At 38.0% G+C, this 72,089-nt stretch overlaps 5 protein-coding genes and 1 long non-coding RNA gene across 8 annotated transcripts in view; 5 read left to right on the top strand and 1 right to left on the bottom strand.

The window, feature by feature from the left end:
• LOC136238374 (uncharacterized) overlaps positions 1 to 1,322 on the bottom strand; it is a 9,397-nt gene extending 8,075 nt beyond the window's left edge. The window contains exon 1 of the mRNA XM_066028817.1: positions 1,281 to 1,322. The gene's annotated coding sequence lies outside the window, so the exon portion shown is untranslated. The remainder of the gene's footprint in view (positions 1 to 1,280) is intronic.
• Positions 1,323 to 1,374: 52 nt separating this feature from the next.
• On the top strand, positions 1,375 to 2,428 carry LOC136238375 (uncharacterized). Its single transcript, XM_066028818.1, has 3 exons — positions 1,375 to 1,633; positions 1,700 to 1,785; positions 2,228 to 2,428. The coding sequence occupies exons 1-3, from the start codon at positions 1,480 to 1,482 to the stop codon at positions 2,309 to 2,311; spliced, it is 324 nt and encodes a 107-aa protein (XP_065884890.1). The 5' UTR covers positions 1,375 to 1,479; the 3' UTR covers positions 2,312 to 2,428.
• Positions 2,429 to 7,427: 4,999 nt separating this feature from the next.
• On the top strand, positions 7,428 to 8,293 carry LOC136239397 (uncharacterized). The gene is made up of 3 exons (XR_010693443.1): positions 7,428 to 7,653; positions 7,749 to 7,822; positions 7,994 to 8,293. It is a non-coding gene; the product is annotated as an uncharacterized lncRNA (long non-coding RNA).
• Positions 8,294 to 39,880: 31,587 nt separating this feature from the next.
• LOC136239329 (uncharacterized) lies at positions 39,881 to 40,561 on the top strand. The gene has a single exon (XM_066030061.1). The coding sequence runs from the start codon at positions 39,881 to 39,883 to the stop codon at positions 40,559 to 40,561; it is 681 nt and encodes a 226-aa protein (XP_065886133.1).
• Positions 40,562 to 43,738: 3,177 nt separating this feature from the next.
• On the top strand, positions 43,739 to 45,848 carry LOC136238975 (uncharacterized). Of its 3 annotated transcripts, XM_066029699.1 has the most exons (8): positions 43,739 to 44,219; positions 44,339 to 44,432; positions 44,580 to 44,845; positions 44,947 to 45,056; positions 45,106 to 45,207; positions 45,254 to 45,343; positions 45,470 to 45,526; positions 45,574 to 45,848. In XM_066029699.1, the coding sequence occupies exons 4-8, from the start codon at positions 44,991 to 44,993 to the stop codon at positions 45,769 to 45,771; spliced, it is 513 nt and encodes a 170-aa protein (XP_065885771.1). In that variant the 5' UTR covers positions 43,739 to 44,219; positions 44,339 to 44,432; positions 44,580 to 44,845; positions 44,947 to 44,990; the 3' UTR covers positions 45,772 to 45,848. The 3 variants fall into 3 exon arrangements, with proteins under 3 accessions (XP_065885771.1, XP_065885769.1, XP_065885770.1); XM_066029697.1 differs by having other exon boundaries at positions 44,580 to 45,056; XM_066029698.1 differs by having other exon boundaries at positions 43,739 to 44,287; positions 44,580 to 45,056.
• Positions 45,849 to 50,570: 4,722 nt separating this feature from the next.
• LOC136238606 (uncharacterized) lies at positions 50,571 to 51,635 on the top strand. Its single transcript, XM_066029168.1, has 3 exons — positions 50,571 to 50,840; positions 50,907 to 50,992; positions 51,435 to 51,635. Exons 1-3 carry the CDS (start codon positions 50,687 to 50,689, stop codon positions 51,516 to 51,518), a joined length of 324 nt encoding a protein of 107 aa, XP_065885240.1. The 5' UTR covers positions 50,571 to 50,686; the 3' UTR covers positions 51,519 to 51,635.
• The last annotated feature ends 20,454 nt before the right edge of the window (positions 51,636 to 72,089 follow it).

The raw sequence follows: 72,089 nt of genomic DNA, 5'->3' as shown, positions 1-72,089 counted from the left end.
ATTTAACTGTAAAACTATTCTAAAGTTCTATCTCAAAATCTGAAGTGTTGCCCCAAACCCCCAGACTGGGTTTAATGCCAACCAAACCTAACTTTTATTGCCCCAAAATTCTTTGGCCTCCTCTACCACCCCTTGTAGGTGTTAATGGTAGACCTAAGTAGATTTACTGGTACTCTTGAGGAACCTACAACAAAGCATAAATTTCAGTGTAGGCCATTTACAAATCCAGGTTGCAAAAATTTAGTTCATCATGCATGAATTTTATATCATATTAACATCAAACACCATAAACTTTCTAAATACCATTTAAGTACCAGACATAGGCATCAGAAATGGCATACCTCAGATCTGGTGGAGCATCCACTGGCTGTTTGGGACTCTACACTGATGTGGATAAACCAGTGACAAGCAGTGTCGAGTAATGTTCTGTGAGACTGTGACATTATATCAATAATCCTGGCTTACCTTACAGGTACAATGAGATTACAGAAGCTCCACAAAATGTTTCACACCTTAGTTGTGATTGGATGTGCAAACAGGGGTCTTCCACACATATCCAATTTGGAAGACCATAACTCAAAAGCATAAAGCCTTGAAATCATTTTTCCATATACCCGATACTAAACAGTAATCATTTTTGATTCCAAGACCAAAGTCAATTGACTATAATTATAACGGTATTCCACCCAAATACAACAAGCTACTGCAACACGACAATCTCCTCCTTGTAATGATGCCATGAATTGTAGGAAAAAAGAATATGGTGACTGTGTCAGGGAAGTTGAACAGGCTTCCTTTACTCCCTTTATGTTTGCCACCACTGGAGACATGGGTAGAGAGGCAGTAGTGTTCTACCGTCGTCTTGCTGACCATCTGTCTCACCGTACATCTACTAGTTACAGTCGAACCCTAGATTGGATTCGTTGCACATTGTCCTTTTCTCTGTTCAGCAACAATGTGCATACATGGAAGTCGGTCCATCTGCATCATTCTAGTGTTGCCTCTCTGTAGATGGGCCAGTACAGAGACTGTAATTCGATTTATGTAGTAATATTTGTATATGTAGTTATGTATTTCATCGTATATACTGTTCTATCGTTGAAAAAAATTTGACTATGACAAATTCACAACTACGTAGCTTATTTATATATGCAAATACGTAGTGTACATTTGCATGTTAAGATTTCTTGGAGAAAAACTGAAAATATTGATTCAGCTTGTCTCCTAGCTGCCCCAGCAGTACACTGAAAATACATCCATGCATGTACGATCAACCTTACATTTGTGCCTTGTCGAATCAGTCAGGAATCAATCAATTCATCCATCAATCCATTAACGATTAAATCTAACGCGAGTCACGTGCCGGAAGCCACATCAAAGACCGGCGCCCATTCAATAAATAGTCTACAACGAAGCCTACAAGATTTGTTCGAGGGTTTGTTTGAGGTTAAAGCTTGAAGTACGACTGACTTGCACGAGATGGCTGCGGGAATGTCTCCAGTAGCCGTGCGTATCTCATATGGAGACCGCTCCAGCCCCCAATCTGATGCAATGTATACCAAACTCAGAGACGCCATCATTGAGGTAGTACCACATGCACAGGTTTCTTTGGATAAAAGCTCTGTAGACTATGGTAAGAGATAATCACTTGTATTGGGAATATAGCAGCTGCCCAGTTAATATATGTACCTTTTCCTAGGATCGAGGAATTACTTTGTGGTGCATTTGAATAATGAACGGATTTTCCGAGGGAATCTTCCTACCATCCGAGCTAACATCAATAAAGTGAGTAGCTAAACAAACATGCTGCTCAGTATATAACCTGCACACATGGCCATACAAGTGTGAATTGTCATGCTGCTTGGGGACCATGCATGGACATAGTGGTCAGGGGCGAATCTAGAAATTTTCAGAGGGGGTTTCTGGTTCTCTGGAATTGCAACTTCAGCCTAGCTACAAGTTGAAGACCAAAAAAAAAAAAGGTCACTAGTCTCACTACATGCTTTTCAATGCTGTGAAGGTGATTTCAAAGGTAAAAGTATGAAATTTTGCCAATAGAAAGAGCCATAAAATGTACTAACTCTTTGTGAATTTTTATCACCCAGACGAATCGTAGGGGCGCGCACTAGTTCAGAGGGGGTTTCTGGAAACCCCAGAAACCCTCTCCTGGTGGTGCTAACTACAATATAGCTATACTATACTTATAACTTACTTTTTATTATGGCAGATTGTGAACGAAGCCAGACTAGCATCAGGTGGAGATACATTTAGGAGACCTCGAAGATTATCAAGATTTTGCTGTATTCTATAATAGGAAATATGGGGACTAATAATTGACTAATGTTATGAACATGCAGTTTTTTTTTTTCAATTATATATACTAACAGAAATTTTTCACTGAAAAGACCATAATCTTGTTGGCATGAAACATGCAGATTCTAGCTATATATGGTCTGCCATTGAATAGTAGTGTATACCTTGTTATGTCATATTAAAAATGAATACAGTTTTTACGTCCTTTTGTGTGAAGGGAGTTGTAGAGATATAAAGATCAAGAGGCTATATGCTGTATGTATTTTTGGTAATCTTGAGATGTAGGATGCACAGAATTCAACTGAATATGTGTTTTAATGCAGCTAGTGCTGTGCTTAGCCAATGATGAAAATCACTATGTTGAAACTTGTTATAGGGATATAGCCATGTGTGCTTGTTACTGTATGGAGAAGCCTTTCCTTTGGGTTCAATTCAGAAGCTTATACCCTTATGGCTAATGGCTTAATCATGGTTGTCATTGCTACCATGCACCAAGTGATCTCACATATATACAAGTGTTGTGTTACTGTCTCCTTGAAAAAGGTTGCTTGTTGTTATAAAGGTATAAATTTATCAGGTGGTGTTGTTGTAGCAGGTGAAATATAAACTGATGTTTGTTATTCAAAATACATGCATGACCTCTATAGTATGAGTCTAGCTGACAATGTTGAAGCCCTTGAAATAAGTAAGTGAGAAAATGAAATATCAGGCCTTTTCCTGATAACCTTTTCTGAGTATATAGCTATCACTGCTTGTAGCATTTGTAGAAAGAGATTGACTTTAACTGTTCAGCATACTCTTACTAAATGGCCAATGACTCAATTTGTAGCTTCACTTGCGCTTCTGCATGTTGATAACTTCAATCTGGCTAGTTGCCTTATTTGAAACTGTTCCCTCATTTCTCTATCTCTGGTAAACACATTGTCACGCTTAATCAGATTTTCTTCCAGCGTTTTAATACCCTCTCATTAGCCTTACTAAGTTCAGCCTTCAGTTGAGTTACTTTACTTCACCCCTCATTGATTTTAACTCTACATTTAGAGCCAATTTCATAAGTTTTGAAGTAAATTATACAAATGTAATTGTAAGCTCAGCTGCTAATCCATGCAACTATCCTTTCCTCACCCCAGTTTCCCTCACTAGGAGTAGGTGACTTGCTTGCTGTATTTAGCAACAGTGGAATGACCAAAATATTTCCTCAATGACATGCAGTTTCTATCCCTGCTTAGTCACTGAAACAATTATGTGAACACACTTGGGATCGTGAAACATGTCTGTTAGTTTCATAACTTATGTTACTCTCAGAGATGTTTTGAGGAAGTTCAGTTATCAAAAGTACCAACAAGTGTCATGCAGTCTAGTCTACAGGTAACCAACAATATCCGATGTCCTTTCTGTTAGCAGACCAATACTGAAGCTCTACTTGAGTAGCTAGCAGTAAACCAACTACAGAAAATCAGGCTTGTGCTCCTCATTGAAGAAAGGTGCCACACATAAATTCTGACGATGTAAAGATAACATTTAATGATTGGCCACTGATCTTAAAGAGAACACCAGATAATGAACACCTGAAGAATCAATGATGTACAGTAGCTGGATAGTTACTTGAGAGGAAGAGCAACGCAAGAATGGAACTGTTGTCAGGATAAGAAATCCTACTACTAAGACACTGAGGTAAGACTAGGTTTAGATGGGCAAATGGATCAGTTCTTGAGGTAATTACTATACCTCTACGTTAAGGTATATGCTAGAAACCACTGGAAGTAACTGGGTGTGATATTGTATCAAGATCAGAGGCTTCATCCAGTTGTAGATCTATTTCTAATGCTGAAGCCATACAACTATGCTATTTCTGTTATTGTGATACTACCATAATTATGGATTATGCTGCAGTTAAGACTATTCTAGGAGCACCAAACCTCACTAGAAGGCATGCAAGATGGTGGAGTGATGCCTATGACGTACTTATTACTCTTGTTAAAAGAATTTACATGTTGACTGTCTTTCTAGGCAGCCAGTTATGTCTCAACCTCCTGATGAAGTTATATATACCTTTAGACCCCAAAGCATTACTATCAGATGGAGGTCGATGAAGACATTAATCTCCATGAATTGAGGAATTAAACACTACTGCAAACCAACCCCAATTAACGGAGCAGTTAAGAAGTTTAACAGAAGTCTTAAGATGATGCTCAGGAAAAGTGAACCTGGGCTTGCTGTGAGACCAATATCTCAGTGGTGTTTTATGGATTTATCAAAACACATAATACAGTTCAACAAGTGAAAATCATCAATTTTTGATATTTGGCTTTGATAGTCATCCTCCTATAATGGCAGCCTTCTAACATCAGTAACTACAGAGAGAGTAGTCCCTTTCATCAGCAAGACATTTAGTTGACAGCAAATTAGCAAGGAAGCTTGAAGACAGTACAAGTACCAACATGACAAGTTTAGTATCGTTGGACCACTTTAGAATATCCTCACAATTCATTCCTCCAATGCCTTTCATTTGAACTTCTATTTTCATAATTTATTCCTTTAATGCTAAGTTCTCTACCTCCTAGGCTGTATTGGTGAGCTCCTTGACAGAGACTAGTACATACATTATCCACTGATTTATCATGGACAAAACATTCTTATCAAATAACAGCTAAAGCTTACAGAACTCAGACACACATTTAGCCAAACACTCGGTATCTTAACAAAAGAAAACTACTTCAGTGGCACTAGCAATTCCTTTATTGCTTCCCCTTATGACATTCATTTTAGAGAAAATTATTAATCACCAAGCTACCTAATACATTGTGTATCTATCTGACTGCAAAATATGTCTGATCAAACTATAGTCTACAAATATATTCTGCACAATGAAAAGTCTACTATATGGATGCCCTATCAGAGTATAATATTATATTTGACTGCTCTATTAGAGTATTTATATTTATTTCAAGAGGGCTCTTGTGTTCCTTCTGTAAATCCTTTCCTTAGTTGAATGTAAACTTTGTTTCTGTACATTACATATGCTGTACATATTGTTGTTACTTTTGTGATTCCAAACTTATTAGTGTGTTTAATAGTTTTCTGCTTATAATTTGTAACAAGCTAAATTTCAAATGGTGGATTGCTGAAACCCCAGCCCCTCCCTTTTCCCCTGGCTAAATCAGCCTGAGTAGCTTCATATAGACACAGGTTGGATATACAGTGGAACCTCTCTATTATGGGCATTTTGTCGCCCAGAATTTTTGGCCACAATATGGTGGAAAATGTATTAACCAGACCTGTTGATATTATATACACAATTTCTATACAATATATTATGATCTATTCCATACATATGCATGTGCTCACACAGGTTAAAATATGAATGCATCCACAAAGATGATGTGACATTCCATGACTTCTAACAATATGATTAGCATTTGTAAGGAATTGCTCAGCACCACTAAATCCTAACAACATAGCTACCTTCTAAAGAAAACCTTTTCTTTGAACTTCATAGGCAAAGTGATGCACATGCAATGATATGAAATGTTAAAAGCAGAGGAGAGTTTGCTATCAGAATAACTATTAATTCCTTTGTAGCTCACTGAGTATACAAGAAAAAAACATGCTCCAATCTACTGTGAAGTGATATGGCATTCACGAAGGCATTAGTAACAATGAAATAGCTGATTCTATATTATAATGCAAATCATGAATACTTATAGGTTTATATCAGCTGAGAATGGTGCAGTATTTGATGAGTATTAACAATATCCTATATCACAGCTGCATGTAGAGATCAGTGACAGTATAAGTTCAGTTATAAGCCTAAAGTAAATTGTCATAATTATAGAATTAGTGACCAATCTGTGAAAAATCCCATCTAGCAAGTGTGCCCATGAGTTAATTGGTGCTGCATACAGGTAAGTTTTTATGTATGTGGAGCCGGGATTCATACATATATATGGTGATTGTTCTATTAGAGTATTTGACCGACCGCTCTATTAGAGTGTCTTTGATCTTTCGTATGGATTGTTGTTTTAGGAAGAAAGGAGGGGGACATGTCCCTCTCTGGATCTGCCACTAAAGTAACAACCTCAAGAATCTGGTCCACTTCAGGTGTACACATATACGTATAGTTAGTTCACTTGAGTTTAAATCAAGGTTCAACTCAGTTCTTACTTGTAAAATTCTGCAAACACTAATGTCAGAGAGTTTACTGCACATATCCTACTTCTCTTGGCTATATATAGCTACAATGCATGTAGTGTATAAGAATAATGTTGTAATGTACTGTACTTTTGGCTGTTAGCACATGTTGCCAACAGACCATTGGTGTTTTTCACCATAAAGTTATTAACAAGAGTTAATAATAGTGGAGCCTCTCAATTATTCTTATTATTAATAAACATGAGAATGCACGAGGTATACTGTATGAGTACAGCAATTTTGAAACTGAACTGCACATCCTCATGCAGTATTTCATTGAAATAATGGTTAGTATATCTTTAATAATGGGGGAAATACATGTGGTAGTGAAATTACATGGGGCACTGAGAAAATCATTCACAATTCTTGTATATCCACTGTGACAATGATTATATGCACATACAACATACATTTTGTTTTGGCATCTTGTTGCATGTTCACTAATTTTAATTGTAATTGTAATATTTAAACAGGGAGTCCACTCAGCTTAAGCTGATTTTCAGTGGAGACCTGTACACAGCATACAAAAATACACAACAACACAAATATACACACCAGAAAAAAAGATATTTAATTAAAATACAAATACCGGCTTAAATGATGCTAATACACAGCTATCCGACCAGGGGTGGTCCATCAGTCTGAAAAGTCCGTATCTCTGAAATTGTGAATTTAAAATAGGATGAAGAAAAAATTTGTCAGTATTTTCAACTACCATAATAGAACAGTCATACTCTAATAGAGCAGTCATTTCCGTTGTTCGGTTAGCCAAAAATCCGGATAAGTGGGGTCCATGCACCGAGGTGACTGCAGAAACCAAACTCAAATTTGTGTCATCAACCAATCAATCAATCAATTCAACTGAGTTCAATCAATCAGATCAATCAATGATTAAATCTAACGTGAGTCACGTGCCGGAAACCATATCAAGGACCGCGCATATTCAGTCTACAGTTATTAAGGTTTGTTCGAGGGGTTAGAGCTTTTGAAGTACGACTGAGATGGCAGGAATATCTTCAGTAGTGGTGCATATCACATATGGGATCCGTTCCAGTTCCGAATGTGATACAACCTGTGAAAAAATCCGAGACGCCGTTAAAGAAGTAGTCCAGCATGCAGAGGTTTCTTGGGAAAGAAGCGAAGATTACGGTAAGATAACCACATCGTTTGGGCATAGCAGCTGTACTGCCTGCCCCACTTGGCCTGCCCAGCAATATATTTATTCTGCGTATCTTTTCCAATAGCAATGACAGATACTTTTAAGGTGTATGTGAACGGTCAGAAGATTTACAAAGGGAATCGTCCTAAAATCAATGACGTGAGTAGCTAAACATACTGACATGCTAGTATGTAACCTGCAAACATGGCCATATGCATGCAAGTGTGCATTATCTGGGGACCTCAGTGCATGGTTGATGTATGCATGACTCAGTAGAAGTAGCTATAGCTATGCAGCTAGCTGCTATATAGGATGTTTTTATTATGACAGATTGTAAAAAAAGCCAAACAAGAATCAGGTGGAGATACATTTAAGGGTTCTGAAGAATCATCAAGATCTTGTATTGTTCAATAACAGGAAGTGCATTCGGGCCGTCATCATCTTGATATAATTGACTACTATAGCTATATGCACATTAAGTGAGCTACTTTTTCAATTATGTAATGATTCAATTTATTTGTTGGCACGAAACATGCAAATTCTATCTATACTATATGGTCTGCCATTGAATAGTTGAATGTATATGTTGTATAATAAAATGAATATACAATGCATGTAGCTATTTTATGAGTTGCAAACTTATGAGACCTTGTAGTTTTGGTAATCTTGAAATATAGGATGTACAGAATCTAACAGAATGTGTTTTTAATGCAGTGCTATGATTTCAGGTTGCTTGCGAATGCAATCAAACAATTCGCACACGTGATTTTTGAACATGATCAAAAATGATCATGCTTATGTGCAGCATTTTAATGTATTGAACAACTACCTCAGTATGCCCCTGGCATTGTCTAACGATCTTAGAAAATGAATAATACATGTAGTTGTGCTAGTGAAAAGGACTTGGTTGAAAGGAAGCAGCTCACGTGTTTGAGCAATCGCGTGTGCAAATTGTTCGATTGCATTTGTAAGCAACCTGAAATTGACTGTAGCCATGAAAAGGTATAGTTAATCATTGAAACTTGTTAGAGATATACACAGATGTAATGATACTTAATTGTCTAGATGTAAACTGCAATAAATGTATAATGAGATTGCACTATAAAGTATACCATGGATACATTATATGAGATTGTACAGGGTATGGTATTATGTCTAAACTGAGTTGACAGCTTTAGGAAACACTTTGCTCTGGCTATGAAGTTTGTTGAACAAAATAGCCCTAAACATATTCTAGATTTTGTTAGTGTATGAACACTTTACACAGTTTGGTGCATGTAGGAGATTAGAAGCTTTTCCTTTGGGTTACTCAGAAGGCTTGCCTGGAGACATATAGTATACAGCAGTAGGCAAGTGGCCTTGACTTACCTGACTTGTAGGAGGCATCAGTGGCGGATCCAGGGGGGGGAGCACAGGGGGCATGTGCCTCCCCTCATCCCTTTCAAAAAAAATTGCATAAAAGATTGAGATACTCTAATAGAGCAGTCACTCTAATAAAGCAGTCACAGTGTTCATGAGGCAGTGTAGCTTAACTATGAAGCTATGAATAAGGATCTTTATATACTTATAGTAAACACATTTAGTAAAGGGTAGCCATTATTGCTGTGACTTTTTTTTTTTTTTGCTCTTCAATTTTTCAGCGAAGTGCACTCCCCCTTTCCAAACTCTGAATCTGCCCCTGGGCATATATGGCTAGTCATAATGGTTGAGTCATTGTTGCTACTGCCAACTAATTTCCCATAAACAGTGCTGCAGTACTGTCTATATTTGAAAGGGTAATCGCTTGTTGTTATCACACTTTGTAAAGGTAAACTTAACAGGTAGTGTTGCTGTAGCAAACATTATAAAGGTGAAAAATCAGCTGATGTTGTTATTCTTACAAATACATTACCTGTCTGACAATGTTGAAGCCCTCGAAATGATAAAGTGAGAACATGAAACATCAGGCCTTGTAGTACCTGTAGAAAAAGATTTAACTATTTCAGCAGGCATATTCTTAATAGCTAATAACTTTGTAGTTTTACTAGCAGACTTTATAATTTCAATCTGTTACCTCATTTGTAACTGTTCTTTGAGTAGTTGCATACATCTCTGTGGTAATTATTGTCGTACTCTATCAGTTGCTGACAGTTTTCCTACTAGCATTTTCCTTTTCAAACATACTTTATATAACAACTTTAAACAAGCTGTAGGACCAGGTGTCCTAAAAACCTTCAGCACTTGTGCTGTAAAGCCTTAAAATAAATAAATAAATAAATAGTATACCCTCGTATTGACCTTACTGAGCCCAGCCTTAAATTGAATTACTTCACTGATGCCTGCTTGATTTTAGCTCTACATTTAGAGCAACTTCCTGTTCTCCTTTTGAAGTAAGGTACAAAACTGTGTAAGTTCAGCTGTTAAACCAACTATCTCTTCAGTTTCCCTCACTGAGAGTAGGTGACTTGATTGCTACATACATTTGACAATGGTGAGAGACTAAATATTCTACTCAGTCAGTGAAACAATTACACAAATCACGAAACGTGTCTGTTGGTTTTCTACTGATCATAACTTAATTGTTAATCACTCTCAGAGGCATTTTGAAACAGCTTAATTATCAATGTACCTCTTAAGTGTCAATCTAGTGTACTATCAGGTAACCAATATTGTCCTTTCTGTTAGCAGATCAATGCTGAAACTAGCAGTAGCAAGCCTGAACCAACTATATAGCTAGCGCTATAACTAATGAAAGTCAGGCTTGTTGTACTACTCATTGAAGAAAGATGCCACACATAGATTCTAAGGATGCAAAGATAACATTCAGAGACTGGCCACTGACCTTACCAGATGGAATTAATGAACACCTGAAAAATCAATTATACAGCTGGCTGAGGAAAAGTAGCACGAGAATGGAAACTGTTACAATCAGAGGGTACCAAGCTGCTACTAAGGCACTGAGGAAAGGCTAGATCCAGGTAACCAGACTTAGGTAACTTGTGCTATAATTCCAACTAGCCTGTTTTAGACTTTGTAGATTGATTAGAAGAACTAGTGTTCAAGACTGGGTTGGCTACTTGTAAACACAATTCTATAACTTTGTAATTCTGAGCACCAGTGACAGCAGGTGATTCCATCAAACTGTAAAGCAGACCTTCTTGTATAAGAAACATCTCTCACTGGTTATGTTAGTCGTTCATTCCCAAAGCAAGAGGAACAGAAAATAAAGTTTAATGAGCTCAAGCAGTAGTGTTTGATGAAAACTGAGAGACCATAGGCAGACACACCTTAACAAGTCATTTTTCATTTTCAACATCTCAAAGCTGGCATACGTATACAGGAAGCCAAGAATAAGTCAGAGAAGGAAGCACCCAACAAAAGCAGAACAACAAAGATGCTATACATATAGTGATAGTCCAAATCACTTGATTTGTCTGTGTCAGAAGTAAAACATGGAGAGTACTGGAGCAAGTCAGCACAGATCCAAGTCCTCTAAAACCGGTTCTGGTGATAATAATGTGATTAATGATGATTCTCACAGTATAATCCATTGAGTGGATATTATTAACATTGAGAGAGTTCCTATATAGTTATTACTAGATCTAATATCACACTTTTGAGAGGAGATGTGTTCTATAGCATAGCTTCAAATTCTGACCTCAACCACTGAACCTTTCAGAGCAGGTTACAGCTATCAGAAGTCAATATGTTTAGATGGCAAATTGTCATGGAAATTAGTTCTTGGTATGAAGGTAATTACTACTACTATTTACATCAGGCTAGTTGCACCTGATGATGTCCTGATCAGTTTTTGTTGTCAGAGAAAGTGTGTCACCTGTTAGTTACCTATAATCCCAGTGTAAAGTCTGTCAACCAGTTGTTGATGTGAGTTGTGCTAAACACCGTGCAGAAGGAACCTGTACCTTGAATTAGTGTCTGGTAGTGAGAACCTAGATCAGACTAACAGATATTATATAGTCAGGGTAGACTTAATGAAATTACCCATTACTTCTAGAGGAAATTGCCTTTAAGACTAGCTTATATATTATACTTGTGAAATGGCTACGCCCAACCAGAATGAAAGTTGTCTGTGTTGCTCAGTTATTGTTATCAGACAGAGGCACTAATTTTGTAAAATGTTAGGAATAGAACACTATACTGTAAACCATCCCCAAAGTAAGGAGCAGACAGAATTGTTAAGTGATGGTGCTGAACCTGGGCTTGCATTGAGACTAATATCTCAGTAGTGTTTTATGGTCTGATCAAAAGATACAACACAGGTGAAAACCATCAACCACTATGTGACTAGATCTTGAAAAAGCGTTCCAAATCGCACATTAGAAGTTTCAAGCCCACTTCCAGTATACTTGTAGCTGCTTGTAGAGTTTCCTGCCAAATAAGATAGAAAATCTGAGCAATTGGATGAGCAAAGTGGTACCACGAATACTCAAAAAGAGGAAGAGGGTGGGGGTGGCAGGGCGGGGACATGAGATTACAGGGCTGTGTTGGTTTCTTAGTGGCTGATATGTAGCAAAATCAATAGAAAAAATGTCTGACCAACATTATTAGTATACCACTGATTTTTACCAAGTCAGACCCTTCACTAGGCCGGAAATTGCCATTTGAGCTCTCCACACCACCCAGAAAAGGCATATGTTACAACCAGCCTCGAGTAGTTTGAGTAGTACTGAGAGTAATATAATAGTGTAGCTATCCACTGGTCTTGTTAGTATGATTTTGCCTGATGTGCAATTTGGATCGGTTTTGTAAAATTTGGCCACATATTAATTTTGGCTTTGATAGTGACAATTACAGCCTTTCTGCCAACCAAGTCACTTAAGACTACTATCATCTGTGACAACAGTTTCATCAACAATACATTTAGATGCAAACTAGCAAGGAAGCTTCAAGGCACTGTACAAGTACCAGCATTGCAATTCTAGTACTTAATATTCTCATCAGTTCATTCTTCCAAATGCACTTATTTGTTGATGATACTATGCCACAAACTTATTCATGAGTTATTTGACTCTCTTACACTTCAGTATGTCTGATCCAAGAAAATTGGAAGTTCTTTTACATCAGTAATTTCATAAAATTTTTCCTTTAATGTAAAATTCTCTACCTCCTAGTCCATTGGTGCACCACTCACACTCATCATCGCAACATTATCCACTGACTTATCATGGAAAAATCACATTACAGCTAAAGTTTATGACTATATACTCAGACATATACTTAGCCAAACAATTGTTATGCCAACAAAGAAAACTGTACTTAGCGCTACTTTTTTGCTTCCCTTATGGAACCCTTATCTTCTTTGTGATATCTACATTTTAGAAAGAATTATTAAGCACTGAACTACTAAAATGATTGTTTATCTATCTGACTACAAAACACGTCTTAACATGTTGCCATTAATGTACACTTATGATTTTTTGTATCATTCTCTTTTTCATGAAGTCAATCCAAATCCTTCACTTCACTTTGATATCACAAATTACATCAACTTTTGTCACCATTCGATCTCTGCCAGTGATAAACTATGACATTAATTTTTTTAATGCTACACAGTATGCAAATATTCCTTCCAAACCCTAAATTCAACACCGCATCATTTCGTTATTTTCAACAGAATGCTCTAGTAGAGTATAATAATTATACTTGACTGCTCTGTTAGAATTAGCTGACTGCTCTATTGGAGTATTTCAACTCTCAAAGAGTGCTCATGCTCCTTCTGTAAATCATAGGTGGTGAAAAGGTGGGGGGGGTAGGGGGCTAAATCCCCCCAGAGTGATATCACACCGAAATTATCCTTCTTGGAGTGGGGCTGAAAACCGTGATAAAGATCGAGATACTCTAATAGAGCAGTCGCTCTAATCAAGCAATGAGTATGAAGCGAGCTATGTAAGGATTTTAATGTAGTTTATCAGCTATAAATGCGTAGCTGGTGAGCTATTGTGAGTTGGTTGTGACCTTTTTTTTTTTTGGTCTCACCTTACCAAACCAGAGATAAGTCTGGGTCAGCCCAGCCCCCCTCATATCAACTACTTTCTCCGCCCCTGCTGTAAATCCTTCCGAGAGATGAATTACATTTTGCTGTACTTAATGCTGTTACTTTTGTGCTGCCAAACTTATTGGTGTGTTTAATATAGGTTCCTGCTTATAATAAGTATAAATTTCAAATTGGCTTTCCCTCCCTACACCAGTACCTTCATAGACATAGGTTGGATAATACTTGCAAACTATATACACAATCTCTATGCAGTGCACTTTAATAATATTATGTATCTATGCCACGCATATACAACTTTAAACAGGCTGTAGGACCAGGTGTCCTACAGACCTTCAGCATTTGTACTGTAAAGCCTTAATAAATAAATAAACATGCTCACACAACCCCAAATATGTTGTATATATCAACAAAGATGATTATGACATCTGTAATGACTACTAACAATTTTAGATTAGCATTGTAAACAATTGTTCAGCACCAAATCCTCTGCAATTGAACAACCTTCTATTGGAAAACCTTTTCTTTTAAGCTGAACTCAACTTTATAGATAAAAGTCACATGAAATGACATGAAATGTTAAAAGCAGAGGAGAGTCTATTGGAACAGCCATTCCTTTGTGAATCCACAACAAAAAACATGCTCCAGTTTAACATGAAGTGATATTGCATCCTTGAAGGTATATGAAAGTAATTGATTCTATATATATATATATATACATCGCTGTAAATTACGTTTATATTTGCTGAGAATGGTGCAGTTATGATTGGAGCACTAAATTCAAGCATTTGAGTTCCTTAGAAATTATATATTCTGTATCACAGTTGGGGAGTTTTGATACAGCCTAGTGACAGGAAATAAGATACCAACAGTGTGTGGTAATCATCAGGGTCAGAAAAAGCTCACATACGTACCACTCACTTGGATCTAAATGTGATATTTGCAAATTAAATGCAGGTACAATTTCAAAGATTTTACTTGTAAACTGTGGAGAACAGTCAAGAAGCGGAACACGAGGCCTTAAGGATGATCACGTGATTATATCCAATCAAACATACGCAATCTTAAAACACTATCAGGCGTGATACAAGTGGGCGTGTGTGTACAATAGTCACGTGTGTGCGTAGTGCCTATATATTGTATAAGTGTTCTGTCTCTTACATCCCCCCACCAAGCATGGTGTGGCTGGATAGTCACACATGCTGATATTAGTGCCAAGTAGGGTCTTCTATCAGGCGTTTCGGTGGTCTGTGCGGCCGGTCTGATCGACGCATGTCTGCTGTCTGATCCTGGGATGGTTTGTGCGAGGGGTCCGACACTTCGGAAAGAGCGTACGAGATTTCCAGATTTCTACTGTGATTTCTGATTTCTAGACTGATTTCTGCTGTTTTCCGCCCACGCAAGCTATAGTTTACGGAAAATCTTCTCCAATTTACCGAGAAACACGGAGATTAGAGGCTTGATTTCTGATTTCTACTGTAGGGAGCGTACGAGATTTCACGAAGTGTCGGACCCCTCGGGTTTGTGACGGTTGCGTCCTGTTGAATTAGGTTCTTCGTGTGGTAGGGAGACGTCTAGCTGGTGTGGGTTCCTCTCAGATGCATCCAGAGATGCTGGAGTGCGACGTCTTAGGAATCTTCGGTTACGTATCAGTACACGTCCACCCTGGGTCTTGATCGAGTATCGACGATAGGGACTAATGTGAACTACTGTACCATATATGTCCCAGAGCTTTGTCCTCGGGTTTTGAAGGGCGACGTTTGATCCCAGGATCAGACAGCAGACATGCGTCGATAAACATAAATCTATTGCAACTTCAAGTCACTCAGTATCTCCCGTAACTTCCACCAGTGTTAATACGTTGACTCTGTTGACAACTAGCAATAGCAAGTAATTCATTGAAACTTCCCATACAATTTTTGCTTTGAATTTAACTTTATCAGGTTAGGACAAACAATAAAAAGTTGTTCAAGGTGAACAGAACTAAGTGTTTCACAATTTGACAGATCAAAGTCCGTTACAATGGCAAGTCAGCTAGTGTTGCTATTAATCAGCAGAAATGGTATCATGATTACAAATAAGGTACAATGATACCCTGAATGCTATCAAAAAATATGTAAACTCAGCTTGTAAAATTCTTCTTCGCCACTCTAGTTAAACATATGTGTACTGGGCGGAATCATAGTTAGATGGTCCATGTTGATGGATAACTTGACACTATAATATTGTATGCATTTAGATTCATGAATATAAAGCACCAACTATATGATGTTGTAAAGTATGCATGCAATTTTTTGATATGTAGCTAACTAGGTGTCAAAACCACTCATGTCCTTTTTAAAAGCATGCACGCATGATAACTGATTTATGATTAAAGGGAGACTACATCAGCTAAAAAGAGCTGCTTTTTAGTAGTGCCCTACAAAAGTAACAATACAAATACACAATATGACACAAAACAAAATGAAAATTAGCTACAAACAAACAAATAAACAACAATAACACAGTACTAACAATACAGTCTTTTAAACTATGTCTTAAAATTTGATAGGTGATCAATGCCACAAAATAAGCTGTTCCAAATTAGTACTCCACAATAGTAAAAACAATCCTGTGCCAAAAACAGCCCAGCTGTAAAAAAGGCGAGGCCAAGAATGCACAACTACATGTTCATGGAGTAACCAAAAGACGTGATATCAAACAAGAAAGCATTTACAGTATAGGCACTTTTGTGCATTCATTTTCTATATGCTTCACATTATCACATCCAGCTAGCTGTACATGTGTGTTTGCAATATAAACAATACTACTATTAATTTTAGTAACAATGCAGTGTAATATCTTTTATCAACTCAGTAGTATTGTTTATATTGCAAGCACACATGTACAGCTAGCTGGATGTGATAATGTGAAGCATATAGAAAATGAATGCACAAAAGTGCCTATACTGTAAATGCTTTCTTGGCCAGATTTTGATATCATGTCTTTTGGTTACTCCATGAACATGTAGTTGTGCATTCTTGGCCTCGCCTTTTTTTACAGCTGGGCTGTTTTTGGCACAGGATATCACTACTTTTGTTTGACTAGAGAACATACAGCTAGGTATTATATTACATACACTGTAAATCCAGAAGTGTGAAGGTCACACTGTTGGTATGACTCCTGCGGCCGCTTAGTGCTATGGGAGACACTGCATGCATGCACAATGGCGGATCCAGGATGGGGCAAATGCCCCCCCCATTCAAGAAATTGCATACAAGATCGAGATACTCTAATAGAGCAGTCAATTACTCTAATAAAGCAGTCACAATGTTAATGAGGCAGTGTATAGAGCTTACCTATGTATATATAGGATTTTATTTTACATAACAGACGTGCTATATTTGGTAAAGGATAACTAGCTATTACTGTTGTGACCTTTTTTTTTTTTGGTCTTCAGCTGTTTTTCAGCAAGGTCCCCCCCCTCTTTTCAAACTCTGGATCCGCCCCTGATGCATGCATAATAACAGCTTCAGCAACAGATTAGCTAGCTAAATTAGTAGCAAAAGCTTCCAAGTTCAGTGTTTAGAAGCACTACTAAAAGTGACTTGCTCAGAGAAAATTCATTCAAACTGAAAATAATGTTCAAATTTCCACAGGGACTCACGTGATATCTCGCATGATGTTTCTTCACGCAAGATAAGAACCGGCAAAGTCGAGGCTACAGTCTGAACTGTTCTTGCTGAAGCAGTGGGTTGGTGATATAACTAGTGTAGTCGAAATCTGTGCGTGGCAAGTGAAGCCGAATCAGCTGCGAGTTGTTGCTGAATGTATGCCTCGGAATGGACATGAAACCTGACGGCACTGAATTCATCACACTATTCTCCCAGCAAATTTCCCGGGTAAGTTCGTGTATAGTTAAGTCATTGTAAACGGCTATATAACTACTGTCGTATTTTTAGACAGGAATCTCCCATGCCATAGTAGCTTCCTGGGAATATATACTATGCTTGTGCATGTAGGCCAGAGCAAGGGGGTGTCACTCAGGCTCTTGCTGTAGATCGATCTGCGACCGCGGTCAAACTTCAAGTCAACAGTCAAGGCCACAAAATAGCTCTTACAGTGGGTCAAGGATCAAGACGATATGGAAGATTTGAAACCCACAGTCGAAAACTATACGTAGCTACTGTCAAGTTTACGGAATTATACGTAACTCTCAAGAAGTAAGGATCTCCAAGAAGATGTTTTACTCGATGTTTTATTGGTCCAACAGGCATTTCGCCGTAATTATAATGATTTTTCTCTCCCAGCTGCTGGTAGCACGCACTAAGAAAGTATCATACTAGGTTACAAGTGCAGGTGCGCATAGGAAAATAAAGAAATCAGTGGAGGTCAAAAGTTCAACAAGAAATGCTCAAGTCACGATGATAAATGCTGCAAGTCAAAGGTCAAGGTGAAAATTGGTCAAGACTGGGACCGCGGTCGCAGATCTACCTACAGCGTGAGCCGACGTGACACCCCCTTGCCAGAGCCTCGTAGCTGGCTTGTTCTAGCTGCGTGGGTCAGACCGCGAACAAGTTGAGCTGAACCCTGAGAAAACAGCTAAAAATGAAAGAGGATATTTTCTCAACATTTCAACCAACCAAGATGGTTGGTGATGACAACAAAGATGTCAAGAGCAAACAAGTGCTTCCACCAACAGTTCAGGAAAGGTTAATAGGCTATATCCTATAATGTATGGTGAAAACTTTGGCTATAAATAATGTGTCAGGCATTTGAATGATTAGCAAGTAAGTCAATACTACAAATGAGTTAATATTTTTGAGGACTCAGCTCAATGCGTACATACAGTAGGCCGTAATTACTATGCATCAATTGATTGATGTGATAATAATATGAGCAGATCTGAGACAACCATGGACCCTACTATATAGTATCTGGGCAGATATATAGAGTTATGTATACTCTGATATAATTGTTGAGTGTTGTAGTTTGCCAATAGTCAAAGCTAAATTAACCATTTTAGACAGCTTTTTGTGATGTTGAAGGTGTCAGGCAAACTCCAGTTAGGGGCAGGCAATAAAAGATTATTTTTTAAAGCAGGAGAGGAACATGCTTAGGCCCGCAAGGTACAGGCTTAATCTACTTACCCCAGTAGATACACCATATTATATACAATGCACATATCAATGTATTGCCCTACTAACCCCTCCCTCCCCCTCAGGCATATATAGGGCTATAGTGGGCACAACCGAATGTTAAATGCCCCATGGTAGGACAAACCTATTGTGTCAAATCCCCACCATTGGCTCCAGTTGCAATGTGGGGGATTTGACATAGCGTAGAAAAAATACTTGGGTGTTTAATGAATGATTGTCAAATGCCCCATAGTGAAGCAGCAGTTTCATGTCAATTCGCCTTGAAAAGCCCCACTTACAGACATTACATCCAAGGGGGGAACACATTGGTAGGTGCGTAATGAGTTTACATGTTAAAATTTAGTCTGTCTTGCTTTTTTCATGTTTATAGCAGCTAATGTGCTTATCCTCAAACAATCAGGACTGGAAATACTACAAATTGTCTTCTACTTTTATCTATCAACTATCCAATAATGCTAGTTTAATTAAAATTTCCTTTGCTGTTGTGTAGCTTGTTTACCATTATGCTATAACCATTAGTCCCTCCTAGTTTATATGTCTCCCAGCAACAAAAATTGTTATGTCAACAATGTAGGTGAGAACCACAAAACAAGTCAAGTAATATATTCCAAAATTGGTCATTAACTGCTGCAGTATGCTGAATACATCTTGAGAATGACTATGTGGGATGCTCACTTTAACAATAATCATAATACAGTGGAACCTTATCCGAACTAATTGGGGGGAAAGGGTGTTCAGATAATCGAAAGTACGTAAGATCGAACATCCATACATTTATATACTGAGCTTTACTCAACTACTCTAATAAAGCATACACTTTTTGACAAAATACCCTAATTGAGCAGTCGATTTGGTGTTTGGATAATTGAGAGTTCGGTTAATCAGTGTTCGGATAATCGAGGTTCCAGTGTAGTGGAATTAAGTGTTTGTTGACATGTTAGTCTGACTATATGATTACATGGTTTTAGTTGCTGTGCCTTACCATACTGTATCCCTTTCTGTATATGCAGGGTAGATACTGATGTTGTGACTGTTGGCGGGTGAGTTTATGGTCAATGGACAAATCACGCAAATGGTGAAGAAAAAATAATATGTGCCGGTAGCTACCAAGACCCCACTACTATATTATGAACTCTTGGTGGTACTTTATAGCCAAACGCTAGTGTATTTGGCTTCTTGTGCTATTGTAGTCATTTTTAAAATTTTATGGGATCATCATAATGTAATTGTTTACTATTACAGTATATTCATGCTATCATTAAAGAGTTTCGGTCTATAATTGTGGGTTACTGAAAGGTGATTCGCTGATGCTGGCTTTTTAAGTGAACACTGAAGTTTCACAGGCACTGAAGGGCTGGGGCGGGATTAAAGAAGTGCACGGGTAATGTAGCAGTAAGTTACTTCCAACTATATCACTACAGCGGATATGAAACAGCTGGCTATAGCTATGTACAGCCCTGCATGGGCCGGAGTCACGCTATAACGAGTCAGTGGAGGCATACAGTGGCGAATTTAAAACCAATCAGTGACTGGACTCACAATCTGATCGCTCACAATTGAACCAAGAGTTGACAGCACAATGAAATCAGCCAGCTCGCTATGGCTAACCACTTCCACACTGTTTGGGCATAGATATTAGAGTTCTCTCTAATATCTATGGTTTGAGCATAGATAGGCTATGGTATCTATGGTTTGGGTTTGGGAATTGAGGCGGGCGCCTCACATCTCGACATCATGGCGGCAAGTTTGAATCTTCAAAGAGCACAAAAGCGATCCCATAAACCAACGAACAACTTTTAGCGAAATTAAATGTACAGATACATTGTGTAAAAAGCCCCTGATAGCCGTAGCCTTTTTACAATACGACTTTATGCCAATTATGGTTGAAAGAAAATCGCTCCAATGGGATGCGATGACGAAGAAATGAAAAAAGAACGATGCACATTTGAATAAATAATTTAATTAACGTATTGTAAATGAGTGGGCGATGGAACAAACTACTCAAACAATTCGCCTGACTTTTCGTGTAGTAGTTACTCATTATACAAAGGTTACATGCCCTTGGTTTCAAGGCGGAATCTTTTAGTAAGGCTGAGATTTCGCCATGCGGATTTTACTAAAAGATTGCGTAATCAATCCCTCATGTAAATGACTCACAGTATTTAGTGGTTGCTCAGCACCGCTAAATCCTAATTGCAACATAATCACAGTATTTAGTGGTTGCTCAGCACCGCTAAATCCTAATAACAACATAATCACAGTATTTAGTGGTTGCTCAGCACCGCTAAATCCTAATAACAACATAACAACATACCTTCTAAGGATAACAACATACCTTCTAAGGAAATCCTAACAACATACCTTCTAATAAGGAAAAACTTTTCTTTAAGCTTCATAGACATAGACAAAGTCACATGCAATGATATGAAATGTTAAAAGCAGAGGAAAGTTTGTTTTCAGAATAACTATTAATTCCTTCGTGGCTCACTACGTCTACAAAAAAAAAAAAACATGCTCCAGTCTACTGTGAAGTGATATAGCATTCATGAAGGCATCAGTAACAATGAAATAGCATGATTCTATATGTAATGCAAATCATGAGTATACTTATAGGTTTATATCGGTGCAATTAGAACTGGAGCAGTAAAATGCAAGCATTTGATCAATGAGTTCTTACATTTACTAACAATGTCCTATATCACAGTTGATGCATGGGAGGCAGCGGCGGAGGAAGTAGTTAATATGAGGGGGGGCTGGGCTGACCCAGACTTATTTCTATAGTTTGGTAAGGTGAGACCAAAAAAAAAAAAAGGTCGCAACCAACTGACAAGAGCTTTCCACCTCACCAACTACCATTTCTAGCTGATAAACTACATAAAAATCCTTTCATAGTTCGCTACACACTGACTACTTTATTAGAGTGACTGCTCTATTAGAGTATCTCGATCTTTATCACGGTTTTCAGCCCCACTCCAAGAAAGATAATTTCGGTGTGATATCAGTCTGAGGGGGGCTTTAGCCCCCTAGCCCCCCTTTCCACCGCCTATGATGGGAGGTTTAATACAACTTGTAGTAGACAAGTAATGGGAAATGAGATAGCAAGAGTTGTGATCATCAAATCCATCAGGCTTTGGAAAAACCTGTACATGACTACCCGGTTCTCAAAATGTAAAGTTTTCTGGTACAACTTCAAAAGATTTTGCTCGTAGCAAGATCATAATCTATTGCAAGATGTGTGTCACTCAGTATCTCTCAGTATCTCTGTGTGTGGTTCATTACTTACATTCTCACCCTTTGTAGATTCTGACAATAGTATGTATTAGACTTCTCAGGCAATTTTTGCTTCAAAATAAATTCAACCTTGTGAGGTTAGGACAAATAATAGCAAGTTGTTCAAGGTGAGTGTTTCACAGTTTGACAGATCAAAGTAGATAAGTCTGCTTCAGCAGAAATGTTATCATAGTTACATATATGGTGCAATGAATGCTACCAAGTAAACTATGCATGCAGTATACTGAAGGTGTCAAAACCACTCATACCCTTTTTTTAAAGCAGGTATCCAAAACCACGTGCCTTTTTAAAATCAGCAGAGTATTCAATGCCATTCATTCCTTATATTCTAATGGATTCTTGCTACTATACCTAACAGATTTATTTATACAACTGCTCTTCACTTTTCAAAAGGTGCGATTGGAAGTATGATTATTATACTATATGTATATGCAAGGTATGAAGTGCTGAATTGTCATGAATTGTCATGTGTAGGTATCATGTATGGATGACACTAGTATACTCCATGTTATTTCTGCAATCAGGTGACATGTGATGTCCCATAAACTCGAATCACTGCCATGTTCACCTCACCATTCAGTACCATGATTTTGTTGTGGGTGCATGGGATTACTATAGTACGTTACCATACCATATATAGCTACACCCATTGAACAGCCAGAATTTTTTGACATTAATTTTGTGTTGTATATAGTGCATCACTGTCACTTATGTAATTATACCAGTTGACACAGCGATCTGAGTGATGGTATCAAATAAGGTCAATTATACAATGTCTTGCTAACATTTTCACAACTAGTTAACTTGCAAGCATAATAATAAAAGGAACTGGTATCATTGAAACACATCACTACCATAGCACAAGTTATATTTTTAGGTGTTGTCCATCACTAACATATTACACACACAACTTGTGTGGGCAGCCAATCAAATACTTTCCTTGTGTTTACTGCAGTGGTGCAGTGGATCCCATCAATCAATTTAATCAACTTGAAATCAGTAGTCATGCAATAAATGCTATAATGTATTTCATTACCATTCAAAATTGAATGCAATATTTTATTTACACAACTATAACTTATGGTTAGCTATTACTAATATGGTTTAAATGTAGGTATTGGCTTTCAACTAAGCATCAAAGAACATGGCTTAACAATCTTTCTTAGCTGCAAACTTTAGCTGCAAAAGATCCAGATACTCTAACAAGGCAGTCATGGAAAATGAATGTCTAAAAATACTCCATACAATTTTTATCATGGATTGTTTTGTACAAGAATGAAGTGAATTATGCAGTGCTGTGATATAGAGCTGTGAATAGTTAGATTTCTTGTGTAATGGTGGAATTAGAAGTGTACCTGATTCAAAATGGGAAAATATTCCAATACATGATATTACATGAGGTGAGGAATGGGAAATTAGGAAACCGGAAATGGGAAACGAGGAAATGGGAAATGGAGTATTTCTCTATAGTGTATTTTTGTTGTATTGGCAGTATTGCTAGCAAGTGGAGGCATCAGAAGTTGTCAGTAAGGACACATATGTAATATGACTAGATGAATTAAAAATTGGAAATTTTAAAATGGGAATAGGGATCACTGAAAAAAGCCACAAAACAAGAAGGGATCGCTGGGGTGGTAATGTAAACCACAAATCCCTATTTTGACTCTGTCATAAATCTTTAGTTACATGCTCTGTCATTTTGAAGTGAGTAGGGATTTGTGGTTTACATTACCACCCCGGCGATCCCTTCTTGTTTTGTGGCTTTTTTCAGCGATCCCTATTCCCATTTTAAAATTTCCAATTTTTAATTCATCTAGTTTGTGTACTTTTTAATTAATCCAGTAATGGATTATGAGATTTCTTCTATTGATAATAAAGACTGTTGTGAATAGTGTAATTTTGCATTCTGCATAGTAACGCTGTCAACATTTCAGTACACACATGAAACTGATCAAATTGCAATGTGCATACAGACTGAGAGTCTCCTAATATGAGCTACAATTTACATTACTGGTGCCTTTAATAGCTGTCAAATTCAGTGCAAGGATTGTAATTATACACTTGACTGCATTATTAGAGTATTTAAGTGACTGCTCTATTAGAGTATTTAATCTGGATAACCCACCCACGTACAATAATCACGGAGCGAAAAAAACCACCTTGCAACAAAGTCATCAGCCCAGATTAAGTTTCCTGGCCTATACGGAGTTTAATAAAGACGGATTCTAGTAGCCACAAGTAGCGCACACCAAAAAACGTAACTCTGAGAGTGATCTTGTATGGCCTCTCGAGCGTAATAGCGCTTTGGCAAGAAGAGACTGCCCGGTTTGGGCTGTTTCCGTCCGAAAACGAAATCAAAAATAGGTCATGGACACGCACAATGATCCATTCAGCAAACCTTGCTACTTTTTATTCCTTGTAAACTTCGCTATGCCTGTGAAAGAATAATAATATTATGAATAGAGTCTAATAATAGCTAATATGAACCAACTGGCAAATGTCTGAAATACACATACTGTTTCCTTTTCACTTGATACTTACTAGTGGACCTATACTCATTGCAAAGAACCACCAGAGGGTTGTTTTGAGTTGAAGGATGCTTTTCAAGGTGGTTTTTAGGTGTGCGTTCTATTAGGATTTTTGCAAAAAACATGGGCGATCCCTATTATGAACCCACTATCGTGGTTCATGATATTATGTAGCTACATGAATATGACACATGTGCAATTAGCATACCCTGGTAGTAGGGTGGGTAGAGTTCTCAGTAGCCAACTACTGGCCAGGTACTCAGTTCCTTCAAAAAGAAAATAATGTATTTCAAGAAAGCTGATCCAGTTTTATTTATTAAGGATATGGTGATGTCAAGACACCAATGCACTACCAGGTATATGTTCAGCTCTGTGCTATCATGACTGTATAGTGGGCTACGGTAACTTATAGTATTACACCTTGCAATGTCTGTAGTAGCTATACTAATTGTACATGTTATAAGTGTGGAGATAGTGGTAAGTTAGTACAATATAATATCATAGTTACTAGTTCTCGACAATAAGCACATGATCATGATAGAGTACAAGAGATTCCTTTTTTTTTCTACTACTACTACTTCACCAACCACTACACCTGAGACTACATTAAGTATGTCACAATGTTATGAGCTATCATTTGATAGCTACAACACCATATGTATAATATACTAGTGTTAGCAGCAGTGATAGGAGAACTTGTGACATTGGGTAATCACACTAGTAGTCGTCACAGTAGGAGGTACACAAATATGAGATCACATGCCGAGGCCGAATTTGCACAATACTGAGAACACTTCAAGAGCTACTTAGTGCTTTCAATCAGTCTTGCTCATTGTCACTCTAAGACTGTGGAACGCTGAATAGTGGATTGAATACTAAGTTTCGACCATGCACTTGGCTTTATGTCCAGCTTGCAACATCACTTACGGTTTCTGATGTCCTCACTTGCTAGCAATACCGTCCATAATACTCTGTTTCCCCATTTCCAGTTTTGTAATTTCCCATTTTTCCTTTTAGTGACACCCATTACAATGACTTTAGTATTGAAGCTATTGACTGTTCTATTGGGAGGCCATTCCATGCCTAACAGGTACATTTTCTAGGTGACTGCAATCTATTTTCATGACCAATTGAAGTACTCTAATAAGAAAATTTGCCTGAACCAGCTCCCAGCACCTGAGTAGCATACAGGTGTACCAGTGCTGGTTCACTGGGTAGTTGTGATCATGCCAGCACAATAGCTGAAAGCTTTACTTTGTGTGTGTGTGTGTGTCTATGTATTTCTGTGTATTTGTCTGTGCACATTTTTTAGCATGTTATATATTAAAATTTTATATGTTACAGTTGCAGTGTTATGCAAAACTATATACTAAGCCTGAATGAGATGTTTTATTGAACGATACAACCCTAATGACCCCCTATACAAGAAGGTTGATGATGTTATCACCTCCATCAAGACGGTGTTATGGCTGTCCCTTATCCTCAGGTTCTTCCTACTATTCAAACTGCTAGTTCCAATTTACGCTACAATCTATAAATACCAAAAAGAAGCCTTCTCTTATGTCTGGGCTGTGTTCTTTACTGGTGTGGTGATATTCATACTATTGGTAGAAGATATAGACTCAAATCTTCTAAATTTAGATTCATCATCATCAAACGACTACAAGGAAGTGATAACAGATGTCTACGTGTTTGGTTTGTTGGCTGCCATGTGGTTTCCTAAGCACATCAGGTTTCCAGTTCCAGTGTTAACAGAGTTATTTGACATACTAAACAGTGGAATGTTTGCTGTGCTCACATTTATCATTCCAACACTTTGTATTTGGCTAATGATACAACTATTGACTGTGCACACTATGTTCTTTTTGGTCACTGTACTGGCTAAACCTGTTGTTGTAATGGTGTCAGTGGCTTATATGCTCACATTTGTGGCCTTGACAATATCAGGAACAAGTGTCATGTTAGAAGTCATATCACTGTGGAGAATTAGCCCTCGTAGAGTAGTATTGTCTAGAAATTCTTATAAGCGAGATATGTTCAACTTTATAACATCATTGCTGCTACCGATTTTCATTGTTGTTGTTCTGCTTGTTACGTACGAGTTCTCTAATAAACTAGGAAGCACACTTGATATTACTGGGGTACCAGCAGCCATTGTAGGGATTGTTCAAGCTGTTGTTTTATTCGTGTTGAGTGTCACATCAGGAAGAAAAAATTCCGGCAGATTTTTGATGAAGTTGAGGATGAGAGTCGACACAAGTTTTTGTATGATGACAATCACAACACTTTATCAGAAGATTATTCTTCTACAAATGACAGTTGAAATTTAATATTTACAGATAAATTAGTTGTTGTGTACATTTCAGTTTTCACACTAACTACTATTAGAATAACATTGTTACATTATTGTATTGTGTGTATGTTAAACTAAATGTTGGTCAATCAGATAGTTATCATTATATATTGCCTATTATGGAATGTGGCAGATCCAGAGGGTACCATATATGGGTTTCATGGAATTCCCCATTTTAGGAAGAGCCTTCATACTTTATTGTTCTATCAAGATATTAGAGTTTGTTTGCTATATCATTGGTCACTTCAGTAAACTAATTAGTATTGCAAATTCAGTATGCTTAAAATTAATGCAGGTGGTGACATGGAATGGAGCTCTGCTTATTTTTTAAAAAGGTGGGCAGAATTAGATGCCAAAGGATACAAGTGGTTTTGATACCTAAATATCAATCAATCAATTGCATGTACACTTTACAACAGAATAGCTGGGTGCTTTACATTCATAGTAGGGTCAAAAATGCTGATTCCGTGACCGCCCTCTGGCTAACATGTTTTGACAATGGAATTGAGTTCTGGAGTCCTTTTCTAAAAGATTTAGCCCCCAGGTCCCCAGAGTTGGGGGTTACTTTTAAGTAACTAGTAATATAACTAGTTACTTGCTTTGTAACTAGTAACTTGTAGCTAGGAGTAATTGTCTGTAACTAAGTTACAATAGTAACTAAGTTACAATAGTAACTAATTACAATAGTTACATTGTAACTATAACTAATGCTTTTAAAGCAAGAGCACTTCAATTTTTGTGTCATATGCTACAGCCACATTAATTAGACAGATTCTGTGTACTGTTCTCTATGATTCAGCTTGAGTAACAGACGTAGCAATAACTAAAACTGACCTGAAATATAGCCACAGAATTGTAATCTTAAGTGCACACATATATTGCATCCCTTAATGATGCATATCTGAGCAAAATTCATGTTAAAAAAACTAAAACAAGTCATAATGTATACTATGAAAGTAAATAGTAACTAGAGTACTTAGTTACCTTTTAAGAAGTAACTGTAACTAGGATAAAAGTAACTAGTAACTAGTTACTTTTCTGAATTAACTATCCCAACTCTGCAGGTCCCTCCCAAAATGCTGGCATTTTTTGCCAGGGGTAGAACTTAAAATGGCTGCCAGCAAAACACCTTTGATATATGATCGCTAAAATCTTAAACAAGGACACTTTTCTGGACATGTCATGTGATTCTGTCATCATTTTGGTGCTATGGTATCACTAAAACTCTAAAATTCAAATTAATTTGATGCCATCCAGCAGTATTAGATATAGTAATTAGTATACAATAATTATTACAACATGTCATTTATTCAGAATCAGAACACTCTGTTTCTGAGTCAGATGAATCTTGTCCCCTCTCATCTAATGCATCTTCATCGCTCTCTTTACATTTGTCTTCCTCATCTCTTCTTGGTAAATGTGTTGGAAGAGTAGGGCGGCATTTACCAGCTCCCAGACATGTCAAATTGGTGAAGGTGATGCTATAATGATGGGCGAAGTACTAGATATGCTAAGTAATTTGAGTGCTGGTGACAATTTATATTTGGAGAAAGACAAAGGATGACTTTTTCATTGCCTGGTATCATAGATGAGCTCTTACAAAATGTGATTTATGGGGATAGCAAAGTAGCTCAATGGCTGAGGCTCAAGTTGATAAGTGGAAGCTCCTCAAAATCAAGACTGTCTCCACACATTGAAAGTAGCTTTTGTGCAGCAACACTCTTTGCCATGCACTTTGTCCTACAATGAAGACTTTCCCCTGCCATAGAAACTAGAGTTAGCATCACAACCTGTAATACAATGAAGCTGTACAGCATGTTCCAACAGAGTGGATAACCTCAATATCCTTATTCCTTGCAAGGTTAGCCAGGTAGCTGCCTATCAATTTTGCAATCGCTTTTTGTTGCTGATGCCACAAAGCATTGTCTTAAATGCTTTGGCAGAAGGAAACGAATCATCTAGTCTCATGTAAATATTGGGGATATGTACTTTACCTTGTACCCACAAGCTTTGCTCATCATCTTTGGTTGAGATTTCTGTATAAGGGTCATTCATACAAATAATACGATGGGCATTATTATGACAAGCAAAAATGATAGATGTCACATTGTGGACATAGTCTGACCACTTGTTAGAAATGCCATCTTGCATTTGCCGATCTTCAGGTGATGGAGTGGCCATTCTCTAGGTCATACTCATGTTTATGTAGAGTTATTGGCTGAAGGGATAGTTTTTTTTAATGAGTTTGCTCTTCTGGGTCTTTTCTATAAGTACCATTAGAGTTAAATAAGGCTAGATACTCATCAGTAACTCAACTATATGGGAGATTCACAAGATGACTGACTTCTACCAAATTAATAACTTCCCTATGTGCTCCATCTCAGAAGTTCTCACTTTGAGATCCCATGGCTCATTGTCAAATGTCAAGCATTTGCTCGAAGGGACACGTTCAGGGAGAGAATTTTTGTTTAGTGAAAATTTAATCTTGCAAAAACAAATTGGTCAACTTCTCCTCTCCTGCAGCATAAGCTGAGATGAAGTCTGCATTGAGTTTGATATATCAGAAGTACTGTGAGGATGGGTCAAAAGCAAAAGATTCCAACCCAGACAAAGCAAGTATGCATGAGGTCTTGGACACGCTGTTAATTTTCTTGCATCCATCTTGAACTACATTCTGCTTGAATTTCATTCTGCCCTTGTTCATTGTGCACTCAATCTATATATCCCAACCATGTATCTTCCAGCTGGAAAAGTTGTATTGTGGGTTTGCATGCAATCAGACACATGTTTCTAATCGGTCAGCTCACAACTATTTACCAGTGCATACTATATATCCAAGATGATGAAACTTAATGATGTAATTCAAGGCAAAAGATTCTTAACATGGAAATTTACTTTTGCGGCATGATTACAGTGGCGGATCCAGGATGGGGCATTTGGGGCAAATGCCCCCCCCCCCCCCCCCCCCCTTCAAGAAATTGCATACAAGATCGATATACTCTAATAGAGCAGTCAATTACTCTAATAAAGCAGTCACAATGTTCATGAGGCAGTGTAGCTTACCTATGAAGCTACAAATAGGATTTTATTTTACATAACAGACGTGATATAGTAGGTAAGGATAACTAGCTATTATTGTTGTGACCTTTTTTTTTTTTTTTTTTTTTTTTTTTTGTTGGTCTTCAACTGGTTTTCAGCAAGTTTTTTTGGTCTTCAACTGTTTTTCAGAAAGGTGCCCCCAGGGGCGGATCCAGAGTTTGGAAAGAGGGGGGGCACCTTTCTGAAAAACAGTTGAAGACCAAAAAAACTTGCTGAAAACCAGTTGAAGACCAAAAAAAAAAAAAAAGGTCACGACAATAATAGCTAGTTATCCTTACCAACTATATCACGTCTGTTATGTAAAAATTTATAGCTTCATAGGTAAGCTACACTGCCTCATGAACATTGTGACTGCTTTATTAGAGTAATTGACTGCTCTATTAGAGTATCTCGATCTTGTATGCAATTTCTTGAAGGGGGGGGGGCATTTGCCCCAAATGCCCCATCCTGGATCCGCCACTGGTTTGAATATCGCTATAATTATTATAGTATACTGTGGAAGTTAGCGTCTTGGGTCACTACCTTCCTGATTCAGTCAATACACTTAAAGATGTAGTCTAGTTTTTTTCATGGATCAAGATTTATTGTTTTCGAAAGCCAGTGTTAGCTGGAGATGTTTTGAATGAAATGGCTGGGGCATCAATTTCTGCATCTCAGAGGATCTTTTTTGGGAGGAACTGTAAAGAATGGACTATCAACCCAGACTAATTGAACTATATTTTGTAGTTAGCTTATAGGGCAGTTTTTCTTGTATGTTGTATATGTACGTATGCATGTAGCATTACACTTTTTCTTTCCTTGCCATGCCCACAACTGACTACTGTGTAGATCAGATCTGTGGTCGCATGTTAGTCCGAGGATTCACATACTTGTCTCTTTTTTGTTGTACACATTCATCATAATCATGATAAAAAAAACAGGTGCAGTTGAAGAACATGGAAAGATTGAGACTTGAAGAGAAGAGCTAGCTACAGTACCTTGCATAAAAAGTTTGCGAATTTGTCACGAGGATTCATGATGCCTTCCTAAAGCCATAATCACGAAGGTTGGGCGAAGTTTACATGGCTATAACGACTTCATGAATTTACAAATTTGTATGGCTAGCTACCCCTTCGTGCATGAACTGCGGTTTTTCTTCCATTGATGCCTACGCAAACTTGTAGGGGTTCAGTTTTAACTATTCGTGTACCTGTGTAAACCGTTTGCTTCACCTAATTTACACAAAACTATTCGAGTACTGAAGCACTACACACGAACATTAGTGAATATAGGGCGATCAGTTCGCAAACTTTATTATTATTATTTTTTTATATTTTATTTAGGCTTTATGATGTAAAAAAAAAGCACCAAAGGTCTATTGGTAGCAACCAACAGCCATAAAATACGTACAATTAATACTAACTACTTAAGTAAATACATATACATAGTTAAGATTATAAGTGATTAAAATTGGTAGTTGGAGGTTTAGTTTGGTGACTTCTGGAGCATGGACACAAGTAATGTAGAGTGCAGTTGTTGTTTTCATCAAAGTTAGTCAGGAAATGATCCCACAGATATGACTTCAGTTTAGATTTCAGCAAACAAACTGACATGTTTAGGTCTAGAATTGGTATGGCATTCCACAGGGATGGTAAACGATGAAAATAAGAATGTCGTGATATGTTTTTAATGCAAGGTACTGTATACGGCCTCAATCAATAAGTTTGAATTATGTCTAAGGTTCCTAGTGAGCAACACTATGAATCCACCCTCCCTCCACCTCCCAGTCAGATTGGATCCATCTTTTCACAAATCCAGTTAGATTAGTAAGCACATGTATTGTGGTTGTTATTTTCACTATAGTCTACAAATGTCTGTTCCAACAATGTACTTACATATATAGACAGCTAGGTGAACTATTGAACATGCATTACATGGACACTTTGTAGTTACTAGTTAAAACCACTGGACTCCTGGTCACCAAGTTAGCTGATTTTTCATAATCAAGATCTTAACTATGTGATTGTAAAGGTGCCTGAGTGGCCACATAAACGTTCTTGACATATCCATGCATGCTGTAGGGTAGTGACCATATTCTGTCAGCATTACTTGTAGCAAAGATGAAGCTCGAATAAATGGCTACTTCTAGTATTCCACTAGTGGACAAGTCATCAGAGTACTGCTTACCAATAACAGATGATATGCTTTTGCGAATCATCCAATAAAGAATAGTAACGCCACAGTCAGCAATAACCAGTGGTAGACAACCATGTTTAGTGATGTAAAACTAATTTCTGTACCATCGTGAACTTGATCACTTCAGTGTGTCAAAGTGATAAGGAGGAGAGTTCCTTAGTGTACACCAGAGCCATCACAGTGTGTACCCTCTCAGCTTCAGGACAGTTACAAGCTCCTACTAGCTAACTCTCTGATGATGGAGTGGTCACACCAGGAACAATGTTCTTAACAGTACAGCAGTGTCAGAACATCTACTGAGATTGGTGATGCACTCAGTAGAAAACAACTGGATACTGTATGTGTCACTGGCTCTGTAGGATATGGATCATTGTCTTTACAAAACTGTAGCAAACTCTGATAAAGATACAGTGCATCAATATTTTTCAAGTCAATTTTATATGGTTGTGAAGAATCAACATTTTTCAATGCATAATGGGATCTTGATTGTCTTTGATCGTTTAATTTCTCATGTGAATAGATGGCATGCTCTTTGAGTCACCAGTGTCTAAATTGAAGTCATCGGAATCACTGGGTGCTACCATTCATATCAATACCAACATACATATGGAGTTAGACAACTTGATAAATGTGTCATATATATTGAGTTCTTATAATGTGCACATTGGCAATATACAGATACACACTCTGACATAACGATTGTAATTGTAATTTTTTAACAGGGGATCCACTCAGTAACTGAATACTAATTTTCAGTGGAGCCCTGTAAAGATTAAAAGTAAAATACAATAAAGCTAAATACAGAACACTAACACACATACAATAACTAATAAATACAACAGGCATACACACACATACAAAACAAGTTAATGAAAATACAACTTTTTAAACAAAGACAAAGAAGCGGCCTTTACAACAGCAGATCTTAAATTTTTCCACAGAACAGACCCACGAAAATAAAAAAAAGTTCTCTTTCCATAATTATTTGAAACTCTAGGAACGAAAAGACGATTGAGATTGCGACCAACACTGATAACCAGTAACATCTTCAGAATATTCAACAATACCTTGCAGATATGATGGGGAATATTTACGTATCACTTAACTTGAATAACTGTGTGGTACTATCGTCGCTCAGTTAAAGTAAAAGACAATCTATTAGATGGTGGCAACCTCTAACAAACTTAGAATGTACTCTTTCATCACTGCAGTCAGCTTGGCAGTAGTAGGACACCAAACAGCATCACAGTAATCAAATAACAGCAACACAAAAGCAGTATACAGAAGACAAAGTACAATGTTACTAACAGTCATGTAACTTTTGTGTCAAATGTATAATTCTGCATACCATATGACACAAAGTTGTAGTAACAGGTGAAAATTTTCAGTAACTCATCATAATCACTTACTGTGTAGTAAAGATATTAAGTATATCTGTAACATATATATACATTGGTTCTATGTAATTTTTATTGTAGCCTAGCAGTGCTCACCCTTACACAACAGAGGAAGGGTCAGATCACTCTAGTATTGTACACTTAGTGGAAGCAACTAGAATGTAAACACTTACACATATTTTAATGACAGTCATGAGATTGGTATGCCAGACAAACATAACAAACACTTATTAGCAGCAGTGGTGTAGCTACCATTGAGGCAACTGAGGCAGCTGCCTCGGTAAAAATACTCAACAATTCAGGCTGAGCAGGCCTGAGTTTTAGTAGCCCGAATTTTCTACTCAAACGTTACTAGACAGCACATGATTACTCAGGCCCGTAGCCAGGGGGGTCCACAATTTCAGTAAAAAGGTCCACAATTTTAGCAAAAAGGTCCACAATTTTAGTATACAAGTTCAAATTTTCAGTAGCAAAAGTCCATTAGCTTCAGTTTAATAAACACCACTAATAAGAGGCTAAATTAAGTGCTCCGAGTAGCTGGCTCGTTCAGTGCTTGTAATGCAATGCAAGATCGAGATACTCTAATAGAGCAGTCAAACACCCTAATAGAACAATCACTCTAATAAAACAATCACTCTAATAGAACAGTCACAATTACATTAAAATTTTTTCTTTTAAAATCTGTATGTAACTACTTAATTTATTTACAAAACCATATTTGTTGTCTAAACTAGAACTTTCATAATATAAAGTTTTTGGTGGGCAAGCCCCTCCCCTGCAGAGCCCATAAATAGCATCCATGCTTCAATGCACGATCCAACAGAGCGCTCAATCTTTCCCATTCTTATTCACTGTGACATTCCAATAATTTTATATTATAGACACAGATGGTATAATTACAGTAGCAGTAGAGATATTTCCCAGGTGTCATCCAAATAGCTGGTCTTGAGCTTACCTAAAAATTGTTATTTTTATTGACTGAAATGCCACTAAATTCAACCTTTTAGTGTCTATTTTCAAAACAATTTCCTGGGGGGCATGCCCCCAGACCCCCTAGTTTCAGCATGCGAAAGTGTGCTTCGCACACCATAATGTAATCCATATAAAAAGGGCCTCAAAAAGGGCCACTTTTCTTCTAAAAGAACCTACCCACTGAGATAAAAGTCTGGCTACGGCCCTGTTACTGCACCACACATGATAGAATCTATGGCTGTAGTGCTGGAGTCCACAGTGACAAGGTCTGGCATTGGTTGGACCACTTTTCAGCTACTTGAATTTGTATGAAATAGATCGAGATACTCTAATAGAGCAGTCATCGAAATATACTCTAATAGAGCATTCATGACACTGTTCTCATTATACTGCTTGGGCTAAATCATTTACATTTATATTGTCTTTAAATTACTTTTCAAAAGTTCCAGTGAGTCAACTGCATGGCTTTGCATTGACCTAATTGATCACGCATATTTTGCATTAGCAGTTACATTCAAAAAATAGCCCCCATGTGCCAATTCAAATCATGTATTTTCAAAATTTTCCTTGAAGTAGCATGCTCCCAGACTCCCTAGCTTGATATGCTTAGCACATGCATCTGAGCATCACATGAAAGAGATAATCTCTGACTTTAATATTACATCACATCAATAAAAAAGTATAGTGTGAATGACTATGACCTCTGTTTCAGTTGAAGGATGGCTTGGCTACTCAAAATATCTCCGGAGTAAGTCAGTTTTGTGTTGAGTATAATTAAACCAGTCTAATAATTGAAGCATGGTATACTGTACTAACTATGCTGGAGGATTACTTGACATGTAGAAACACACTCAGAGTCTTTTAAAAGAGTTTCTTCCATCCAACCAGAGAGTCAACCTGTAAATACTTTACTACCCATACTTGAGAGTGTTTGTGAGTCAGTTGAGTCAGAAGCAGACCCTTTCAATTAGGTCAATGTATAAACTTTGCCTCAGTAAAAAAATTTTCCTGGCTACGCCACTGCCCAAGAAAAGAATGAGTTCACTATTGAGAAAGTTCATGGAGCAACTAGAAAGTTTTCTTCACTAGACGGATTGACAAGCAATGTTTTAAAGTATTTTCCAGCCACTTATGGCTACATAGAACATGGACATGGTTCAAAGTGCAAAAGACATTGGCTAACCTCAGAAAATGATCTGACAGAAATGCCATAACATCTACAATGGAAAGAAGGAAATACTCTTGTGGTGCTCCAAATGAGAAGCATACTGATGAGTCTGACACAGGAGGCGAGCCATCTAATAAGAGTGCTAAAACATCTAATGAGGGTCATGTTGATAAAATGGCCGAAGTTGAGATGATTGAGGGAAAAACATGAAGGTGTTTACACGGAAGAGCAACTAAAATGCTGGGTGCATCTCATACAAATGAAAAAGCATACATATGATGTGGCTCCAAACAAGCCATTTTGGAAAGTGTCTAAGATGCTCTCTGATAAAGATAAAGGTGACTGTAGCAGCTGCACAGTGTCACCCAGCAAGAGCATAAACCTAAGGGGGCAGTGTGTCACACAATTATTACAACTGCACCAACTCTTGGAGAGAGGGGGTATCACTCAACAGCAGTATGATGACATGTAAGGTGCTATCATCGGAGAAGTTAAAAAGTTTGTAGTAAAGTAATGTAGACTTAAATCATTGTACTGACTCAGTTATTACATGATTTTTTACACAATGTGAGTATTTGTGTGTGTGTGTGTGTGTGTGTGTGTGTGTGTGTGTGTGTGTGTGTGTGTGTGTGTGTGTGTGTGTGTGTGTGTGTGTGTGTGTGTGTGTGTGTGTGTGTGTGTGTGTGTGTGTGTGTGTGTGTGTGTGTGTGTGTGTGTGTGTGTGTGTGTGTGTGTGTGTGTGCATCTGTAAAGTCATAATCATTAATATCCACGATGTTGAATCCATGCAGTGCATAGTTCTGCAGTGACACTACTAAATGCTGACTTGATTAATTTTACTGGTGGTGGTGGAATAGCAAACATTATGTCTTCATGCTCCTTCAAATATTGTTTAACATGGTTAAACAACAGCTCTATGGGATTCAAATCTGGACTGTAAGGTGGCAGGTACAACACCTAGATTCCAGTATTTAGGAACAGCTCACTGACTTGCTGGACATGATGTATTGAACAGTTGTCCATTACCACAATCAACTTTGGATTGTGACCATCAAATGGCATCATCTCGGGAATCAGTGAGCCACGAGCAAAGTCAAAAAATGTTTCTCCATTCACGGAGTTGGGTGTTGTTTCCAGGGCAATTAGTCCATCTGTACATATGGCAGCATGATGAGATGCGCTGACCTCTCACTAGCAAATGTTGGATTGCTGCTCTTTCACCACTGAAGGCATAGCCATACTTCCTAAGCATATCTTTAAAATTGCATCCTGTTTCATCAACCCAAACAAATTTGTGTTGTGAAAATATGATGGTGTTTGCCATGAACAGGGCTTGGAAAGCCATTGACCTCTGTAAAGCAATCCTCTGGACCTTTTTGCGAGTGAACCCAAAACGGGCAAACAGCCTGCACAAGGTTGAACTGGAAACACTTGTACCGGTTATTTGTAAACCTTACTATAGTTATTTCCTTTAACTGTAAAGATGGTGAGTCTAGTATATATTAAATTTGTGATATAAATCTCATGGTACCCCGGTCTAATTTTCGATCACGCTTCGGGTGCTTCTTCACGTGTACCGCTCCAGTTTGTGTGAAGCGTTTCAAGACATTGTAAACAGTTCCAGTCGAAATCCCAAGATTCTTAGCAATATCAGTCAACGTCAAGCCCATGGCTATTCACTGCCAAACGCTTCGCCATCTTAATTCTCTTGAATACGCTCTGGTTCTACCTAATTCGATCGATCTTACTGTAGCCATATATAGCTATGTGCACGCATAGATACAGTATACCAACAGGGATTGGAAACGGAAGTAACTCACGTGATATCTCTGTACAAATTCCCAATATGACGCAACAGACGTGAAATACCATCCGTGTCTCGAGCGCGAGTGACCGTCACCATAGATACCAGTGCAGCGCGAATTCGTTAGAAGCCACCTTTGTGCACGTTGTAGAAGAATTACAGCCTAAGCGTTGCGACAATTGTGCTAATTACTGTTCTACTCGAGGGCGAAATTGCCTGTGCGTGCTCTAGTACACGAGTGATTTGAAATGACCATTGACGCTAACTTCTGTGGTAAGCTTATTGTAACCCAGCAGCGCTTCTAGCAGTTGTGTTATTTTGTAAGCCTGCCAGTAAGAGCAGTTAGAAAAGTATTATGTTTTCTGGTGTTTACATCGTCAGTGCCGTGTAAATAGCTTATTGAAATTACTATTCGTGTTACCATACTGGACATTTTAATAATTTTACAGTTTACACTTGTGTTATTTTGGAGGACACATCAGTAACTTTGTGTACCAATATACCATGTCATTAGTTACTAGTACATTAGTAGAGTGTAACGTAAATATTAGATTGTTCTGAAACCAATCCTACAGGAAATGGGAGGTGCAATGATGGAATCCATACCTACACACAATATTGCTGAATAACCACTGTTAACACTGAAGAATCTGAGAGTTGTTTACCATAAGGATGAAGAACACACATTCAGCAACAAAATATATTCCAGTATATGTATGTGCAGAACAATCCAAGTGTTCAGATAGTGAACTTGAAGCCATGTTGTCAATACATTAACACGGAAGTATCATTTACCAGAAGATATTGATAGTGAATCTTGAGCTGTGCTTCTCACATCAGTGCACACTTGGTGGTAACTGGTTATATTTGTTATTTTTTACCTTCCTTTACGTTTTGCTTGTGCAGTGTTGCAAAATTAATGTTAGCTATTGTGTTGTACTATTATAGCAATGAGCATGCGTGTTATCAGTTGGTCGCTAATATACTGAGCTTTAAATTGTGTTGTATATAGAAGGTACTAGCTCTGTTGAATGTGTAGTGTAGACAAGCTGGCATGAAGGGTGCATGTGAGTTGTATGAAACCGGAATTGTGCTTGCTAGTCACATGACATCATGGTCTTGCGTCTATCAGTTACACTGCCAGGCTAACTAGCTCATACCAGTCCCACCACCACATGGTCTGACAGAGTAAACATGGCTTATACACATTAATGACTGCCACCCAGCAATGGCTGGAAAGGAAGAACAATAGTTTCCGATTGCCAGAGGGTAAGTGACTAACTCATAAATCAACCTATAATCCAACTGATGGCAAGGCTAGGCCACTGACGCGAGAGTGCCCATATCCAGATTGCTTCCAGTACTCATCTAAATCGCTGCTTGTATGTTTCTGACTACGGTGGGTGCAGGCAGTTGGCTTCCATCGGACCCCCCGCCAGTCTGGTCAGTCTTGAAAGTCGGCAGTGCGCGAGCGACCGTCACTATAGGAACTTTCACACCGAGATACTTCTCGTGCTGTACGTTGACAATGACTAGCTAGTTATCTAATTAGTGTTCTATTGAAGAGGGGACTTTTTTTGTAGAGTTGTGAGTGCCGGATATGAGACACGCTCTTTACGTCATGCGAGACACGGATATGTTTGTGCGCGAGTCTCCGTTTCCAATCCCTATTGGTATACTGTATCTATGGTGCACGTAACTGTGCGGAAATTTGAATCTCGCGCTATTTAATTGCGCATGCGTTAAAATGACGCCACGCAATTTTTAAAGATTCGCGCAATCAGCAGTAGCGCATGGCGCTTCGTATACCGCAAGATCTTGGAACAGTATTTGAATTTCATTAAGAGTAAATTTCATTGGCTGTATTTGTTGCACATGCATGCGTAATGTGATTGTAAAAATAGTATCAAGCAACCTCAAAACCTCTGTACAGCGGTTCTAGGAGACCTTGCGCGACAACAAGACGTCACGTGCGGTAATTATTGTTTGAACTTCAAAAATGAATTGATTTGGTTGGACGAAATCTTGTGCCGGCTTTCACTTGTTTTGTTGTCGCACAAGGTCTCTTGAGTGAGTTACTGTTCAGTCGTCACGACAAAGTGTCCGGAATTAGTCGCTGTCCCGAATACCCGCACTAAGTGACAGTACGGCAGAAGGCGAGTTGGAAGAAGCAGGACTGTACCCCTGAACACTGGTAAAGCAAATAAAAACAAACTACAAGCCGCGTCACAACTGCGGGAAGGCTCGAGGTCCAGTTTAATCCAGCTGTGCGCGGCGACTACAGGCCCCGAATACCGGGCATGCTCAAAAGGTTTATTACAGATCATGAAGCAGCTAGGGAACAAGCTAAGGAGCAACTGCGAAATGCCATAATTCATAGATGTCCCATTGATACTATTACGGCAATGTTAAAAGCTAGACCTGAACTTGCTGACATATTAATATCATCCGACAGGTCTGATGATCCTAACAGCCAAACATACACAGCACTACATGTGGCAGTAGGGTTCAAGCGGCTAGATATTATTACGCTACTTGTGGAAGATTTCGGAGCAAACATAAGAATTACTGATTTCTACGCAACAAGAGATCCTCCGGGACTTTATCCTTTACGACTAGCACAAGCGAAACTCGAAAACGATCCTACTTATTTGTCAATATGTGAATACCTCCAGCGGAAGGAAAATATTATTCAGTTAAGAGAAGCCATAAGTCGTGGAGATCATGTTGCAGTTAATAGATTGATACCAATTGTGGGTGTAGATTCTAATATAGCACCTCATATTCGTAATCAGCCACAGAATTATACGGCTCTACATTATGCAGTAGAAGAAAACCGCCATGATATTGTTGAAATACTGCTTGTTGGCCATGGTATACACTTGCTGTTGGCAAGGAATACTGCTGGACAGACTCCTTTGGAACTAGCTGTTGATAGGGGCTTGACTAATATAGTCCACTTGATGCAGAAACATACTTGATGCATGATCAGAATCCTCCAAACTTCACACAGCATTACTGAGACAGAATCCTGTAATAGGCAACTTATATGCAAATTTTCAGTTTGCTTTAGAACTGCTAAATAGTTTTGTGAACTTTATTAATGCTGCATATGGAATTTCCCAGGCCATCATGCTATATAGTATGTTAATACACTGTAATAATTTTAAATGGTGAATTTAAGCAGGATTGAAGTATATAATTGTCCGTTTTTTTCTTTTGTGCATGTGTAATTGAAAAGGGATTGGTGCTACAAAAAATACACTATAGATATAATTGTACGACAGAACAATCCATAATACAGAGCCGCTAGTCCTGAAATAAGTATACTAGATGTTTAGGATTGGTTGATATAGAAGTAATGAATTATCAACACTGATACTGCAATGCTTGATACTTTAGTATATATTGCATACTTTTTATAAAGAATTTTGATTTCCATCATGGTTATCACATGACTTTAAATTGCTTAAGAGATGCTCCACAATTTATGCTTTTTTGCGAGTGTACAAAGAGTACTCTTTTCTAACCCCCTCCCCCCAACCCAAAGTGTACTGTATAAATGTTGACACATGAATGTATTGTATAGCAGAACAAACACATGGATACTTTTTAATATTGCAAAATTCATGTTTGGAATTTGTTTTATCTTTTAGGCATCTTATCATTTGAAGCTGATACCCTGAAATGCACAGTGGGCATTAGTACCTGCACTGTTAAAAATGGGTAGTTATTTTAACACATGATGTGCTAATTTTACTAACCACAAAGCAGGGGCGGATCTAGGATTTATAAAGGGGGGGGGGGGCTAACTCAGGGTACTAATCTCTTGGGTAGAGGTGTGCAAAGCACACTTCCCAGCATGCAAAGTATGCTGGAACTAGGGGGGTCTGGGGGCATGCCCCCCCAGGAAAATTTTGAAAAATAGATGCTAGCAATTTGGAGACATTTCCACATAAAATTCATACCTGTAGATATTTTATATACTGCCTTTAGATTATAGGTATAGCTCTCTGAAGCATTTTGCTAATGGAAAAGTTTGGGTAGGTACAGACAACCAAGTACATGATGTACCCCTCTCACAATTGCACAATACTGAATAGCTAGGTGCATGTTAGAATAGTAATGTTGAAAGTGTAAAATTTTGAAATTTGAACAATACAAGATTGAATCTGAGAGCATTTTCAATGGAAATTGTGTACCTAAATTAAGTATTGCCATACATATTAACTACACAAGTAGATGAATGAAGCCCTTTAAACAAACCAATGCACTTCATTGTATGCATAGGTGCAGGCAGATTTGGAAAAATTCCATAACAGAACCAACTACATGTTTCCAGTGAATGTTCTATTAGAGTAGTTAGCTGACTGCTCTATTAGAGTATCTCGATCTTGTACACCTCCAATGGTGATCCGGGTCCTTGTTGCATAAACTTTAGCATAAATCCACTGATATATAATACCTTGGAAAGATGTTTATAAGGTGGTTTTATGAGTATTTGTATTATTAGTGATCATATAATTATGCTACGACAAAATTTCATTATAATACTCAGCATATTGATCAAGTAAAGTCTAAATATGAAGGGGGGGAGAGCTTCAGCCCCCAAAGCCCCCCCCCCCCCCCCCCCCCTGGATCCGCCCCTGCAAAGGTTGCTGATGTAACAACCCACATGCTGAAATAACACATTTGTGGTATTACAACCAAGGCATACTTAATTTAGCACAGGTGATGTGTTAATTTTGCAATGATTATGCTGTTTTAGCAACTGAGATGGTTACATAGTAATAGCTGTACACAGTTTATTAGAGTTTACATGCTTTTGTTGTTTATTGCACAGCACACTTTAGAGTTATGAAACCTCTAACTGGGCGAAGAGTGAGAATTTCTCTGCTTTGGAGATCTTTTACATGGACAGTGGTAAAGATGTTTGATGGTTCAACTATCCAGGAATGGTAGTGGTCAGAGTACTCAATAACATTTAGAGTTTGCAAGCCTAGTATAACATTTGAATGATAGACAAACAGTTCTTCAATTCTGACAAACTTGTGATATGTGTGATCTTCAGTAGAGGTGACGATGGCACTACCATGCCTATTTTCATTCTGTGAACTTCTGCATTTGAACAACAGGGAAAAAAAAAAACATGATCACATAGACTCTTCAATATAATATTATTTGACAACTATATGGTTTCTAATTATGCTTATGGTTAATCAACTAATTATATTTATCTCACCTCAACTACAGTTTAAAAACATTCTTTGAATGCTAACCAAAATATGTGGAAATCTTTTTTAGCTGTAAGGCTACAAGGTGATCTTCAAATGCATGATGCACCTTCATAGATTTTCCTTAAACAATACACGAATGTTAAACTGAAAGAAAATTTGGTTATCTGGCTAGAATGAAATGTTGAACCAAAGCCAGAATGCCGGCTCTACGAATAGTCTATTGTAGATCAAAAAAATTCCACACTTTGTGTAGTGTGTCTCCCTCGATATCTCTAGCACTTTGGCCAGTGGTCAAATCTATTAGCTACCTCTGGTAGTAATCAATCAGTACTTCTTCTGTAACACTGTAAATCGATGGTATATGACTCCTGCAGTCACTTAGCTAACATTACTACATAAATGACTGCAGGAGTCATACCATCAGTATAAACTTCATACTTTTGAATTTACAGTACAGTGTGCCACTTAAATGCATGAAAGTTGATAAATGTAGATCAATTCCACACAGTAGAGTAAAATCAGAAGTATACTTTTGCAATATGAACCAACAGAAGTTTAAAAGATGGCACAAAAGTTTTCACAAAGGTGACATCGATGTATTGCTGAAACAGTAGCTAGCTATATAATATTATATTCGCATTAGCTAAAGTTGGTCAAGTATAGTTTAAATATTTCCCTCAAGCCTGCTTGACTTATAGCTAATGTTTACGCGCAGCCATATAGCTAGCTTCATGTTTGGGTACATTAACTATGCTTTAATTGACCATATACAAGATTGTGTACAGTCTGAGTGACAGATGGCTACCACTCCCTAGCAATGAGTGCACCGCAACCTAATGACATTTCAACATAAATTATTAGTATTCTGGAATATCCTACGATAACCATGTGAATACAGGCGATGTAACGCAAATACACTGGAATATCCTACCTTTATCACGTGAATAAGGTATTTTAGACTCATTTTCGCAGTTACGATGGCATTGGAAGCAGCTAAATTTTCTGTGGAGCAAGTATGCAATCTACTGTAGGATAGTCACCGGGATATTATGACTCTGTTGTGGAGCTGTTCAAGGAAAACGAAACCGCCGGCATGATGGCACTGTATGAGTTACTATAGCCTCGACAAGGAAGACATGAAAGAACTGGGGATTAGTCTACTAGTTTAGGGCACCGGACCCAAAGAAATTGCTTCGTGCACTTGGACCAACAATGATAGATCTTCCATAAAAAAGACTGAGTGAACATCACCTCTGAGTGTGGTAGCTGGTACAACACATCGCAGCAGCTCTACAGTGTCAGACGATAACATGAATGATAGCTGTACAAGCAGTATTGTAGCAGTAGCAGTGTAGCAGCATCAAATTATGAGGAACAAGCTCGCGGTCGCACTCACGAAATTGTACGTACGTAGCTACGTAGCTATCCACTTAGCTTTAAATAGTTAGCTCAAATTACTGTGGCGTAACGGTGTGCAAAATAAATTTCATGGTTAACTAGATAACTGCTTTCATTTTATAGGTGATACCTTGCCAAATGATGGAAACGGCCACATTGACCGTAATGAGCATGGAGATTCCTGAGCAAATGTCTGATTCCGGGCAAACATAGTTAAGTAAGCTAGGTTTATGTCTAGAGTGTGATGTCCCAGTATTTATGCGTAGCTATAGTTATGTAACTACAGCAATTCCATTATAGCTCTGCCAGCAATAAATTAGCTGCAACAGGTGATTTTTACAAGTATATACTTTCTGTTTTTCAGGACGGTTCTATCCTTTCAAATGTTCCAAATGCCTGGGAAGACAACTTCACTGTTCCATCACAGTTCTCTGAAAGAACTATGATCAGCATAGGTAATGTGAACTTGACAAGGTTCAGCCAGGGCCAAGATTGTCCAGATGACTGTTGCCAAAATGCTGAATTATTGTAAATATCCCACTGCTATACTATGTGAGATAGTAGCAAGCAAGATTGTGCCAAGTCTACTTAAAGGGAAGGCGGAATGGCGACAGTTTTGGAAATGGTCATGTAAGTGCAAATACCCTCATGTATAGCAAGTGTGTGTATGTGTGCATGCTGGCATACTCTAGCTGAATACATGCATACATATTCACATTGTTTTTACAAAGGGATGATGAACAATGCAGTTACAAAACTGGTTTAGAAACTAGCTATGTGGTCATCCTCTGAGCTTACTTTCACTCTTCCTGTAAAGACGAAGAAGTCTGCACACAATGGGGTAGGATGTGGGAGTGAAATTTTGAATAGTAAGAAAACCGCAAAATTAGACTTCAAAGACATTGAAGAAAGGCAAGCTGGAAAAAGCACCCGAAGCAATCTCGTCCCGTGTTATTGACAATCTAGTATCAAAACTGAGGAACTTGTCAACTGTAAGTGCACGAATGCATGTACAGTAAATCATGATGTTTTCTACAGGCCCCTGATATTTCTATTGTTATATTTATTGTGCCGAAGCTGATGCACAAAGAAATGAAGCCATCAGATGGGTTGATTGTAGTGCTGGAGGTATGTAAATGCATGCATATGTGTGCAGTTATATAAAATATTTTATGTAGACAAGTATTATTCATACATTAAAGTAAAATTATGTACCGACTCTACTTAGCTTACATCATATTTGTATGCTTACAGAATGGTGACAACACTGAAAGTGAAATTGAAGACCATGCAATTGCTGCTCCATATATAGTTGAGGCTGGTTCTGCAAATGCAAGGCTATAATACTTTGGTCATAGAGAATCTCATCTACTTGGACGTTGATGATCTCTGTGGCTGCAGTAGTTGGGTTGTACTACAACATCACCTACCCTGAGCAGTGGAACAATTGCCTCCTTTTAAACGAGAAGTTGCTGTGGGGATATCTTCTTGTCCCAATCCTGGTCCTCTCCAGGCAGGGCTCATTTGAGATACAGAGAAACTGTCTTAAACAGTAATGGACTCAACATTCTGCTAGTGTGTTTCTGTACTATGTATGTACATTTTTGTTGTAACATTTTCGTTGTTAACAGTGTTACGGTGCTACTCTCCACTAAGACTAATTTATCCAGTTTTCGCGGCCTGGTGCATGTCATTTGCAATGTCCACTGAACAAGGAGGAGCGAGTTCTGATGCTTCTGGAACGGGACGCCAGAAACGTCCGAGACCACAGGATTCTAGTAGCAGTATTTGTCCTACTTGTGACGAGGAAGTTTCTGCTGATCACAATGGCGTACAATGTCAATGGTACCAAGTATGGGAGCACTGCAAGTGTGCGAAGATCAGTCAAGGTGAATACAATATGTTATCCTTAGGGTCTGCTCGAATTATGTTTTTTTGCTGTGACTGTCAGTCCAGCGTTAACCAGGCCTTTGAATTCTTTGATAACATGTATAGTAGACAGAGTCTATTTGACAAGCGGCTTCAGAACATTGAGTATAAATTGGGTAAACTAACTCAAGGCCTGGCAAAAAGTGTCGATTTGGAAGTAGCATGTGATGGTTTCCCTTCATAATGGAAATTGTCTGTATTTTCATAGTGGCTATTTTGATTGCAGAGGTGCTTTTCAAACAGTTCTTGATTCGTACTACTGTGTAACGAGTTGAACATAGCTGACAACGAAGGGTAATGGATACTTCACCTTCAGATGATAGTTGATATAGCTGGGGCACGCAACACCATTTCAGATGCAGGGTTCACCAGTCATAAATAATTATTTACAAAAAAGTTAATAAACAAATACACAAAAAAGAAAACTGGAATTTTCAACTAGAGTAGGGACCATAGCACATCGATAAAAAGTACTGGAGTAGTGCACAATATTAAATCACAGTAAAATAATAAAAAGGGTTAATTATATCCCTACTGTGCTCTTCCTACGGTATCTTGAGCACAGTAGGGATATAACAGTTCCTATTGTTTTACTGTGATTTAATATTTAATATTGTGCAACTCCAGCTTGTTTCAGTACTTTTTATTGATGTGCTATGGTCCCTACCCTAGTTGAAAATTCCAATTTTTTGTGTGCTTGTTTAATAGTTGAAGGCAAGAAAGAGAAACGGTAAGTTGGAATATGGTGTTCTAAAATGTTGAAAGTGATGCCTGGTGGATGTGGACATTGGAGTTAATGATATAGATGGAACAACAATGAGATCATTAATTATCTTGTAAAACATAGTTAGCTTGAAGTAGGTACAATGTGAATCAAGAGAAGGCAAATTAAGTGAGTTAATCATAGCAGTAACACTGTTTCTCCAAGAGTAATCGTTCATTGTGTAATGTGTCGCGGTATGTTGTACCTTTCTATTGCAGAGATATCTACTTGTGAGTGAAGTGCCCATAATTACTGGAGATGTACATTCAAGGATAGGTCTGACATGGCTTTGTAACAGTTGGATTTAATATGCATGTCTTTGGCAGTAGTTGATATTTCTTCTAATAAAAGCTTGAGCAGCATTGGTCTTGGTGCAGATGTTATGAATGTGATTTTCCAGATGAGATGTTCATTGTAAATTACTCCTAAATACTTTGTATTAGAAACCTTTTGTATTAGGTGACTAGATATGTAATAACTACATTGATGGTGTGGTGTTTGTTAGAAATTGTGAGATGTGTACATTTGGATGGATTGAATTCCATTTGCCACTTTTCAGCCCAGGTTTGTAGAACATGTTGAAGAAGGACACAGTCCTCAGGAGTGCAGATGGTAAAGTAGATTAGGATGCAATCTGCATACAGTCTAATAGTGCAATGTAGATCTTGTATAATGTCATTGATAAAGATAAGAAATAATAAGGGGGTTGGCACTGTCCCTTGGGGCACTCCTGAGAGTACAGGAGAGGTTTGCTGCTGTCACTGTCAATAACTACTGCCTGAGTTCATCCACATAAAAAGCTTTTAATCCAATCTAATAAACATCCATTAATTCCATACAGTGATAGTTTAAGATACAGTCTTTCATGGGGAACTGTGTCAAAGGCTTTAGAAAAGTCTAGAAACAATGCATCAAGTTGATCTCCAGAATTCAGTGCTTCAGCAAAATCGTTAACTACACCCAATAACTGAGTTTCACATGACTGTTTAGAATGAAAGCCGTGTTGGTTATCACATTGTATTCGTTAAAGGTGGGTTGTTTCTGGGTCATTTTGTGAATTGTAACAATATTGGTTTTCTTCCACCTGCTGAATAGAAGCTTGAACAATAAAAGTAAGTAGAGAAGCCATTAAGCTGGCAGTGTCTTTTAGTAACAGGTGTCTATGTCTCTTGGTTATTTTCCAGTGCCCTGTGGTTTCCTAAGCATATCAGGTTCCAGTTCCAGTGTTAAAAGAATTATTTGATATAGCTAAGTATAGAATACATCAATACGGGTGTTTGCCCATTTACGTATTTTATGGATGTTCTGCTTGATAGAACTCATGGTGCATGCCATGCTCTTTTTGGTGGCTGTACCAGTTGAACCTGTTGTTGTAACGGTGTCAGCGGCTTACATGTTCATGTTGGTTGCTTTGGCAAACACCAGGAACAAGCATGATGCAGAATACAGATATCTGGAAACTTTTATAAGTGAGATGTGTTTAACTTTAATACACATCATTGCTGATGCATAATTTTCACTGTTGCTGTTAACTAGGAGCACACTTGATATTACTGGAGTACTGGCAACCATGTAGGTTAGGGTATTAAAAATTTCATGTAGCTTATAAAATGCTTATAAAATAATAATTTTCTTCTGCTTTTTGATTTTTAAATTGTTTAATAAATTCTCGCTCAAGAGAAACTTATTTAGAAAAAGATCAAAGCACTTTTACCTTTGATCTAATTGTCTTCAAAAAGAATATTTTAATAATTATATCTTTTTACATGATTTTCCATTACCCATCATTCACCACTGTGAGTTTAAAGTTTGCATTATTTATCGTGAGTATGAGAAGCAAGTCTGGTTCTGACTGTGGTGGAGATCTAGGAAAGGACCAGGCACATGGCTAGGAATCACTGTACAATGTGTGAAGTACACTCCAGTATACAGAGTATGGTACATGACATCTGAGGAAATGATCAAATCTATATAGCTTGTTTAAATTTGGAAGCAATTCTGATTGAAAATACCATAGGGTTAGGGTTATCCCTACGAGTGATGGTCATAACTAAACAGGAGAACAACAATTAAAAAGGGCCTGGATTTTTTGGTTAATTGATTTGGCACAGTATGGCCCATTATGCTCCCAATCTCCTCAGTCACTCCTGTGTAATAATAATAAGTAGTAAAAAATGAGGGGTATAGGATCCTCTTCCCTATGTTTATTGGTCAATTCAAAAGATCAAGATACTCTAATAGAGCAGTCAACTTCAATAGAGCAGTCAACCACTCTAATAGAACAGTCACTAGCTGTCTTAATTTAACTGTAAAACTATTCTAAAGTTCTATCTCAAAATCTGAAGTGTTGCCCCAAACCCCCAGACTGGGTTTAATGCCAACCAAACCTAACTTTTATTGCCCCAAAATTCTTTGGCCATCTCTACCACCCCTTGTAGGTGTTAATGGTAGACCTAAGTAGATTTACTGGTACTCTTGAGGAACCTACAACAAAGCATAAATTTCAGTGTAGGCCATTTACAAATCCAGGTTGCAAAAATTTAGTTCATCATGCATGAATTTTATATCATATTAACATCAAACACCATAAACTTTCTAAATACCATTTAAGTACCAGACATAGGCATCAGAAATGGCATACCTCAGATCTGGTGGAGCATCCACTGGCTGTTTGGGACTCTACACTGATGTGGATAAACCAGTGACAAGCAGTGTCGAGTAATGTTCTGTTAGACTGTGACATTATATCAATAATCCTGGCTTACCTTACAGGTACAATGAGATTACAGAAGCTCCACAAAATGTTTCACACCTTAGTTGTGATTGGATGTGCAAACAGGGGTCTTCCACACATATCCAATTTGAAAGACCATAACTCAAAAGCATAAAGCCTTGAAATCATTTTTCCATATACCCGATACTAAACAGTAATCATTTTTGATTCCAAGACCAAAGTCAATTGACTATAATTATAACGGTATTCCACCCAAATACAACAAGCTACTGCAACACGACAATCTCCTCCTTGTAATGATGCCATGAATTGTAGGAAAAAAGAATATGGTGACTGTGTCAGGGAAGTTGAACAGGCTTCCTTTACTCCCTTTATGTTTGCCACCACTGGAGACATGGGTAGAGAGGCAGTAGTGTTCTACCGTCGTCTTGCTGACCATCTGTCTCACCGTACATCTACTAGTTACAGTCGAACCCTAGATTGGATTCGTTGCACATTGTCCTTTTCTCTGTTCAGCAACAATGTGCATACATGGAAGTCGGTCCATCTGCATCATTCTAGTGTTGCCTCTCTGTAGATGGGCCAGTACAGAGACTGTAATTCGATTTATGTAGTAATATTTGTATATGTAGTTATGTATTTGATCGTATATACTGTTCTATCGTTGAAAAAAATTTGACTATGACAAATTCACAACTACGTAGCTTATTTATATATGCAAATACGTAGTGTACATTTGCATGTTAAGATTTCTTGGAGAAAAACTGAAAATATTGATTCAGCTTGTCTCCTAGCTGCCCCAGCAGTACACTGAAAATACATCCATGCATGTACGATCAACCTTACATTTGTGCCTTGTCGAATCAGTCAGGAATCAATCAATTCATCCATCAATCCATTAACGATTAAATCTAACGCGAGTCACGTGCCGGAAGCCACATCAAAGACCGGCGCCCATTCAATAAATAGTCTACAACGAAGCCTACAAGATTTGTTCGAGGGTTTGTTTGAGGTTAAAGCTTGAAGTACGACTGACTTGCACGAGATGGCTGCGGGAATGTCTCCAGTAGCCGTGCGTATCTCATATGGAGACCGCTCCAGCCCCCAATCTGATGCAATGTATACCAAACTCAGAGACGCCATCATTGAGGTAGTACCACATGCACAGGTTTCTTTGGATAAAAGCTCTGTAGACTATGGTAAGAGATAATCACTTGTATTGGGAATATAGCAGCTGCCCAGTAAATATATGTACCTTTTCCTAGGATCGAGGAATTACTTTGTGGTGCATTTGAATAATGAACGGATTTTCCGAGGGAATCTTCCTACCATCCGAGCTAACATCAATAAAGTGAGTAGCTAAACAAACATGCTGCTCAGTATATAACCTGCACACATGGCCATACAAGTGTGAATTGTCATGCTGCTTGGGGACCATGCATGGACGTAGTGGTCAGGGGCGAATCTAGAAATTTTCAGAGGGGGTTTCTGGTTCTCTGGAATTGCAACTTCAGCCTAGCTACAAGTTGAAGACCAAAAAAAAAAAAGGTCACTAGTCTCACTACATGCTTTTCAATGCTGTGAAGGTGATTTCAAAGGTAAAAGTATGAAATTTTGCCAATAGAAAGAGCCATAAAATGTACCAACTCTTTGTGAATTTTTATCACCCAGACGAATCGTAGGGGCGCGCACTAGTTCAGAGGGGGTTTCTGGAAACCCCAGAAACCCTCTCCTGGTGGTGCTAACTACAATATAGCTATACTATACTTATAACTTACTTTTTATTATGGCAGATTGTGAATGAAGCCAGACTAGCATCAGGTGGAGATACATTTAGGAGACCTCGAAGATTATCAAGATTTTGCTGTATTCTATAATAGGAAATATGGGGACTAATAATTGACTAATGTTATGAACATGCAGTTTTTTTTTTTCAATTATGTATACTAACAGAAATTTTTCACTGAAAAGACCATAATCTTGTTGGCATGAAACATGCAGATTCTAGCTATATATGGTCTGCCATTGAATAGTAGTGTATACCTTGTTATGTCATATTAAAAATGAATACAGTTTTTACGTCCTTTTGTGTGAAGGGAGTTGTAGAGATATAAAGATCAAGAGGCTATATGCTGTATGTATTTTTGGTAATCTTGAGATGTAGGATGCACAGAATTCAACTGAATATGTGTTTTAATGCAGCTAGTGCTGTGCTTAGCCAATGATGAAAATCACTATGTTGAAACTTGTTATAGGGATATAGCCATGTGTGCTTGTTACTGTATGGAGAAGCCTTTCCTTTGGGTTCAATTCAGAAGCTTATACCCTTATGGCTAATGGCTGAGTCATGGTTGTCATTGCTGCCATGCACCAAGTGATCTCACATATATACAAGTGTTGTGTTACTGTCTCCTTGAAAAGGGTTGCTTGTTGTTATAAAGGTATAAATTTATCAGGTGGTGTTGTTGTAGCAGGTGAAATATAAGCTGATGTTTGTTATTCAAAATACATGCATGACCTCTATAGTATGAGTCTAGCTGACAATGTTGAAGCCCTTGAAATAAGTAAGTGAGAAAATGAAATATCAGGCCTTTTCCTGATAACCTTTTCTGAGTATATAGCTATCACTGCTTGTAGCATTTGTAGAAAGAGATTGACTTTAACTGTTCAGCATACTCTTACTAAATGGCCAATGACTCAATTTGTAGCTTCACTTGCGCTTCTGCATGTTGATAACTTCAATCTGGCTAGTTGCCTTATTTGAAACTGTTCCCTCATTTCTCTATCTCTGGTAAACACATTGTCACGCTTAATCAGATTTTCTTCCAGCGTTTTAATACCCTCTCATTAGCCTTACTAAGTTCAGCCTTCAGTTGAGTTACTTTACTTCACCCCTCATTGATTTTAACTCTACATTTAGAGCCAATTTCATAAGTTTTGAAGTAAATTATACAAATGTAATTGTAAGCTCAGCTGCTAATCCATGCAACTATCCTTTCCTCACCCCAGTTTCCCTCACTAGGAGTAGGTGACTTGCTTGCTGTATTTAGCAACAGTGGAATGACCAAAATATTCCCTCAATGACATGCAGTTTCTATCCCTGCTTAGTCACTGAAACAATTATGTGAACACACTTGGGATCGTGAAACATGTCTGTTAGTTTCATAACTTATGTTACTCTCAGAGATGTTTTGAGGAAGTTCAGCTATCAAAAGTACCAACAAGTGTCATGCAGTCTAGTCTACAGGTAACCAACAATATCCGATGTCCTTTCTGTTAGCAGACCAATACTGAAGCTCTACTTGAGTAGCTAGCAGTAAACCAACTACAGAAAATCAGGCTTGTGCTCCTCATTGAAGAAAGGTGCCACACATAAATTCTGACGATGTAAAGATAACATTTAATGATTGGCCACTGATCTTAAAGAGAACACCAGATAATGAACACCTGAAGAATCAATGATGTACAGTAGCTGGATAGTTACTTGAGAGGAAGAGCAACGCAAGAATGGAACTGTTGTCAGGATAAGAAATCCTACTACTAAGACACTGAGGTAAGACTAGGTTTAGATGGGCAAATGGATCAGTTCTTGAGGTAATTACTATACCTCTACGTTAAGGTATATGCTAGAAACCACTGGAAGTAACTGGGTGTGATATTGTATCAAGATCAGAGGCTTCATCCAGTTGTAGATCTATTTCTAATGCTGAAGCCATACAACTATGCTATTTCTGTTATTGTGATACTACCATAATTATGGATTATGCTGCAGTTAAGACTATTCTAGGAGCACCAAACCTCACTAGAAGGCATGCAAGATGGTGGAGTGATGCCTATGACGTACTTATTACTCTTGTTAAAAGAATTTACATGTTGACTGTCTTTCTAGGCAGCCAGTTATGTCTCAACCTCCTGATGAAGTTATATATACCTTTAGACCCCAAAGCATTACTATCAGATGGAGGTCGATGAAGACATTAATCTCCATGAATTGAGGAATTAAACACTACTGCAAACCAACCCCAATTAACGGAGCAGTTAAGAAGTTTAACAGAAGTCTTAAGATGATGCTCAGGAAAAGTGAACCTGGGCTTGCTGTGAGACCAATATCTCAGTGGTGTTTTATGGATTTATCAAAACACATAATACAGTTCAACAAGTGAAAATCATCAATTTTTGATATTTGGCTTTGATAGTCATCCTCCTATAATGGCAGCCTTCTAACATCAGTAACTACAGAGAGAGTAGTCCCTTTCATCAGCAAGACATTTAGTTGACAGCAAATTAGCAAGGAAGCTTGAAGACAGTACAAGTACCAACATGACAAGTTTAGTATCGTTGGACCACTTTAGAATATCCTCACAATTCATTCCTCCAATGCCTTTCATTTGAACTTCTATTTTCATAATTTATTCCTTTAATGCTAAGTTCTCTACCTCCTAGGCTGTATTGGTGAGCTCCTTGACAGAGACTAGTACATACATTATCCACTGATTTATCATGGACAAAACATTCTTATCAAATAACAGCTAAAGCTTACAGAACTCAGACACACATTTAGCCAAACACTCGGTATCTTAACAAAAGAAAACTACTTCAGTGGCACTAGCAATTCCCTTATTGCTTCCCCTTATGACATTCATTTTAGAGAAAATTATTAATCACCAAGCTACCTAATACATTGTGTATCTATCTGACTGCAAAATATGTCTGATCTACTATATGGATGCCCTATCAGAGTATATTATATTTGACTGCTCTATTAGAGTATTTATATTTATTTCAAGAGGGCTCTTGTGTTCCTTCTGTAAATCCTTTCCTTAGTTGAATGTAAACTTTATGTTTCTGTACATTACATGCAGTGCTGTACATATTGTTGTTACTTTTGTGATTCCAAACTTATTAGTGTGTTTAATAGTTTTCTGCTTATAATTTATAACAAGCTAAATTTCAAATGGTGGATTGCTGAAACCCCGGCCCCTCCCTTTTCCCCTGGCTAAATCAGCCTGAGTAGCTTCATATAGACACAGGTTGGATATACAGTGGAACCTCTCTATTATGGGCATTTTGTCGCCCAGAATTTTTGGCCACAATATGGTGGAAAATGTATTAACCAGACCTGTTGATATTATATACACAATTTCTATACAATATATTATGATCTATTCCATACATATGCATGTGCTCACACAGGTTAAAATATGAATGCATCCACAAAGATGATGTGACATTCCATGACTTCTAACAATATGATTAGCGTTTGTAAGGAATTGCTCAGCACCACTAAATCCTAACAACATAGCTACCTTCTAAAGAAAACCTTTTCTTTGAACTTCATAGGCAAAGTGATGCACATGCAATGATATGAAATGTTAAAAGCAGAGGAGAGTTTGCTATCAGAATAACTATTAATTCCTTTGTAGCTCACTGAGTATACAAGAAAAAAACATGCTCCAATCTACTGTGAAGTGATATAGCATTCACAAAGGCATTAGTAACAATGAAATAGCTGATTCTATATTATAATGCAAATCATGAATACTTATAGGCTTATATCAGCTGAGAATGGTGCAGTATTTGATGAGTATTAACAATATCCTATATCACAGCTGCATGTAGAGATCAGTGACAGTATAAGTTCAGTTATAAGCCTAAAGTAAATTGTCATAATTATAGAATTAGTGACCAATCTGTGAAAAATCCCATCTAGCAAGTGTGCCCATGAGTTAATTGGTGCTGCATACAGGTAAGTTTTTATGTATGTGGAGCCGGGATTCATACATATATATGGTGATTGTTCTATTAGAGTATTTGACCGACCGCTCTATTAGAGTGTCTTTGATCTTTCGTATGGATTGTTGTTTTAGGAAGGAAGGAGGGGGACATGTCCCTCTCTGGATCTGCCACTAAAGTAACAACCTCAAGAATCTGGTCCATTTCAGGTGTACACATATACGTATAGTTAGTTCACTTGAGTTTAAATCAAGGTTCAACTCAGTTCTTACTTGTAAAATTCTGCAAACACTAATGTCAGAGAGTTTACTGCACATATCCTACTTCTCTTGGCTATATATAGCTACAATGCATGTAGTGTATAAGAATAATGTTGTAATGTACTGTACTTTTGGCTGTTAGCACATGTTGCCAACAGACCATTGGTGTTTTTCACCATAAAGTTATTAACAAGAGTTAATAATAGTGGAGCCTCTCAATTATTCTTATTATTAATAAACATGAGAATGCACGAGGTAGCTAGCTATTGTATGAGTACAGCAATTTTGAAACTGAACTGCACATCCTTATGCAGTATTTCATTGAAATAATGGTTAGTATATCTTTAATAATGGGGGAAATACATGTGGTAGTGAAATTACATGGGGCACTGAGAAAATCATTCACAATTCTTGTATATCCACTGTGACAATGATTATATGCACATATGACATACATTTTGTTTTGGCATCTTGTTGCATGTTCACTAATTTTAATTGTAATTGTAATAGGGAGTCCACTCAGCTTAAGCTGATTTTCAGTGGAGTCCTGTACACAGCATACAAAAATACACAACACAAATATACACATGCACCAGAAAAAAAGATATTTAATTAAAATACAAATACCGGCTTAAATGATGCTAATACACAGCTATCCGACCAGGGGTGGTCCATCAGTCTGAAAAGTCCATATCTCTGAAATTGTGAACTTAAAATAGGATGAAGAAAAAATTGTCAGTATTTTCAACTACCATAATAGAACAGTCATACTCTAATAGAGCAGTCATTTCCGTTGTTCGGTTAGCCAAAAATCCGGATAAGTGGGATCCATGCACCGAGGTGACTGCAGAAACCAAACTCAAATTTGTGTCATCAACCAATCAATTCAACTGAGTTCAATCAATCAGATCAATCAATGATTAAATCTAACGCGAGTCACGTGCCGGAAACCATATCAAGGACCGCGCATATTCAGTCTACAGTTATTAAGGCTTGTTCGAGGGGTTAGAGCTTTTGAAGTACGGCTGAGATGGCAGGAATATCTCCAGTAGTGGTGCATATCACATATGGGATCCGTTCCAGTCCAGAATGTGATACAACCTGTGAAAAAATCCGAGACGCCATTAAAGAAGCAGTCCAGCATGCAGAGGTTTCTTGGGAAAGAAGCGAAGATTAGGCCACTACAATGAGATTACTTGTTTCTCATCAGCTTCTCATAGAATCACACATGCGGGCGGGAGGGTTATCTCATTATTTTTTAAGTCATATAAATTGCAGAAGTTTAATGTAGCTACTACTATAGCTACACTAGAGAATCTATGACAAAACCAATAATAATGGTCTACCTTTTTATTTTAGAATTTTAGGTGTTTGGCGTGCAGTTCAGAATTCAAATATACTTCAGCTCCTTCACCACAGTAATAACAAGGCTTTCTAAATCAGAGAGTCCTTTAAGAGAACTCCACAGTAGTTAGTACCTTCACCATGCAGTCTTGGGGTGGCATATCTTCAGCAGCAGCAGCAAGCAGAAGCTGCCGATGCCGTGTTAGCTAGCATCTGCAGGCTGATTAGTCTATTAGGGGAGGGGCTGCTGCAGGCTTGTAACAAAAGAAACACTAGAGCTACTATGACTCTTAGAGATGATAACCCATGGGTAGACATAGGGTAGGTCACGGTACTAATGCTAATATTCTCATATAGCACTCACTGATGGTGCCTCAGTGGTTGTTGATGCTCTAGAAAGCATTGGAACCAGCACAGTAGTGAAAAAACTCACGAGTAATGTCTGAATCTGCAATAATGAGTTCACATGTACACAAGAAAATTTGATGCGGGCGGTTGATGAGAAACAAGTTATCTCATTGTAGTAGCCTTACGGTAAGATAACCACATCGTTTGGGCATAGCAGCTGTACTGCCTGCCCAGCAATATATTTATTCTGCGTATCTTTTCCAATAGCAATGACAGATACTTTTAAGGTGCATGTGAACGGTCAGAAGATTTACAAAGGGAATCGTCCTAAAATCAATGACGTGAGTAGCTAAACATACTGACATGCTAGTATGTAACCTGCAAACATGGCCATATGCATGCAAGTGTGCATTATCTGGGGACCTCAGTGCATGGTTGATGTATGCATGACTCAGTAGAAGTAGCTATAGCTATGCAACTAGCTGCTATATAGGATGTTTTTATTATGACAGATTGTAAAAAAAGCCAAACAAGAATCAGGTGGAGATACATTTAAGGGTTCTGAAGAATCATCAAGATCTTGTATTGTTCAATAACAGGAAGTGCATTCGGGCCGTCATCATCTTGATATAATTGACTACTATAGCTATATGCACATTAAGTGAGCTACTTTTTCAATTATGTAATGATTCAATTTATTTGTTGCCATGAAACATGCAAATTCTATCTATACTATATGGTCTGCCATTGAATAGTTGAATGTATATGTTGTATAATAAAATGATATACAATGCATGTAGCTATTTTATGAGTTGCAAACTTATGAGATCTTGTAGTTTTGGTAATCTTGAAATATAGGATGTACAGAATCTAACAGAATGTGTTTTTAATGCAGTGCTATGATTTCAGGTTGCTTGCGAATGCAATCAAACAATTCGCACACGTGATTTTTGAACATGATCAAAAATGATCATGCTTATGTGCAGCATTTTAATGTATTGAACAACTACCTCAGTATGCCCCTGGCATTGTCTAACGATCTTAGAAAATGAATAATACATGTAGTTGTGCTAGTGAAAAGGACTTGGTTGAAAGGAAGCAGCTCACGTGTTTGAGCAATCGCGTGTGCAAATTGTTCGATTACATTTGTAAGCAACCTGAAATTGACTGTAGCCATGAAAAGGTATAGTTAATCATTGAAACTTGTTAGAGATATACACAGATGTAATGATACTTAATTGTCTAGATGTAAACTGCAATAAATGTATAATGAGATTGCACTATAAAGTATACCATGGATACATTATATGAGATTGTACAGGGTATGGTATTATGTCTAAACTGAGTTGACAGCTTTAGGAAACACTTTGCTCTGGCTATGAAGCTTGTTGAACAAAATAGCCCTAAACATATTCTAGATTTTGTTAGTGTATGAACACTTTACACAGTTTGGTGCATGTAGGAGATTAGAAGCTTTTCCTTTGGGTTACTCAGAAGGCTTGCCTGGAGACATATAGTATACAGCAGTAGGCAAGTGGCCTTGACTTACCTGACTTGTAGGAGGCATCAGTGGCGGATCCAGGGGGGGGGGGGGGGGGGGGAGCACAGGGGGCATGTGCCTCCCCTCATCCCTTTCAAAAAAAATTGCATAAAAGATTGAGATACTCTAATAGAGCAGTCACTCTAATAAAGCAGTCACAGTGTTCATGAGGCAGTGTAGCTTAACTATGAAGCTATGAATAAGGATCTTTATATACTTATAGTAAACACATTTAGTAAAGGGTAGCCATTATTGCTGTGACTTTTTTTTTTTTTGCTCTTCAATTTTTCAGCGAAGTGCACTCCCCCTTTCCAAACTCTGAATCTGCCCCTGGGCATATATGGCTAGTCATAATGGTTGAGTCATTGTTGCTACTGCCAACTAATTTCCCATAAACAGTGCTGCAGTACTGTCTATATTTGAAAGGGTAATTGCTTGTTGTTATCACACTTTGTAAAGGTAAACTTAACAGGTAGTGCTGCTGTAGCAAACATTATAAAGGTGAAAAATCAGCTGATGTTGTTATTCTTACAAATACATTACCTGTCTGACAATGTTGAAGCCCTCGAAATGATAAAGTGAGAACATGAAACATCAGGCCTTGTAGTACCTGTAGAAAAAGATTTAACTATTTCAGCAGGCATATTCTTAATAGCTAATAACTTTGTAGTTTTACTAGCAGACTTTATAATTTCAATCTGTTACCTCATTTGTAACTGTTCTTTGAGTAGTTGCATACATCTCTCTGGTAATTATTGTCGTACTCTATCAGTTGCTGACAGTTTTCCTACTAGCATTTTCCTTTTCAAACATACTTTATATAACAACTTTAAACAAGCTGTAGGACCAGGTGTCCTAAAAACCTTCGGCACTTGTGCTGTAAAGCCTTAAAATAAATAAATAAATAAATAGTATACCCTCGTATTGACCTTACTGAGCCCAGCCTTAAATTGAATTACTTCACTGATGCCTGCTTGATTTTAGCTCTACATTTAGAGCAACTTCCTGTTCTCCTTTTGAAGTAAGGTACAAAACTGTGTAAGTTCAGCTGTTAAACCAACTATCTCTTCAGTTTCCCTCACTGAGAGTAGGTGACTTGATTGCTACATACATTTGACAATGGTGAGTGACTAAATATTCTACTCAGTCAGTGAAACAATTACACAAATCACGAAACGTGTCTGTTGGTTTTCTACTGATCATAACTTAATTGTTAATCACTCTCAGAGGCATTTTGAAACAGCTTAATTATCAATGTATCTCTTAAGTGTCAATCTAGTGTACTATCAGGTAACCAATATTGTCCTTTCTGTTAGCAGATCAATGCTGAAACTAGCAGTAGCAAGCCTGAACCAACTATATAGCTAGCGCTATAACTAATGAAAGTCAGGCTTGTTGTACTACTCATTGAAGAAAGATGCCACACATAGATTCTAAGGATGCAAAGATAACATTCAGAGACTGGCCAATGACCTTACCAGATGGAATTAATGAACACCTGAAAAATCAATTATACAGCTGGCTGAGGAAAAGTAGCACGAGAATGGAAACTGTTACAATCAGAGGGTACCAAGCTGCTACTAAGGCACTGAGGAAAGGCTAGATCCAGGTAACCAGACTTAGGTAACTTGTGCTATATTTCCAACTAGCCTGTTTTAGACTTTGTAGATTGATTAGAAGAACTAGTGTTCAAGACTGGGTTGGCTACTTGTAAACACAATTCTATAACTTTGTAATTCTGAGCACCAGTGACAGCAGGTGATTCCATCAAACCGTAAAGCAGACCTTCTTGTATAAGAAACATCTCTCACTGGTTATGTTAGTCGTTCATTCCCAAAGCAAGAGGAACAGAAAATAAAGTTTAATGAGCTCAAGCAGTAGTGTTTGATGAAAACTGAGAGACCATAGGCAGACACACCTTAACAAGTCATTTTTCATTTTCAACATCTCAAAGCTGGCATATACAGGAAGCCAAGAATAAGTCAGAGAAGGAAGCACCCAACAAAAGCAGAACAACAAAGATGCTATACATATAGTGATAGTCCAAATCACTTGAGTTGTCTGTGTCGGAAGTAAAACATGGAGAGTACTGGAGCAAGTCAGCACAGATCCAAGTCCTCTAAAACCGGCTCTGGTGATAATAATGTGATTAATGATGATTCTCACAGTATAATCCATTGAGTAGATATTATTAACATTGAGAGAGTTCCTATATAGTTATTACTAGATCTAATATCACACTTTTGAGAGGAGATGTGTTCTATAGCATAGCTTCAAATCTGACCTCAACCACTGAACCTTTCAGAGCAAGTTACAGCTATCAGAAGTCAATATGTTTAGATGGCAAATTGTCATGGAAATTAGTTCTTGGTATGAAGGTAATTACTACTACTATTTACATCAGGCTAGTTGCACCTGATGATGTCCTGATCAGTTTTTGTTGTCAGAGAAAGTGTGTCACCTGTTAGTTACCTATAATCCCAGTGTAAAGTCTGTCAACCATTTGTTGATGTGAGTTGTGCTAAACACCGTGCAGAAGGAACCTGTACCTTGAATTAGTGTCTGGTAGTGAGAACCTAGATTAGACTAACAGATATTATATAGTCAGGGTAGACTTAATGAAATTACCCATTACTTCTAGAGGAAATTGCCTTTAAGACTAGCTTATATATTATACTTGTGAAATGGCTACGCCCAACCAGAATGAAAGTTGTCTGTGTTGCTCAGTTATTGTTATCAGACAGAGGCACTAATTTTGTAAAATGTTAGGAATAGAACACTATACTGTAAACCATCCCCAAAGTAAGGAGCAGACAGAATTGTTAAGTGATGGTGCTGAACCTGGGCTTGCATTGAGACTAATATCTCAGTAGTGTTTTATGGTCTGATCAAAAGATACAACACAGGTGAAAACCATCAACCACTATGTGACTAGATCTTGAAAAGTGTTCCAAATCGCACATTAGAAGTTTCAAGCCCACTTCCAGTATACTTGTAGCTGCTTGTAGAGTTTCCTGCCAAATAAGATAGAAAATCTGAGCAATTGGATGAGCAAAGTGGTACCACGAATACTCAAAAAGAGGAAGAGGGCGGGGGTGGCAGGGCGGGGACAGGAGATTACAGGGCTGTGTTGGCTTCTTAGTGGCTGATATGTAGCAAAATCAATAGAAAAAAATGTCTGACCAACATTATTAGTATACCACTGATTTTTACCAAGTCAGACCCTTCACTAGGCCGGAAATTGCCATTTGAGCTCTCCACCCCACCCAGAAAAGGCATATGTTACAACCAGCCTCGAGTAGTTTGAGTAGTACTGAGAGTAATATAATAGTGTAGCTATCCACTGGTCTTGTTAGTATGATTTTGCCTGATGTGCGATTTGAATCGGTTTTGTAAAATTTGGCCACATATTAATTTTGGCTTTGATAGTGACAATTACAGCCTTTCTGCCAACCAAGTCACTTAAGACTACTATCATCTGTGACAACAGTTTCATCAACAATACATTTAGATGCAAACTAGCAAGGAAGCTTGAAGGCACTGTACAAGTACCAGCATTGCAATTCTAGTACTTAATATTCTCATCAGTTCATTCTTCCAAATGCACTTATTTGTTGATGATACTATGCCACAAACTTATTCATGAGTTATTTGACTCTCTTACACTTCAGTATGTCTGATCCAGAAATTGGAAGTTCTTTTACATCAGAAATTTCATAAAATTTTACCTTTAATGTAAAATTCTCTACCTCCTAGTCCATTGGTGCACCACTCACACTCATCATCGCAACATTATCCACTGACTTATCATGGAAAAATCACATTACAGCTAAAGTTTATGACTATATACTCAGACATATACTTAGCCAAACAATTGTTATGCCAACAAAGAAAACTGTACTTAGCGCTACTTTTTTGCTTCCCTTATGGAACCCTTATCATCTTTGTGATATCTACATTTTAGAAAGAATTATTAAGCACTGAACTACCAAAATGATTGTTAACTTTATCTATCTGACTACAAAACACGTCTTAACATGTTGCCATTAATGTACACTTATGATTTTTTGTATCATTCTCTTTTTCATGAAGTCAATCCAAATCCTTCACTTCACTTTGATATCATCAACTTTTGTCACCACTCGATTTCTGCCAGTGATAAACTATGACATTAATTTTTTTAATGCTACACGGTATACAAATATTCCTTCCAAACCCTAAAATTCAACATTGCATCATTTCGTTATTTTCAACAGAATGCTCTAGTAGAGTATAATATTATACTTGACTGCTCTGTTAGAATTAGCTGACTGCTCTATTAGAGTATTTCAACTCTCAAAGAGTGCTCATGCTCCTTCTGTAAATCATAGGCGGTGGAAAGGGGGGTAGGGGGCTGAAATATCACACCGAAATTATCCTTCTTGGAGTGGGGCTGAAAACTGTGATAAAGATTGAGATTCTCTAATAGAGCAGTCGCTCTAATCAAGCAATGAGTATGTAGCGAGCTATGTAAGGATTTTAATGTAGTTTATCAGCTATAAATGCGTAGCTGGTGAGATGGAAAGCTATTGTGAGTTGGTTGTGACCTTTTTTTTTTTTGGTCTCACCTTACCAAACCAGAGATAAGTCTGGGTCAGCCCAGCCCCCTCATATCAACTACTTTCTCCGCCCCTGCTGTGAATCCTTCCGAGAGATGAATTACATTTTGCTGTACTTAATGCTGTTACTTTTGTGCTGCCAAACTTATTGGTGTGTTTAATATAGGTTCCTGCTTATAATAATAAGTATAAATTTCAAATTGGCTTTCCCTCCCTACACCAGTACCTTCATAGACATAGGTTGGATAATACTTGCAAACTATATACACAATCTCTATGCAGTGCGCTTTAATAATATTATGTATCTATGCCACGCATATACAACTTTAAACAGGCTGTAGGACCAGGTGTCCTACAGACCTTCAGCATTTGTACTGTAAAGCCTTAATAAATAAATAAACATACTCACACAACCCCAAATATGTTGTATATATCAACAAAGATGATTATGACATCTGTAATGACTACTAACAATTTTAGATTAGCATTGTAAACAATTGTTCAGCACCAAATCCTCTGCAATTGAACAACCTTCTATTGGAAAACCTTTTCTTTTAAGCTGAACTCAACTTTATAGATAAAAGTCACATGTAATGACATATAATGTTAAAAGCAGAGGAGAGTCTATTGGAACAGCCATTCCTTTGTGAATCCACAACAAAAAACATGCTCCAGTTTAACATGAAGTGATATTGCATCCTTGAAGGTATATGAAAGTAATTGATTCTATATATATATATATATATATATATATATATATATCGCTGTAAATTACGTTTATATTTGCTGAGAATGGTGTAGTTATGATTGGAGCACTAAATTCAAGCATTTGAGTTCCTTACAAATTATATATTCTGTATCACAGTTGGGGAGTTTTGATACAGCCTAGTGACAGGAAATAAGATACCAACAGTGTGTGGTAATCATCAGGGTCAGAAAAAGCTCACATACGTACCACTCACTTGGATCTAAATGTGATATTTGCAAATTAAATGCAAAAAAATTTGGTACAATTTCAAAGATTTTGCTTGTAAACATAAATCTATTGCAACTTCAAGTCATTCAGTATCTCCCGTAACTTCCACCAGTGTTAATACGTTGACTCTGTTGACAACTAACAATAGCAAGTAATTCATTGAAACTTCCCATACAATTTTTGCTTTGAATTCAACCTTATCAGGTTAGGACAAACAATAAAAAGTTGTTCAAGGTGAACAGAACTAAGTGTTTCACAATTTGACAGATCAAAGTCCGTTACAATGGCAAGTCAGCTAGTGTTGCTATTAATCAGCAGAAATGGTATCATGATTACAAATAAGGTACAATGATACCCTGAATGCTACCAAAAAATATGCAAACTCAGCTTGTAAAATTCTTCTTCGCCACTCTAGTTAAACATATGTGTACTGGGCGGAATCATAGTTAGATGGTCCATGTTGATGGATAACTTGACACTATAATATTGTATGCATTTAGATTCATGAATATAAAGCACCAACTATATGATGTTGTAAAGTATGCATGCAATTTTATGATATGTAGCTAACTAGGTGTCAAAACCACTCATGTCCTTTTTAAAAGCATGCACGCATGATAACTGATTTATGATTAAAGGGAGATTACATCAGCTAAAAAGAGCTGCTTTTCAGTAGTGCCCTACAAAAGTAACAATACAAATACATAATATGACACAAAACAAAATGAAAATTAGCTACAAACAAACAAATAAACAACAATAACACAGTACTAACAATACAGTCTTTTAAACAATGTCTTAAAATTTGATAGGTGATCAATGCCACAAAATAAGCTGTTCCAAATTAGTACTCCACAATAGTAAAAACAATCCTGTGCCAAAAACAGCCCAGCTGTAAAAAAGGCGAGGCCAAGAATGCACAACTACATGTTCATGGAGTAACCAAAAGACGTGATATCAAACAAGAAAGCATTTACAGTATAGGCACTTTTGTGCATTCATTTTCTATATGCTTCACATTATCACATCCAGCTAGCTGTACATGTGTGCTTGCAATATAAACAATACTACTGAGATGATAAAAGATATTACACTGCATTGTTACCAAAATTAATTTAACTAAAAATTTACAATTGGTTTCTACTTGGCCATCTTTTTGCACTATTCTTGGCCTCACCTTTTTTCACAGCTGGGCTGTTTTTGGTACAGGATATCACTACTTTTTGTTGACTAGAGAACATACAGCTAGGTATTATATTACATACACTGTAAATCCAGAAGTGTGAAGGTCACACTGTTGGTATGACTACTGCGGTCGCTTAGTGCTATAGGAGACACTGCATGCATGCACAATGGCGGATCCAGGATGGGGCAAATGCCCCCCCCCCCCCCCCCCCCTTCAAGAAATTGCATACAAGATCGAGATACTCTAATAGAGCAGTCAATTACTCTAATAAAGCAGTCACAATGTTAATGAGGCAGTGTATAGAGCTTACCTATGAAGCTATATATAGGATTTTATTTTACATAACAGACGTGCTATATTTGGTAAAGGATAACTAGCTATTATTGTTGTGACCTTTTTTTTTTTTTTGGTCTTCAGCTGTTTTTCAGCAAGGTTCCCCCCTCTTTTCAAACTCTGGATTCCCCCTTGATGCATGCATAATAACAGCTTCAGCAACAGATTAGCTAGCTAAATTAGTAGCAAAAGCTTCCAAGTTCAGTGTTTAGAAGCACTACTAAAAGTGACTTGCTCAGAGAAAATTCATTCAAACTGAAAATAATGTTCAAATTCCCACAAGGACTCACGTGATATCTCGCATGATGTTTCACGCAAGATAAGGTCGAGGCTACAGTCTTAACTTTTCTTGCTGAAGCAGTGGGTTGGTGATATAACTAGTGTAGTCGAAATCTGTGCGTGGCAAGTGGAGCCGAATCAGCTGCGAGTTGTTGCTGAATGTATGCCTCGGAATGACATGAAACCTGACGGCACTGAATGCATCACACTATTCTCCCAGCAAATTTCCCGGGTAAGTTTGTGTATATAGTTAAGTCATTGTAAACGGCTATATAACTACTGTCGTATTTTTAGACAGGAATCTCCCATGCCATAGTAGCTTCCAGGGGCGGATCCAGAGTTTGGAAAGAGGGGGGGCACCTTTCTGAAAAACAGTTGAAGACCAAAAAAAAAAAAAAAAAAAAGGTCACGACAATAATAGCTAGTTATCCTTACCAACTATATCACGTCTGTTATGTAAAATAAAATCCTATTTATAGCTTCATAGGTAAGCTACACTGCCTCATGAACATTGTGACTGCTTTATTAGAGTAATTGACTGCTCTATTAGAGTATCTCGATCTTGTATGCAATTTCTTGAAAGGGGGGGGGGGGGGGCATTTGCCCCAAATGCCCCATCCTGGATCCGCCACTGGCTTCCTGGGATTATATACTATGCTTGTGCATGTAGGCCAGAGCAAGGGGGTGTCACTCAGGCTCTTGCTGTAGGTCGTACTGCGACCGCGGTCAAAGTCTAAGTCAACGGTCAAGGCCACAAAATAGCTCTTACAGTGGGTCAAGGATCAAGACGATATGGAAGATTGAAACCCGCAATCGAAAACTATATGTAGCTACTGTCAAGTTTACGGAATTATACGTAACTCTCAAGAAGTAAGGATCTCCAAGAAGATGTTTTATTGGTCCAACAGGCATTTCACCGTAATTATAACGATTTTTCTCTCCCAGCTGCTGGTAGCACACACTAAGAAAGTATCATACTAGGTTACAAGTGCAGGTGCGCATAGGAAAATAGAGAAATAAGTGGAGGTCAAAAGTTCAACAAGAAACGCTCAAGTCACGATGATAAATGCTGCAAGTCAAAGGTCAGGGTGAAAATTGGTCAAGACTGTGACCGCGGTCGCAGATCTACCTACAGCGTGAGCGGACGTGACACTCCCTTGCCAGAGCCTCGTAGCTGGCTTGTTCTAGCTGCGTGGGTCAGACCACGAACAAGTTGAGCTGAACCCTGAGAAAACAGCTAAAAATGAAAGAGGATATTTTCTCAACATTTCAACCAACCAAGATGGTTGGTGATGACAACAAAGATGTCAAGAGCAAACAAGTGCTTCTACCAACAGTTCAGGAAATGTTAATAGGCTATATCCTATAATGTATGGTGAAAACTTTGGCTATAAATAATGTGTCAGGCATTTGAATGATTAGCGGGTAAATCAATGCTACAAATGAGTTAATATTTTTGAGGACTCAGCTCAATGCGTACATAGAGTAGGCCGTAATTACTATGCATCAGTTGATTGATGTGATAATAATATAAGCAGATCTGAGACAACCATGGACCCTACTATATAGTATCTGGGCAGATATATAGAGTTATGTATTATATAGTTATACAACGGCCACGAGTACTCTGCCTGATATAAACGCACGAGCCTGAGGGCCGTTAGGCCCGAAGGCAAGTGCGTTTATACAGGCAGAGCACGAGTGCACGTTGTATAACTGTTATGTACCACTCACCTAATAGGTGGGGAGAGTCTCACAAGACAGTTGTAACACTTATAAAGGCCAGGTTTCTAACATCGATTATGGGTAACCAAGCCGGACGTTGCGATGACGTTCACTCTGCAGTACTGCAGCCACCTGAGATATTGAAAGCTAGTACGCTATGGGTTATATCACTAACCTGCATTCGCTGTTCAACTCTCATTATGTAGTGCTCAACATGCCAGCGTGATCACTCAATCGCCATATAGACTAAGCGCTAGACTAATCGCCATAGTGATTCCCTCGAGCGAAAAAAAGTAGCTAAATAGACGTTTTAAGTAAACAAAACCCAACTACTAAACGATACTAGTCTAATTCTTACCATTCACACTGGCTAAACACAAATCTAGTGGCATGACAAAACTGGTTACCACAATCGAACGTAAAGGTTAGTATTATTTAGAATATATTTGTTTTATTGAGTCATTGTCGAAGTGGACTACAGTTTAATCTGGGCTAAGATGGCACCAGACTAGTAAGGTGTATAAGTACGTTTATATATATGTAGACTAGAGTTGTGGCCACCCGTGTTGGCTTTTTCGATCGCCATTGGCTGCTTGTAAACATTATACGTATTGGTGACGTTATGGCCCACAATCGACCTTTACATGTCAGGCTATAAAAGAATTCGAGTGATCTGTGAAGTGTCTTTCCACCTATCAGGTGAGGTGTCGTAGTGGTCTTCGCCACCGGCACTTGTGCTATGCTGCACAAAACCGCAGCCAGTGCAATATCTGTATATTGCACTGCGGTCGGTGCATTATAACTTATAATGCACTCGTTGTGGTCTACAAAACCGCAACCAGTGCGTTATAAGTTATAATGCACTCGCTGCGGTCTGCAGCAGTGCAATATACAAATTATGGCACTGGCGGTGCCTTTGAACTGCCCACGCAGAGTGGTACATACTCTGATATAATTGTTGAGTGTTGTAGTTTACCAATTAGTCAAAGCTAAATTAACCATTTTAGACAGCTTTTTGTGATGTTGAAGGTGTCAGGCAAACTCCAGTTAGGGACAGGCAATAAAAGATTATTTTTAAAGCAGGAGAGGAACATATACATGCTTAGGCCCGCAAGGTACAGGCTTAATCTACTTACCCCAGTAGATACACCATATTATATACAATGCACATATCAATGTATTGCCCTACTAACCCCCCTCCCCCTCGGGCATATATAGGGCTATAGTGGGCACAACCGAATGTTAAATGCCCCATGGTAGGACAACCCTATTGTGTCAAATCCCCACCATTGGCTCCAGTTGCAATGTGGGGGATTTGACATAGCATAGAAAAAATATTTGGGTGCTTAATGAATGATTGTCAAATGCCCCAATAGTGAAGCAGCAGTTTCATGTCAATTCGCCTTGTAAAGCCCCACTTACAGGCATTACATCCAAGGGGGGAACACATTGGTAGGTGCATAATGAGTTTACATGTTAAAATTTAGTCTGTCTTGCTTTTTTCATGCTTATAGCAGCTAATGTGCTTATTCTCAAACAATCAGGACTGGAAATACTACAAATTGTAACCATTAGTCCCTCCTAGTTTATATGTCTCCCAGCAACAAAAGTGTTATGTCAACAATGTAGGTGAGAACCACAAAACAAGTCAAGTAATATATTCCAAAATTGGTCATTAACTGCTGCAGTATGCTGAATACATCTTGAGAATGGCTATGTGGGATGCTCACTTTCACAATAATCATAATACAGTGGAACCTCGATTATCCGAACTAATTGGGGGGAAAGGGTGTTCAGATAATCGAAAGTACGTAAGATCGAACATCCGTACATTTATATACTGAGCTTTGCTCAACTACTCTAATAAAGCATACACTTTTTGACAAAATACCCTAATCGAGCAGTCGATTTGGTGTTCGGATAATCGAGAGTTCGGTTAATCGGTGTTCGGATAATCGAGGTTCCACTGTAGTGGAATTAAGTGTTTGTTGACATGTTAGTCTGACTATATGATTACATGGTTTTAGTTGCTGTGCCTTACCATACTGTATCCCTTTCTGTATATGCAGGGTGGATACTGATGTTGTGACTGTTGGCGGGTGAGTTTATGGTCAATGGACAAATCACACAAATGGTGAAGAAAAATTAATATGTGCCGGTAGCTACCAAGACCCCACTACTATATTATGAACTCTTGGTGGTACTTCATAGCCAAACACTAGTGTATCTGGCTTCTTGTGCTATTGTAGTCATTTTAAAAATTTTATGGGATCATCATAATGTAATTGTTTACTATTACAGTATATTCATGCTATCATTAAAGAGTTTCGGTCTATAATTGTGGGTTACTGAAAGGTAATGTGCTGATGCTGGCTTTTTAAGTGAACACTGAAGTTTCACAGGCACTGAAGGGCTTCATGGGGCGGGATTAAAGAAGTGCACGGGTAATGTAGCAGTAAGTTACTTCCAACTATATCACTACAGCGGGTATGAAACAGCTGGCTATAGCTATGTACGGCCCTGCATGGGCCGGAGTCACGCTATAACGAGTCAGTGGAGGCATACCGTGGCGAATTTAAAACAAATCAGTGACTGGACTCACAATTGAACCAAGAGTTGACAGCACAATGAAATCAGCCAGCTTGCTATGGCTAACCACTTCCACACTGTTTGGGCATAGATAGGCTATGTATCTATGGTTTGGGTTTGGGAATTGAGGCGGGCGCCTCACATCTCGACATCATGGCGGCAAGTTTGAATCTTCAACTCACAAAGGCGATCTCATAAACCAACGAACAACTCTTAGCGAAATTAAATGTACAGATACATTGTGTAAAAAGCCCCTGATAGCCGTAGCCTTTTTACAACACGACTTTATGGTTGAAAGAAAATCGCTCCAATGGGATGCGATGCCTGACGAAGAAAATGAAAAAACAACGATGCACATTTGAATAAATAATTTAATTAATGCATTGTAAATGGGTGGGCGATGGAACAAACTACTCCAACAATTCGCCTGACTTTTCGTGTAGTAGTTACTCATTATACAAAGGTTACATGCCCTTGGTTTCAAGGCGGAATCTTTTAGTAAGGCTGAGATTTCGCCATGCGGATTTTACTAAAAGATTGCGTAATCAATCCCTCATGTAAATGACTCACAGTATTTAGTGGTTGCTCAGCACCGCTAAATCCTAATAACAACATAATCATGCATTACTCCATACAGACTACACAATCATCTCCTCTCACCTGTTGAACATTACAAATATTTAGGCATCATTATTCAGAGTGATTTGAAGTGGCACCTACATATCCAATCTATCACCTCCAAAGCAAATCAGATGCTTGGTCTGCTAAAGCGTAACTTGAGGACATCATCTATTCACCTTAGAGAGAGAGCCTACCTTAGCCTAGTACGCCCTAAACTTGAATATGCAACTACAGTCTGGAACCCTCATTTAACAACTGACAAGATCGTTTTAGAAAAAGTTCAGAGGCGTGCTGCACGATATGTCAAAGGTATATACTCCTATCATGCTAGTGTAACACAGATGGTTAACGAACTTAAGTGGGAATCACTAGAGTCTCGAAGAGAACAGCTCTCCTTAACTATGCTATACAACATTCTTAAACAAAATGTCTATTTACCACCTGAATACATACCTGAGTTTCATCTACAGACATCACAGTACCAGCTACAGGCCAGATCATGCCATATGTTCAGACTCATTGAACCATTTTGTAACACTGACACCTACAAATACTCCTTTATACCATCAACATCAAGGCAATGGAACGTACTACCTCGCTACATCTTTGAAGCAGAAAACACTGACATATTCAAATCTCTGCTACGTAACTATTATTTTGCAAACATTATTTACTATATTATATCTGTGCATATTCTTCTGTTTGTGAAGTTTTCACAGCAAAATTAAATAATAATAATATTAATGACTCATGCTCAGCACCGCTAAATCCTAATAACAACATAATCACAGTATTTAGTGGTTGCTCAGCACCGCTAAATCCTAATAACAACATAATCACAGTATTTAGTGGTTGCTCAGCACTGCTAAATCCTATAATAACAACATAATCACAGTATTTAGTGGTTGCTCAGCAC

This window comes from Dysidea avara, chromosome 11 (assembly GCF_963678975.1).
Source record: "Dysidea avara chromosome 11, odDysAvar1.4, whole genome shotgun sequence".
Taxonomy (NCBI): domain Eukaryota; kingdom Metazoa; phylum Porifera; class Demospongiae; order Dictyoceratida; family Dysideidae; genus Dysidea; species Dysidea avara.
The sequence above is the reverse complement of the archived record's forward strand: the minus strand, read 5'-3'. Positions and strand labels throughout refer to the sequence as shown.

What these genes read in the sequence shown, in the direction of transcription:
- LOC136238375 (XM_066028818.1), top strand. Translation starts at nt 1,480, where the DNA reads ATGGCTGCGGGAATGTCTCCAGTAGCCGTGCGTATCTCATATGGAGAC. An exon ending in TAAAAGCTCTGTAGACTATG is followed by an intron (nt 1,634 to 1,699) that starts GTAAGAGATAAT and finishes ACCTTTTCCTAG; the next exon opens with GATCGAGGAATTACTTTGTG. An exon ending in TCCGAGCTAACATCAATAAA is followed by an intron (nt 1,786 to 2,227) that starts GTGAGTAGCTAA and finishes TTATTATGGCAG; the next exon opens with ATTGTGAACGAAGCCAGACT.
- LOC136239329 (XM_066030061.1), top strand. Translation starts at nt 39,881, where the DNA reads ATGCTCAAAAGGTTTATTACAGATCATGAAGCAGCTAGGGAACAAGCT.
- LOC136238606 (XM_066029168.1), top strand. Translation starts at nt 50,687, where the DNA reads ATGGCTGCGGGAATGTCTCCAGTAGCCGTGCGTATCTCATATGGAGAC. An exon ending in TAAAAGCTCTGTAGACTATG is followed by an intron (nt 50,841 to 50,906) that starts GTAAGAGATAAT and finishes ACCTTTTCCTAG; the next exon opens with GATCGAGGAATTACTTTGTG. An exon ending in TCCGAGCTAACATCAATAAA is followed by an intron (nt 50,993 to 51,434) that starts GTGAGTAGCTAA and finishes TTATTATGGCAG; the next exon opens with ATTGTGAATGAAGCCAGACT.
- LOC136238975 (XM_066029699.1), top strand. Translation starts at nt 44,991, where the DNA reads ATGTGGTCATCCTCTGAGCTTACTTTCACTCTTCCTGTAAAGACGAAG. An exon ending in AGAAGTCTGCACACAATGGG is followed by an intron (nt 45,057 to 45,105) that starts GTAGGATGTGGG and finishes CCGCAAAATTAG; the next exon opens with ACTTCAAAGACATTGAAGAA. An exon ending in AACTGAGGAACTTGTCAACT is followed by an intron (nt 45,208 to 45,253) that starts GTAAGTGCACGA and finishes TGTTTTCTACAG; the next exon opens with GCCCCTGATATTTCTATTGT.